General features: G+C 41.5%; 2 protein-coding genes across 11 annotated transcripts in view; both read left to right on the top strand.

Annotated features, from left to right (window-relative positions):
* The window catches only part of atp2b2 (ATPase plasma membrane Ca2+ transporting 2), a 118,782-nt gene extending 105,360 nt beyond the window's left edge, over nt 1-13,422 (top strand). For 5 of the 10 annotated variants that reach the window (XM_079684893.1, XM_079684895.1, XM_079684901.1 and 2 more), the window contains 9 exons: nt 1-121; nt 1,103-1,190; nt 1,378-1,484; nt 2,362-2,553; nt 3,117-3,330; nt 3,455-3,666; nt 3,769-3,876; nt 6,196-6,378; nt 10,530-13,422. The exon at nt 1-121 is cut by the window's left edge and continues 59 nt beyond it. In XM_079684893.1, the coding sequence (XP_079541019.1) occupies nt 1-121; nt 1,103-1,190; nt 1,378-1,484; nt 2,362-2,553; nt 3,117-3,330; nt 3,455-3,666; nt 3,769-3,876; nt 6,196-6,378; nt 10,530-10,841 (1,537 nt within the window). In that variant the 3' untranslated portion in view covers nt 10,842-13,422. Of the gene's footprint in view, nt 122-1,102; nt 1,191-1,377; nt 1,485-2,361; nt 2,554-3,116; nt 3,331-3,454; nt 3,667-3,768; nt 3,877-6,195; nt 6,379-7,615; nt 7,806-8,105; nt 8,159-10,529 lie in introns of all 10 variants that reach the window. The other 5 variants (XM_079684902.1, XM_079684898.1, XM_079684900.1 and 2 more) reach the window with 4 other exon arrangements.
* A 22,783-nt stretch (nt 13,423-36,205) lies between these two features.
* On the top strand, nt 36,206-57,275 carry slc6a11b (solute carrier family 6 member 11b). The gene is made up of 15 exons (XM_079682572.1): nt 36,206-36,476; nt 37,182-37,409; nt 37,959-38,093; nt 38,378-38,518; nt 38,692-38,773; nt 40,299-40,431; nt 42,994-43,128; nt 48,650-48,753; nt 49,038-49,162; nt 50,132-50,244; nt 50,652-50,789; nt 52,365-52,467; nt 53,156-53,256; nt 53,754-53,924; nt 54,995-57,275. Exons 2-15 carry the CDS (start codon nt 37,199-37,201, stop codon nt 55,136-55,138), a joined length of 1,836 nt encoding a protein of 611 aa, XP_079538698.1. The 5' UTR covers nt 36,206-36,476; nt 37,182-37,198; the 3' UTR covers nt 55,139-57,275.
* The last annotated feature ends 14,814 nt before the right edge of the window (nt 57,276-72,089 follow it).

The raw sequence follows: 72,089 nt of genomic DNA, 5'->3' as shown, positions 1-72,089 counted from the left end.
AGACAACATAAACACAGCCAGGGCCATAGCCATCAAGTGTGGAATCATCCACCCCGGAGAGGACTTCATCTGCATCGATGGCAAGGAGTTCAACAGGAGGATCCGTAATGAGAAAGGAGAGGTACAGTAGCTACTTACGACTTGACAAATCTCCCTTTAAATGTCAGTTAGTGTGGCTTAAGAATACAAAGTTCCAGCGTTTGATATGCGAATGTAGTAAGGCAGGGGTGTCAAACTCAAACCGGCCCGTGACCTCATTTGACATGGCCCACAAGAGCTTGCAAAGAATACAATTAGTGTAATTGTTGCATATTTGCTTTCAATGATTTGCCCTAGACTTCTGCTTTCAGGCGTAGTTATTTATGAAGTTATTACCAGAGCTGATAATAATCCAATAATATAATATATATATACATTAATATATATTAGTTATATATGTATATTTATATAGTCTTAAAGTTACAACCGGCCCTTTGAGTTCAACCAGAATGCTAATGTGACCCGCGATTGAAATTGAGACACCCCTGTAGTAAGGTATCACACACACATCTTAACGACAAAGCAGACAAATCTCAAATGTCTGGCCACGTCAAAAAGAACATTCTAAGTTTCAGCCTAGTGGCTTCCATCAGATCAAGAAAGGAAATTAAAGTAATGTCCTTTGGTATACTGGAGTTAAAAGTGATTGGTTTTAAAGGTCACTTGGTAATTAAATTCTTAAGGTCCCTTTGACTCTGACGATTAAAAAATGGCTAAAAACAGGTGAAATACCTGAGAGTTTCACGGTTATCGCTGAGGTTTCACACTCTGTGAAATATTCCCTACGTTTCGAAGTAAATGACCATGTTACCTTTCTAACCTCCTATGTAGAAAGATATGACTCACATTTTTTTTCCAGCCCTGACGAAGGCCACCAGGTCAAAACATAACCATGTTTCTTTTGACGTGGCCGGACAAACTTGGTGGTATCTGTGTCTGACTTTTTACCTTTGGGTATTCAACGCTGGTACAGAAACCACTGTGAGAGAGGCTGAGCTAAGAACAAGAAAGATTCCCCTCGAACTACCTGACCTTTTATTTTTCTGTGTGTGTGCGTTCCCAGGTGGAGCAGGAGCGCATTGACAAAGTGTGGCCTAAACTCCGAGTTCTGGCCAGATCTTCCCCAACCGACAAACACACACTCGTCAAAGGTGAACTGGTTGCACAATTTCATATTCATTACTGTTGATAGAAATAAAACTCATCTCAACAGTTTTTTCTAAATACAATTGTCTCTCCGAAGCTGTAAATAACTGAAATGATTCGTCTAAGTATATTGTTGATCATGTGGGGTTATTTGTATTGAGTTACAATGTATGTGCCCTTTGTGTTTCAAAGGCATTATTGACAGTACCTTAGGAGACCAGAGGCAGGTGGTGGCTGTGACAGGAGACGGGACCAATGATGGACCTGCACTAAAGAAAGCTGATGTCGGCTTCGCTATGGTGAGCAAACCCTATTTTCTCTTTTGCTGCCCTTTGAGATTGATCTCAGTCAACATCTGCTGATATCTTTTGTAGGGTTCCTCTCAGGCCCTCTGCCTCTAGCTGTATAGATTAGGAGCTCCCCCTGGTGGATTTCTGAACTCATTCAATTCCTCTGCCATACATACCATAATAGGTCTTTGCTACTTCTGCAACGACTTAAAAAACGAAAAACAAACGAAGTCTTTTCTTCTTGTAACTCTCAGCTTTATATGTATTTGTCATGCAGCTGTTATACTGTTTCATCTATTTCTGTTGTCTCCCTAATTAAATAATTTGGCTCCTCCACATCCATTTCCTGCTTGATTCAATAATGAAGACAGTGATTTCCATACTTGTGTTCATGCTTGTTCAGCTGAGCTTAAGTTCTTCTTCATTGTCGCCACCTGTCTTGCTTGAAATATAACTATTTAAGTGAATTTTAACTGTTTAAACTCTTAATTTATTTGGTAATCTGATTCATGATAAATCTGAGGAGTCTCATTTGTAAGGTGTAGAACACTCTTCCATGCTGACTCACCAACCTTTCCTCACATGTGGCATTATTTTGATCACCACTATGAACACTGTTGAGGTGCTGAGCCCTGATACTCGTCCTGTAACTCACCAGAGATGACAGAATATCAAGGAGGGTGCCCTTGATATGGAGCCTACCAACACACCAACGCCTTCATTAGTCTGCATCATCATCATTATTCACCATAAGAGCTGACTTGTGTCTTCAGTCCAGTTTTCTCTAGTGGCTACAAAGATCTCTTTCAATGTTCCTGTGGTTTTTGATAATGCAGTATGATGCAATAGCTACTAGTTCTGACTGATCCTTTTCTGCTCTCCTCAGGGTATCGCTGGTACAGATGTGGCCAAGGAGGCGTCAGATATCATTCTGACTGATGACAACTTCAGCAGTATCGTGAAAGCAGTAATGTGGGGCCGCAACGTCTACGACAGCATCTCCAAGTTCCTTCAGTTCCAGCTCACTGTCAACGTCGTGGCCGTCATAGTGGCTTTCACCGGCGCCTGCATCACACAGGTCAGAGGCGTGTGCAGTCACTGGCACAAACAGTTGGCAGGTTACCATTGGCAACAATTCGAAGACATTGGCAACCAATGATTTGGCTGTATTTCGTATACCAGGAATTGAGGGTGAACATATTGACTGATAACACAAATTGTGAGAATGTGTTTGGACGTCTGGCGTCTCAGGGATATTGAGTGGTTCTTCCTTCATGTCATATTTGAATTTATACCAATTACATATAAATGCATAATCACTTTTAATCTAAGGTGTCTACAATTGCAACAGTGTTTTCAGGTTCTTCAACCCAAAGCTTATATTTCTTAAAGTCAGTGTCGGGCTCTGTTGTGTGGGCACGTGATTGGGTTTTACTTGCCTAACTAATCTACTCTTTAATCCAAAAGCTTTTGAGTGGAATTCTTAAGCAAATATCTAGTCAAAAGACCGAGGTAATGAAATACGAGTGTGTAAAGACAGTAAATGAGTTCCAACAGAAGTATTGGTTATGGATTACTTCTCACCCCTGGGAGTATTGAAGTCATTGTTTTGTAATTGCAATTGACCTTGTGTTTCCGCAGGACTCCCCCCTGAAGGCTGTGCAGATGTTGTGGGTGAACCTGATCATGGACACCTTTGCCTCCCTGGCCCTGGCCACAGAGCCTCCCACCGAGTCTCTGCTGAAGAGGAAGCCGTACGGTCGCAACAAGCCTCTCATCTCCAGCACCATGACAAAGAACATCCTGGGACACGGAGTCTTTCAGCTCATCATCATCTTCACGCTGCTATTTGCTGGTACGGACTGCAAGTTTGCTCTGCAATACAACAGGAGTTCTGCACCTTAATGATGTGAGGCAAAAAGGCTCAGATGTTAAGTCCTCCTCATAGTAATTGTCTTGTTATCCCCTCCCTCTTGCAGGTGAGAAGATCTTTGACATTGACAGCGGGCGTAATGCTCCTCTCCACTCTCCTCCATCTGAGCACTACACCATCATCTTCAACACCTTCGTCATGATGCAGCTCTTTAACGAGATAAATGCCCGCAAAATCCACGGAGAGAGGAACGTCTTCGATGGTATCTTCAGGAACCCCATATTCTGCACTATTGTATTTGGCACCTTTGCTGCGCAGGTACGCAGATGCAAATGATTTGACTTCATGATTATTTTTTAAAAGTTGGTTACCGGTCGAAGTAAAATGAAACTCTTTTTTCCCTTCGCTTGCTTTGTGTAGATTGTGATTGTGCAGTTTGGGGGGAAGCCATTCAGCTGTCAGCCTCTGAACCTGGAGAAGTGGATGTGGTGTATTTTCCTCGGGCTGGGAGAGCTTGTTTGGGGACAGGTAACATGCAAACTGTCTCTCTTTCTTCACTTCACCACCGACTGTGGTTGTTCTTTGTTTGTGTCCTAGTTTAGCTTTATTTACACTTTCCATGCAATCTCTACAGCAGGGCTATTCAATTAGTTTGGAATGGGGGCCGGTTGATGAAAAGGATCCAAAGCAAGGGGCCGGCGAAAAGATGGCTTGAAATATGAGCAATCATATTAAGAGCTTCAGATACAGTAAATACTACAACAGCATAGTGGAGCGCATATGTTGTGTTTAATTCAATCAAACAACATAGCCCCAAGGCCTTTATAGATCTAACTGGCAAGTCCAGAACTCAGTAGGCCTACATGTGAAGCTAATTTAACCATCAACATCATTTCATTTCATTTAGGTCAGCGGTTTTCAAAGTGTGAGGCGCGCCTCCCCTGGGGGGCACCAGAGAGCTTCAGGGGAGGCGCAGCGGGAGAAACCAATAACGAGAAACAATGAAATCTAGCTAGTTAACTTCAGCTAACTTTATGCGAGCGACAACATGGATCGATTTCTAGTGAAGTTACCTAAAGTGAAAGAGGAGACAGCGTCTGGCAGAAAACGTCACTTGCACACTTGTGGCTGTCTGTGGAGACCGAGTTCCCCCACCTCGCCAAAAAGGCTGTAAAAGTGCTCACTCCCTTCACCTCCGCCTACCTGTGTGAGTGCGGGTTTTCCGCATTGACTTTGATCAAAAGCAAGTACCGGTCAAACAGGGGCGGATCTACCCCAGCTGCCACCCCAGTTGGCAGCTTTGTTTTGAAATAAAAGTTGTGGCTCATCGGAGGTTGCTGAGAGAAAATCCCTAATGTCCGAGTGCAAGTAAATGCAGCACAAGACGCGAGCCTTGTAACCCCTCCCCCAGCCCTGGCGTGAGCGAGGAAATGTGATTGGTGGCGATTTAATTTGAACGGGACGGCGCATTCGGACCCAAGTAGACGGAAGGAATGAGGTATTTGCGGTCAAGTTTGGCTGAACTCAGCATTGAATCAAAACACACTAAAGCTGTTGATCTTAATACGTTTGTGAGGCATCTTGCTGAACAAGATGGTAATCGCCGCATTCAGCTGTAATAGGCATGCCAACTTGATGCTCTACTCACGGATGACTCGATAAACATAACAAACTGTTAAGATGATGACCTTACGTGTGTAAACTTTTTTTTTCTTTGTGGGGTCTGCCCCCAAAAAACTGTTTTAAGTCCTGAGAAAGTCAAATAAGACGGTGTGTAAAACTACACTGCCCAGCCAAAAACAAAATAACCACTTTGATTTAACTATGCCAGTAGGTAAGGGCATTCCACTGGATAATAATACCCTTGCATTATAGCAACAACAACAATAATAATAATAATAATAATAATAGCAATAATAATTGGGAGGGGGGGCGCGGCTGTTCTTATGTTCTCTGAGGGGAGGCTCACCTTCCCACACTTTGAAAACCCCTGATTTAGGTGAAATGATCTACCGTAATTTTCGGACTATAAGGCGCACCTGAATATAAGCCGCTGCAGCTAAATTGAATGATGTGTACATATATAAGCCGCAGTGCAGTAGTAGCTACAGAACATGTACTGTGCTGTGTAAACTGTACTGTATCACATAGCGTTTCAGACACACAAACTTTTCAACTTTCAAACTTAAACGGTGCGCTCCCAGCACACGTACCGGCAGTGATCTACAGCAGTGGCTTTCAACCAGTGGTACGGGGACAAACTGTCTCGCTCTCGTAATGTCTGTCTGTCTTGCTCTCGTTCTGTCTCTCGTTCCACTTTTACTTTTGCGCGCTACCTGTCTCACTCTTTTCCGGCCTCCAGCTTTTCCTGCTGGAGCCCGCCGCTTAAAGGTGGGGGACGCGGACCGGCCATAGAGCCCATAGAGTTAAAGGTGGTGGACTGTAACCTGTAAAATCCATAGATTTAGGAGGTCCCCTAGTGGCCGTTAGCTGTAAAAATCCATAGATTAGCTGCACCGTTATATAAGCCGCAGCGTCGAAAAATGGGAAAAAAGGCGCGGCTTATAGTCCGAAAATTACGGTAATCATTCACACAGGGATTGTCCCTACAGTAGCTAGTAGGTGGGTTCGAAACCCGAGCCCTCCGAAGTTGTCAGGTAATTTCTTCCCCTCTATCTCTCAATGTAACACCCTCTCTGGAATAAAGGCACTCTGGCCCAAAACTCAAAGGGCCAGTAAATATCACCCCGGGGCCGGATTTGGCCCGCGGGCCGCCAATTGAATAGCCCTGCTCTACTGTATGATTTTCCCCTTTTGAACCCAGTCTTTGGACTTTCTCCTGGCTAGGTGATAGCCAGCGTCCCCAACAGCAAGTTGCGCTTCCTGCGGAGGGCAGGCCAGTTAACTCGGAAAGATGATTTACCAGAGGAGGACACGAACGAAGATAATGACGAGATTGACCATGCGGAGAGGGAGCTGAGGAGAGGGCAGATCCTCTGGTTCAGAGGACTCAACCGCATTCAGACTCAGGTGAGGACACAAGTTCAATCCCCGCGTTGTTTCACTTCACAGAGAGTCTTTGCTGGATTGATTCTGCTTGAAAGAAATAACATTTACATCATTGAAATTCTACTCTAATCAGTCGTATCATTAGTTAACTACTTGTTTTGTAATTATATTTCAGATGTGATTTCTTTCCTGACTTAGCTTTCTGTTAACTTGTTGTCTGTCTTTGTCATACAATTCAACATGTAAGACCCCACCTCAGAGGCTCAGAAGAAGAAGTGCTAGACTATGTGATATGTTCTTCACCTTAGTCAGTAACAGCCTTAAAGTCATTGTATCACAAGCTGGTTTATTTAGGTTCATGAAGACGCAGCCGTCTCTCGCTGGACTGAGGCGACCGGCTGTGTGGAAGATGGACGGTCAAACCTCAGGAGTTAAATACAACCGGACAAGTCACTACTCTGTGACCCCTCTGCACACCGTTATCACTGTGATTGACAAGACAGTTCTGCTTGTGTGTTGGACTTGATTTCATTTCACTGATGTGTCACTACTGGTCCAGGGTGAAGCTATCCACGCGACAGGATACTGTGCACTGCAGACTGGGTTTTGGAACAGTAGAGATACACTTTCTCAGTACTTAGGGTTCAAATCAACTCAAATCTGTATACAGGCTGTATGCTTCAAATCAACTCAAATCTGTATACAGGTTGTATGCTATAAACATGCAAATTATGATAACTCGTATTTTGTGCTTTAAGTTGAATTATGCTGGATAATCCACACAATATTCTATCAGTGGTCTTCATAGGTTTTCTTCCTCAGTACAATGTAGTTCTATTAAAAACAGTGAGGTCCATGGATTATTTTGGGAGCACACTAGGACAATGTTTTTGAAGAGACACTGAATTTATCAATTGATTAGACACAACTTTGACTCACTAGATCTGCCCAAATAGAGGATTACAATCTAACAACGATTTTGAAAATCATTTAATTCCATAGTATTTGGTTGAAGGCATTATATCTTAAGATGAGGTTAGAGAGATGTAATTAAGGTTGTTTTAACTGTTCAAATTCAACATTTTGTTGAGGGGATGCTACACCCTGACCTTTAGCTGTCCCCCCCCCCCCCCCCCCCCCCATCGTGTTGTGTTTGAGACACTGTCAAAGTCACTCAGCCAGTCAACCTGTGTTGCCATTTGGTCTCTGTCACTATGAGCAGCCATTTGTCCTCTTCTGTCCCGCTCTCCTCCCACAGATTGACGTAGTCAACACCTTCAAGAGTGGCACGTCCTTTCAGGGGGCGGGGGCCCTGAGACGCCAGTCGTCCACTACCAGCCAGACCCAGGATGTAACCAATGTTTCTAGTCCTAGTCACGTGTCCTTGTCCAATGCCCTTTCCTCTCCTACAAGCACTACTGCTGCTACTGCTCCTTCCACTACTGGCCGTGAGTCAGATCTCTGTCAGTCTGCTTCTCTTCTCTCTTTGCTTCAGAGGTGCCATCATGTCATGCACAATTTCTGCCTTTTTGTCCTAAAATAAATGACCATGACAGTATCCATTTGGGTTTGGCATCTCTGAAGGTTTTGTCTTCCTTTTTTTTCCTTCTTGCTATCTGCTTATTTCATTTCCGTTCTCTCTTCTGTCTTTTTGCTGTTCATACTCGAGTTCAAATTTCATCTTAAAATCTCCTCCCGTGCTTTGGTGTACTGTCGTCTCATTGGTGAATGTGTGTTTGTTTTCTCAGAGTGCTAGGAGCGCAGGACTAAGGGTGATACCCACGGCGTGACATTTCAGGTTGTGAGTTTGTCTCCCTCTGCTCATTCCCCATCCACCATCCCATCCTACAATCATTCCATGTGTATGTCTTGACGGACATTAATGTGAACTTATTCCAATCAACTCACCAAGGGACTGGGTAAACATTCAAGTATAAGTCGCCATGTTGTCTGGTTTCATCTGTGAGTTTGCTAGTGATGGGGCAAATCACTCTGAATTGAGCTGAAGCAATTTTTTAGGTACTATTTCATGTATTCTCTAGTTGACTCTGTATTGACAGGAAACAATAATGGAAGCTACGCTAGGCAAGACTTTCTAAAAAACAAGATTTTCTTTTAAATGACATTTTAGGGGCACAACTAAAATCTACAGTATCAGTGACTATGCCTGCTTAATATATTGTAAATCTTCTGTATTTCCCTGTTTTTATATACACACACACTCACGCACACACACACACACACACGCACGTGCACATGCACACGCACACACACACACACACACACACACACACACACACACCGTGTGTTGTCTCTAATCTACTTGACAAAAAGCTGATGTAAAGCTTAGCTGAGGGTTGTGTGGACATGGTTTGAGAATCACCAGAACGCAGCGCTGCACCAATAATTCATCCCGTCTTGTAGCTTCATTCTGTCGCTGTAGTTTTCTGTCATGTTGCCATAGTTACCGACATCGATCCTCTGCAGCAACAGCGACGTAAATCTTACCACCCCCCCTCCTTTTCTGACACCCCATCAGTGTTACTTGTCAGACATCCTGTCACATGCACTCATCCCGACAGGCTCCTCTTATTCTTTGGTTTTGCTGTTTTGTCTCCTTATTCCCTGCTCTGCCTCATATTCAGGGCAGCAGTGCTAACATATTTACAGTACACACAGTATTTGTGTACATTTTTATAGACTAAACATGAAATCTGTTAACTGTTATTTTTTCAGTTCGGCCTAAAAATATATATCTGTAAATACGTAAATTATGTTTCTGCATTTTTTTCATCAAAAATAACGTAACTATTGTTTTTTTTCTCAATTTAACAATTAGTGGAAGCATTTCACCGACATTTCAATATTTTTTGGTCCAAGTATTTCCACGGGTTTAAATGTTCCCGTAGTAAAAAATATGTTTGTATTGCTTAAGCTTTTTTTTCATCCTTTTAAAAACAGGATCTTATCCATGTAGAATAATCATGAAGACACAATGGCGTAATACACCTTATTTAGCTTCTGTATACATCCCAGCTGCCATGAGTAATTGCCCTGTATAAAAGCATCAAATAATAACTTGTCATTTCAGCTGTTGCTTTTGCACATGCAAATAGGGTTTCAAATAAAATTCACTTCTAACCTACAATCTGAAAAACCGTACATACAGTACAGATACTGCTGTCGACCCTCACTGAAGGCTCTCGTACAGTAGTGGTTTTTGGCCTATACTTGAGTGTTTACTTAGATGTGCATGGAGTTGAGAGCTGTCACACCTCTGACAGTTACCTTATTATTTTCATCACCCACTTCCATATGTTTTGTGTCAGCAGTCTGTGTGCTGGTGTCCACATTAGTGTTGTCTTGTTGCATGTTGTTTGAGTTTATGACTTCCTGTGGTCATGATATCCTAACCTGCTGTGTTCGCTCTAAATGCCACTGTTTTATTCATTTTTTTGAGTGTGTCGTTTGTTGTGAGTTTAACACTGTAAAGCTCGTATTGAAGCAAACTCCTCATGCAGAGCTTGCCTCTCCATTGCCCTGTTTGGGACCATGCTTTACCCACCCTGTGCTTTCTGTGTGTGTCCCATTCAGAGTCTGTGGATATTTAACCAGACGTTGCTCTGGTACCTAACAGAAGTTTTTAAAGCACCTGATTTGGATCTCTTAGATCTAACTTCCTTCCTTCTTACTGACCTCGTCCACCAGAGTTCTTCAACCTTGCATGTGATATTCTCCTTAAATGTTTTCTGTGAGCATTCCATTTATTAACGTGGCTTGTTTCTAGGTATACAGCACATTGGACTAAAGCGTATACTTACAACGAGTGTTTGTGTTGCTTTGGTATTCGTTTTTCTTGAAATGTATGATTTTGTTATTCTTTTTATGATTGTTTTCCTCACGGCTTTTCTAGTGCACGCCAAAATTGAGTGATTTGTCAACTGTGGTCATCTTGTGAAAGCAGAACACAGACTGAAGTTACTTTCCCTCCTTCTTTACCTATTTATCCTCAACTGAGAGGTCCTCTCCTTCCCCTCTGTCCCTCCTCTCCTCCTCTCCTTCTCTCCTCTCTCCTCATCCCGAGGGTCCCACCCTTCCATTGTGTTTATTGCATCATTTCTCATTGGTTTTCTTCTTTGTCCTCCCTTTTTCTTTTTCTTTTTTTACAACAGATCCGCGTTGTGAATGCATTCCGTAGCTCCCTCTATGAAGGCCTGGAAAAACCAGACTCCAGATCATCCATCCACAACTTCATGACACACCCTGAGTTTAGGATAGAAGACTCCACGCCCAACCTCCCCCTCATCGACGACACGGACGATGACTCCGCTCAGAGGAGGGGGAAGTACTCCAGCCAGCCCTCGTCCCCCAACAAGAATAACAACGCCATCGACAGTGGCATCAACCTCACCATCGACACCAGTAGATCAGCCGCCTCCTCCGGCCCCGCCAGCCCTCTTCACAGCCTGGAGACCAGCCTCTAACCCCCACCCTGACCTCCGCTCTGACCTCTCAAGTCCTTTCCTTGCAGTCTGGGGGAAACTCCTCCAATACCTCCACATCTTTAACTGCAACCCCAAAAATCCCCCCTGTCCAGTCCACCAAAACCCATTTACTCCCCTACACAGGACACATCCTGTGGCAGATTCTCCCCCCCCCCCCCCACCCCTTTAACCTCGAGCTCTTAAAGTTCTCCGCTCCTCTCGAAAAGGGGAAACATCGAAAGTAATATAACGGTGAAAATAAAAGTTATCATACAATCAAAAAAGCCACAAAACCAACACAGCCATCCTGCTTTTGTGGTTGTATGTGTACCATGGCGGAGGGGGGCGGTGTTTATGACTATATGAGTGTTAGCATGTACTGAATAAAAGGTGCCGCTGACTGCACATATGTATGAAGTGTGTCTTTAGTGGCACCGGGAGGAAGTCGATGAGGAGGGAGACACTGCTGAGGAGCAAAAACACAAAACAGGACGGACTCTAAACTCCCCCCTCCTCATCAATAACATTGTCAATACTGATAATAGTTTAAATTAAATTGAGAAACATTGTTATTATTATGATTCTGATTATTATTGTTATTATTATTGTTGCTCCTGCATGAATGTACATTGCCCAAGTTTTATTTAAAAGGGTTTTAATTTTATTGGAGTTCTTTGGTTCTGATGGGCCTCGCGGCGGACTGCTATTCTAACTTAAAGACGGCCTCTCCGAGCTCCTGGCCTGCGAAGCCCCCTCCTCTGTGTGGCATGAACATGTACCCGACTGTAAAAATGTGTTTCATCCATAAACAGAAATGTGTTACGAGGTGGTAGGGCTCAACTTGCACAGTAGTTTTGCACCTGTCGGAAAGGAGGAACGCAAGATAATAATGATGATGATAGCATTTATGGGATATATTCTATAAATATAAATATATTTAGAGAGAGTTTATCTTTGTTTGTCGGCATGTTGCCTTGTTCCTGCTTCAGTGGCTCAAAAATACTTTGACTTATTTATGTCTTAAAGAGAATGTAATTTGTTTACAACCTCGTAGAGATAAAGTTCCTGGTTTCTAGAAGGAGAGGCGGAGCTGAAGCTCAGAAGGACCAGAGCTGTGTTGATGTGTTATTACTGACAAACCATGTGCTGGAATTTGCCTGCTATCTTTTCAATTATTGTAGATATTTTTAGAGGATTAACAAACAAAAAGAAACCAAAATATATTGGGATACGTAGTCAATGTGGAATCTTGGTATTACTCTATATGATTGTTGGGATCAAGTAGGAGTGGCTTGCCTTTCTAAACGGAGGCCTCCTTTTTGTGACAGAGGGGGAATATTTCATTCTTTTTCTCACTTCTCTTTTTTTTATTGTGTTTTCTTTTCTGTGCTTCAGCGCTGGCCTGGGGTCAGGGCTCGAGTCAAAGGCTGATATCAGGACCTTTACAGTGAACTGTCTTCTAGATAAACCTGCTTGTTCAAAGGACTTGATGTTTTAAAATATGTGTGACCATCCAGAAGGCTGCAATCGAGTCATATTAGAAAGCTGCAGAGTTATATTAGGCTTATCTATGCCGCATGGAAATCCGACTTTTTGTTTTTGTTAAAAATTTGGAATATATTGTATTGTTTATTTTTTTTATTTAATTATGATTTATTTCCATTTCCTCTAGCAGTGTGCACACGCAGCTCCACAAAGCTGTTGGCATTTTTAACATCTATAAAAGAAAAAAAAAGAAAACTGACACACACAAAAAAACTAACTTACAACAAACATGGAATGTTGCTTTGATTCTTTTATATATATATAAAAAAAGATGATCCTTTTCTGCACTATCTGGTTATGAATGAAATCTTCTGTGGTGTAATTCTAGATGTGCTTTTGTGTGTTTTAACCAAGCTTGTCTTCCTGCCGTCACAGAATATACAGTACTCTAGCATCTCAACTGTACTCACTAGTTGTAAACTATTTATTGTGCTTTGACCAATCAGACATTACAGAGAGAAGTTACATACAGAAGACACATTTACCCTTTCTTATTGCACTCCGAAGGACAAGGCCACTTAACTAACTGTACTCTTGTTATTTATAATACTAACCCAAGTCATTGGCAAGCATGACGTGAAAGGCTCATTATGCAACTTGAGAAAATAGATTTTTCTACTTAAAATAAATCCTATACAGTACTTCAGTATATACAATCATTTATCGGAAAATCCTTTTTTTTCCTTTTTTCTATCCTCCTCCTCCTCCTCTGTCATTTCCAAGTCGATCCGTCCATCTGGAGAGGGTGCACAAGCTTTACCAGTCAGCTCAGGCGTGTTGAAAAAGAACATGGACCATTTCAATAAACTGTCTTATTTAAGTTGGGGGAAACACATCTGGATATTCTGCTTAGAAGCTGTTGATTTCTTTTGTTTCCTTTCCAATGTTTTAACTTGACAATTTATTTGTTTATTTGTCTGTAAAAAATGTAAAACAATAAACTAAACAAAAAAACAGCAACAACAGCATTTTCAATAAAAAAAAAAAGAAAGACTAAAGCCAACATTCTCCAACCACTTTTACATCCAGGAGGACATTCAGCTTTAAGAGGACGCAAAGACGACAAGTTTCAAAAATAATCTTTGTAAATACAGCAATGAGTCCACTGAGGACAGAAACTCCATGTGGACTGGTGTGAAAACAGGAACTCTTCCCGACTACATCTACCATCATGCACCACAACTCAAGTCATACTGCCGACACAGCTGTTTGGCTGTATGTAATCAATCACTGCTCCTGTCAGAAACACTTCAAAACATCATGATTACATCTGAGTGAAAACTCATGTTGTAACAGCCAATAATTATGTTGAAGATGACATTGGCGATGATGATGATTAAGGTTGATGATGATGATGATGATGATATCAATGATACTTCTTGCAATATACTCTCACCTGCCTCGATGTATTTAGCAGCATGCAGTTTGTGGAACAAAGAAAAAGAGAAATGCCATAACTTTTTGGCATACTTTATGGGTAAGTGATTTAAGTGTTCATCTTGTTTTTATGATATTTTTTTTATCTATACAATAATTGTAAATAAAGAACTCAATGTCTTTGTTCATTTAATACTATGCAAAAAGTCATGCTTTTCTGATTGTTACCCACCCTTAATCCTAGAGTGTGTTGCTGGAATGTTTGTGGTCTCAAAAGTCAGTAAAAAAATGTGATGTCAATTATTTTCTAGCTGGAGGGAAAAGTTAAATGATGATGAAAATTATTATTATGATACCATGAGGACGTTGACAACAATGGTGGTGACAGTGATGATGATGATGAACTGTGACTCTTGCTGCTTGACTGTCCCATTTACCACACTCCTGACAGGAGCGCAAGTGAAAACCATAATAAAAAGGAAAAAAAGAAAAATCATTTAATAAATCTCCCAGAGCAGCATGACCCAGCATGGTGTGTCCTGGCCCCGTGTCACATGTCCTGTTCTGATTCGTTGTGCTTCACCTCTCAGTGTCCACTTTGATTGTGTTTCCATTTTCATTGTTGTGTTTATAAAAGGTTATGCTTTTAGAAGATGTTTGGGCTTTTCCGTGGGAGTTTACACATGCCTGAAAACATCTGCCGTCTGCAGCATGCCAAAGTGTTTTGATGGGAACGGAGGGGATGGATGGTGTTTTAAGATTAGCAGGTTTAATTTATACCATGGTCACCTCTATAGTTTAGTATTAGCATTCTAACATGTTAACATTGGCACTAAACTCAACATACAGTAGAGGTCGATGGGCATTCGTTTTGCAGATTAAAAAACTAATTTGCTGGTATTTGCTCATAAACCAAAGTGTTGCATTTATTTATTTATTTCCCTGAGATGGCTTTAGACATAAACTCGGCCATTTGTGTGTCTTCTTTAATTCCCTCTTAATCTTTTCACAATCAAATTCTGACCTGTTCAGTCATTTAATGATTGAGGGTATTTTAATGAGTCTGATTCATTATCCAAGCACTTTCCTTAAAGCTATATATATGTTTTAAATATGTTACCTTTATAGTATTGCCCATATCACTGTAGTGGTTATATTTAATGTTGTAATTATCACACTCATTGCTACACATTACTCTTCTTTTGTTACGCTTGCAAGATTCTCTGAGATTTTAGGGAGCTGCTGTTAGGCTGCCGCCTGCTAAAGTAGGTTTGCACAGGATTGTTCTCATCCTGTTTAAATGGGGGAGGGGGGGGGGGGTGGTGTCTGAAGAACATCACAGCACTGACTTAATCTTCTACAGTAGGTTTAATTTAAAATGCCAGTGTCAGTATGGTTTTAGACTCTGGGGTTGTTGACAGGCCCAAACCGTCTGCCAATGAGAGAGGGATCAATATGTGGCCATCATGTGCCAAACATACAATTATTGAACATCAGAGTGATGGCTATGATAGAAAGGTCATAGAAGACGTTTAATCTAAATGTCTGTGTCCACTCGGGGGCAGTATTTCACTGGAGACAACTGAAGACACCATTGTTTCCCTGGTCAGCATGTAAAGTGTCTCGTAGTGGGCATCAATGTTCTAAATATATAAGTAGCAGTGGACATCCCAATTTTTTTTTAACATCATCGTTGTTCAACACCTTAAGTGGAAAGACTTAAAAATGTGTTTAAGTAGGCTAACTATCTATTGCCACAATGGAAAGTCAGCCTACAGTCCTACAGCCCACTGATGAAAGTCCATGCTTTTTCAAACATGGTAGGCCTATCTGTGTTGAAATGATTGAGAAGAATCTTGAGGAATTGGTACCGCCAAAGAGAACGAAACAGTGTTCTTCAAGAAACGCAAGGTGTTCCATTCTACTGTGTGATATGTTTATTTAACTTTTTTATTTATAAAGAACACAAACATCAACATTTCTGCCAGTGCCAGTGTTAACCATATGGCTAATCATCAGCTGCAGTCCCTAAACAGTCAGGTGAGTCAAACCCAGGCAGCAAAGTTTCAGTGCAGTGACATCGTTTGTCATCTTAAAGAGGGTCACTACTTGATGACGATCAAGGTTGCAGTTTTCAATCATTTAGATAAAAAGCTCACTGCTGACTTTTTCGTAGTTTTTAAACACAATATCCTTGAAGACACATTTACCGGATTTCTTTAGATGAATCAAGTCAGCTAGAAATAATTTAAAAGTCAGTAGACGATAAACCAATTCCAGGTTGTTCCACAGCCATTTTAATGCAATTAGCAGGATGTGTGCACCTCGGCATTTTCCTACAATTTTTGCAACTGAAATAGTTCGATCCATAGAAATGATTTCAAGTAATAATTAGGAAATAACAGAAAACCATAAAGCATTACATGCAGAAACATGTTGAATTCATGTAATATGGATGACCTGATCCTTTAAACTAGACAAGAGGTTTAGGAGCAGACATTTACCTAAAAATATTAAATGAAATGCTACTCTCACAGGTCTTACCATAGGAACACTTTCCCAATAAATACTGTCTTAAAGGTTTAGTTTGTTGAGAGGAACAGGAATTAAAATGCAGAGAATTAAGTGAATCAGCATTAACCATGCGTTAGCTTTAGCATTAGCCTGGTAGTGTGTTTAATAGCATCAGCATGCGCAGCAGTGCCTGCTGGGGTGGCGCAGCCGGTGAATATAGAGTGGGCTCCCACAGTTGGAAGATTAGCGCCCGAATGCATTCAAGTCCATGTGCAAGGGCCGATTTCCAGGAAGAATAGCCCTTTATTGGGCCCCAAGTTGAATCCTGCTGCTTCCCTTTGGCCCAAAAGAAGGCTGCAGTAACTGACAGTCCTTTACAATCAGCCAACACTGGTGGAGGTTTTGGGGCTCTCGTTCTTTTTTTCACTCTTTTTCTCCAAAAGGATTGATTTTGAAATTACTCTTTCTCAGCCCAGTGTGTGTATGGGTTGGTATATTTTTGTGCATTCGTCCGTATATGTAGTTTTGTGTTTGTTTGTGTGTGTGTCTCCCCCTCACACGCAGAGAGAAGGACACGCACACGTGCAGACGTTTGAATGCCAGTCTTGGCAATTGTCTTAATGGGATAAGGGGAGACTATGGTTCCTGTTGGGGGGATGGGACTGTGGGAATGACATGGGGAAAACACACACACACACACACACACACACACACACACACACACACGTTGCATTCATGGCAATAATGATATCTGTTGATTCAAAGCAAAGGTGATGTGGTGACTTGTTATCTCCCAAAATACACCTCAGGGCTGTAAATACTTTGTACACTAGCAAAAAAAAAAATCCGCAAGGCTGAGACTTATTGTTGCACAAGAAAACGCAACCATAATCAAAATAAGTAAGACTCATGCTCAGCTTGTTTTAAGTATTTCTAGTTTTAAACTTGAGATCATTTTAATGATGTTGGTTATTTCACTCAGTGCAAAACTCTGGGCCATTTAGGGAGAATGAAAAAAGTGTCACTGTAGATTACTGACCAGGGTTTGGTTAGGGTGTAATAAAGAGCTGTGACCAGCAGGGGTCATCTGTGGTATAATATTCATAAAGGCCATCATAAGCAATCTTGCTATAGTTGCTCAGCTTTTCCCAACCCTTTTGCAACACTTTAACCTTATCTACTTGTAACCTCTTGACATACTGTATAGCAGGAAGATCAAATTTGGTTGGAATGGCATGATTGAGTTAAGTATGGTGTATAGAGAAGTTCTAACTGCACCTGATTCACCTAATATTACATATGTTATCATTTATCATAGGTCATTTTTGCAAAACTGCAACCGGCTAATATTTTGTAATTGTAACTGAACGATGAATTCAATATCAGGATTATCTACAATTTGTTACACATCTATCACCTTATTGATACATTAACTAATTAGTTAAGAATCACTAGTTGTGTCACACTTATGACTATAAATAATTAATGAAAAATAAGTAAGACTGTGGATTGAAATGATAACCTCTTGGGCTTCAATGAGACATGATTTAAACAGTGTAAATGAAACATTCAGAATTATTAGCGAGAAGATGCACACTTAACACATGTACACAAAGTGATACACCATAGCACACACATGTTGGCTTGCATGCATTTACGCCCAGAGACACAGACCACCCTCCATCCTCTGGTGACAGCAGATGGACAGTTTGTGATTACTATCCCACCTTTAAACCTCACAGGTATGATCGCCCCCATTCACCCGCTCATCGTGTCGATACTGAGATGTCAGCCAGCGATAAGTGAAATGACAAATTCAGAGGAAGAAGTTGGGGTGTCATACAGTATATCTCAGACATTGGATGATCTGAGGAGGGGGAGATGGATGGAAGACAGAGAGAGAGTCAGAGAGAGACCAGCAGCAGCCATTATTTGCTTGACATATCCAGTTTGTTTTCAACACCCATGATCCATTGCAGTCCAGGATGTACTAATAGCTCTTGCATCCAAGACTGTCTGTCAGGTTAGCACGGAGACAGATAGGACTAAGAATAGCTGAATGTATAATTGCACATCAGGTTTAATATTATCAGTCTCTTATGAGAAGTCTGCAGGGTTTGAATGAAATTAAATGATTATCTTGGTGCTCGTCGAGCCAGTTACCACGAGAGAAAATGAGAGCAATCAGTTCTGACATTTTTGTCTGCACTTGGCATTTCTGTGAGAGAAATTAACTCAGGATTTATTTCAGCCCCAAATTCCTTTCAGAAAAGTGATGAAATGTTAACTTTTTGTGACTGTATGTCAATTTTAGGGGTCCCCTAAGAACTGATTTATTTTACACCCCCAGCCCACCTCACCAATCCATGTACATCTGACTTTATTATGTTTGCTGCACGGTTTCCTTTCCCTCAATGCTCAGAGGCTGTTTTGTGTTATGGCTTTAGTAAAGTTCATTCAGTCAACATGTCTTCCAAAATATGTTGTGGTCACTCACTATTCTTTAAACGAAAGATTTGTTGAATTATTAATGAGAGTGAGGCTCTTCAGCCGTGCTATCGTTTCCACAAGACTGTACTTAGACACAGCTGGGCAGCTCAAAACGATGTTATAATCCATTATTAGTGGAGATCAGAAATGACAGAAGATGAGGGATAGACAGATGTAACCAACATGTCCACCCCTCAACCGACAAAATGAAAATGTTTACCTTACTGAATGAAAGTTTAGGGATACAGTACAGTATGTGATAACAATTCATGTGGTATACTGTAAATGCAGTCAACAGATTTCATGGCAGCCCATCCAAAACGTGTTGATACATTTGACTTAGAATCACAATGAGACATTAAGAGAAAACATTGGGATCAACAACTTAATGAGATATATCCCCTGAGGACGATGAATGCTCATGACAATTCATTGGATCTTTGAGATATTTCAGTCTGGAACAATGTTGTGGACCCAATGACCACCACCATCCCAATGGTCTTGGTTCTGCTTAATCAATCCATTCAATCCATCAATTGTCCTGATGTCAGTCTGTCAGAGAAACACTATACCCAACAAATCTCAAGACAAACCACCACTCACAAACACAACGGCTTCAAAGCTAGTTTTACTTTGCCCACATTTGACCCTGAACAGAAGTCAGACAGAAGTGTGGGAGCACCTCTGGGATCTGCAGTGCTTTTACATTTTTAATGTGCAGCGGTATGATTCTTTTTTGCTGTGCTTACATCGTCTGCCACATCCAGAAGGAATTTTCAATTATTGTGAAATTTCGATTATTGGAGTCAGATACGTAACACTTTGTCAACAACTGAACAGAACAACAGAGCAATCTGGTGAAGTTAACTGCTTGACTCACTCTTGAGCAAATAACAATATCCCAGCAGCATTTATTAAGGGCTTCAGGATTGTTCAGTATTGAGTACTCAGTGATGTGACAAAATATGTTTTTCAATACATTAACAAAATTGTCATTATTAGAGAAAATTCACAGTAGGAGATCTATGTACAGTAGCATCAAACATAAATGTTATACGTTTCTATGTAGTTAATATTAAACCCCTATAGAATATTTCAAACTGGTATCACCTCTAGTACCTTCGCAAAGGAAGTTAGGTGTATGTATGTTTTTCTGTAATTAAGTAACAGCCCACTATTCATAACAACTGGTGTGCAGATTAGGCCAAGGAACAAATGTTTTGGGTGATTAACACCGTGCACAATTGAACAACTTCCAAACTCTGAACACTGGGGACATCTGAGGAGCACACAAACGCAGCATTGCATTTATTTGCGATTCATGTGCATTATGTCCATTTATTTGCATTATTCATCCTCAATTCTCCTTCTCTTCTCCAGCTGCTTTTAATCAGGCGTCAAATTATGATTATGGGCGTTCAATCTTTGAGTCAACAAATTAGATTTTGACACAATCTTCATCAGCCAATCATAGTGCTGCTGTCCCACTTTAAATCTGTTACCATCTCTCCTCTGTCATTTTGGGCAAAATCTTTGTTGCCCTCTTCCACCCACCCCATTCACCTCCAGTAGATATCCAATGCCCAGGTTGAGCTCATCAGAAGTCAAATCCAGGTTTTCATCATTCTCTTCTTCTCCTCATCACTAGTGTGTAGACCCCATGGGGGGTTCCCTATTCTACCTACAGCGCCCTAGAATATATGATATGAACATTGAATGTAATCACTTAGATTATGCACATTTATCATCATCTTTTGCAACTGCAGTTGTGTCTGTGTTGCTGCTTTGCATGCTGGTACGCTAGCACTAGTCTCTAATAGTTTTAATATTCAGCATACTGATATCAGTCTTCTCAGCTCTGTTGGCAGGTGTTGGTGTTGCTGGCAGGTCTCACTCACTACTGGGTGGCCTGGTTGGTAGCTACTCAACGCTCCGCTCTTGCCAAGCAGAGAAGCTATTGGACTCAGAAAGGTGAGGTCAATGTGTGTGTGAATGTGTGTTTGTCTGTGTCAGTGCATGGCCACGTGTTTGTGACTCAAGCTTAATTATCATAGATCATACTATTATCTGATACTGTCACATCATTGTTGTGAATGTAAATACTATCTTTTATTTGACACCAGACTAAAAAGAAACGCTGAATTCAATGGACTGAATGGAGGAAGTGGATTGGCTGCAGCTAGTGTGTTGAACCTGTGTTTGGGATCTGTTGCGCTGGGCTCTTTTGTCTTGCATTTCCCCTAACCTCTTTTCTCTTCACTTTCCCTCGCAGTTTCTTTTTGTTGTTGGTGAAAATTGTGCATCAATGCAGTCTCAGGCTTTCACAGTGAAGTGACCCGTGTTTAAATGTTCGAGGGGCATTTTGTTGAATTGCTCAAACAAATTGCTGTTGATATGAAGATGTGGGGGTGGTGTCTCTATTGGGGTGCAGGTTTATACGCACGGGAAAGCATGAGCATTGCATGGCAATGAATATGGCTGAAGTCATAGCTTTTGTCAGTCAATTATTTTGTTCTTCCTATGGATGGGCTCGGTTCCAAACATGTCAAACCCATGTGTCAAACATATCAAAAGCAGATCAGGAAATGACTTCCATTCAAAAATCCTCCTATTGAATGACGTTTAGAGCTCAATCCAGACGACAGGGTTACTCAATGAGCTGACTGAGGGTGTTTGGCCAAGTTCTCTGTCAACCAATCACTTTAACTGAGTGAATTTCAGTTTCTGCAATACAATACTTAATACAATTGAACAGACCTTTTAACAGTGCTTACTGCTAATTATGAAAGTGCATAGGGCCCCCACAAATTCTTTAAAAATAAATAAATAAAGTTGTTGGTAAACATAAATGTAATGGCCCCCGACCTCAATGGAAAAGTATGCCAAGCCAATCAACACCTCTCTCTGAGATAATAGCCAATGACACAATGGGTAACACAGATGGACAACTTTAACTGAATTAAAACCAAACTAACTAAGCCCCCGCTAGTTTCCACCGGTCCGTCTGCGTCGCGTAATGGCTGCGCCGCGGTTTTGGTCCGGCCTCCTCCGGCTTCATACCCTACCGGGCGCGTTTCAGAAGCATTTCAGAAGCGGAACGTCTTGCCTGCTGGCTCGCAGTTTTAGTTGATTTGGGCATATTTCCTGGACAGACTACTTTGTACAGACAAAGTTAATAATAATTGTAATATCCCATTTATAAACGATATGAATCAAAGATGTGTTGCTGTATTGGTAAAAGTGGTAAAAAAGTTAATTCATCATCATAATTATTCTATATATTGTAACGATCACAGATGGAGTCGGGAACAGGCTTCCAGTTATTAGGCTTTAATAACTCGTCTTTACTTTGATGCTCACAGATACAGATATAGCTTGGGGTTTACACCTTACACCATCTCCTAGCTCTCCAACACACACCTTTATAACCCCGACTACGTCACAACTTCCCTGCCCTCCCCCGTCTGCTCCCCCAATCACGGACCCACAAGTATACCAGCATCACTGTGTCGCTCCGTGATTGGCAGAGAGACGGGGGATGCCTGAGTGACACCCTCAGCATCCTATCCGGGTCGCTACACTACCCCCCCACTACTAAGTTCCTCGCCCACGAGGAACAAACAACACACAGCACAAACACTACAACACACTGAACTTTGGCTAGGAAGGTCTGGGTGGACTACCATCCCTTCCAGTGAGACCAGGGCGCATTCTACGATAAACGAGGGGTCTCACCAAAAAAACTTTACTCACACAAAGTCTCTGAAACGACCCGGGGGTCGTGACTGCCTTCTCGGCAGGAGGCCTGGGATGGCCGGTTCCGGCCCAGGCGGGGACAGGGGAAAGAAAATGGGGTTGCACTCAGTTCCTGCTGAGGCACTGCTGCTCCTCTCGCCGGGGGACCTGAGTGAGGATGTCGAAGGGCCAGCTGTGGGGTTTCCCTTTGGGGAAGCGACTCCTCTGTACGGAGCCAACCTGTCTCTGTGGAGAACCACCTTTCTCCCCTTGGGTGGCAGCTGCACCCTGTAGACCACTTCCCCCACCCTCTCCAGTACTCTGCACGGGCCAACCCACTGGCTGTCCAGTTTTGGGCACCGGCCTTTCTTGCGCTGTGGGCTGTAGACCCAAGCCAGCTCCCCAGCCCAGAAATGCTGCCCTCTTGTGCGGTTGTCATAGTTCCGCCTCTGTCTCACCTCAGCACTTTTCTGCTGATCGCGGGCAAAGGCGTGAGCGGAATCCAGGCGGTCCTGAAGTCTCCTGGCGTACTCGGGCCCTGGAGGCGTGTCCAGGGAGTCTGGTGGCTGACCAAACGCCAAAACAGCCGGGGTGCGAAGCTCTCTCCCCAACATGATGAGGGCCGGAGAACAGGCTGAGGACTCCTGTACTGCCGAGCGACATGCCATGAGCACCAGGGGCAGATGCTCGTCCCAGTCGCGCTGATGCTGAAATGTGAGAATGGCCAGCTGCTGTCCCATGGTGCGATGTAACCTCTCAACTAGTCCGTCGCTCTGAGGTCGCAAGGGGGAGGTGCGAGTTTTGTGCATGCGCAGTTGTGTGCACATGGAGGCAAACACCCGGGACTCAAAATGTCTCCCCTGGTCGCTGTGCAGGGTCTCCGGTACTCCAAACCGGCTGAACATGCCGGCCACCAAGGCATCGGTGACTGTCTCTGCTTCTTGATCAGGGAGGGCATACGCTTCTGGCCATTTTGTGAAATAGTCTATGGCCGTTAGCTCGTAGCGGTTACCCCGGCTTGACAAGGGTAGAGGACCCACCACATCCACCGCTACTCTCTCCATCGGGGCCCCCACGGGAAACTGTTCTAGTGGAGCATGGGAACGACCAGGGGGGCCCTTCCTAGCCATACACGGGTCACAGCGGCAACAGAAGTCCTCTACATCCCTCCGACACTGCTCCCAGTAGCAGCCCTGACGAAGGCGCCGGAGCGTCTTGGTGACGCCAAAGTGCCCAGAACCTGCGGTTCTATGCATGGCCTTGAGTACAGCCTCTTGCAGACCCCTCGGGACCACCACTTGCCACCTCTTTTCTCCTGTTGCTGGCTCCTTCCACGCCCGCTGTAGTATGCCCTGACACAAGCGTAGAGCCTCAAACTGAGACCACAGTCCCTTGGTCGCTTTGGAGAGCCCGGCCACTTCTTCCCACGGTGGCCGCTGCTGCGACTCGACCCACTGCAGAACAGGCTGTAGCACGGCGTCCAGCTCCTGCTGTTGCTTCCACTCTGCCCCATCCACTGTCCGGAGCTCCTGGCAGACAACCTCTTCCACTGGCCTCGCGGCCGCACAGGCGACACCCTCCTCCAGCAGTTCCTTTTCCCGAGTCTCTCTCCTCTCGCAGTAGTGGCAGCCGCCGGCGGCACACGGGCGGCGGGAGAGAGCATCCGCATTAGTGTGGCGCACCCCAGCCCGGTGCTCCACCCTGAAGTCGAACGCTTGGAGCTCTTCTATCCACCTGGCGACCTGCCCTTCGGGCTCTTTGAACGTCATGAGCCACTGTAACGCAGAGTGATCCGTCCTCACCGTGAACGCCTGGCCACACAGGTAGTATTTAAAGTGCCTGATGGACAGCACCACTGCCAAAAGTTCCCTGCGAGTGACACAGTAACGTCGCTCTGCTTTGTTGAACGCCCGGCTGAAGTATGCCACCACCCGCTCCCCCTCTGATGTAGTCTGGGAGAGCACTCCACCTACCCCCACCCCGCTAGCGTCTGTGTCCAGAGTGAATGGCAGACGGGGGTTGGCTGGGGCGAGAACCGGGGACTCACTCAAGGCCCGCCTCAGGCTGTCAAACGCTGTTTGACATTGCTCCGACCACAGGAAATCCTTGTCCTTCTGCAGCAGCTGGAACAGGGGTGCAGTCGTGCAAGCAAAACCCCGTACAAACTTCCTGTAATACGAAGCCAGGCCCAGGAAACTCTTCATCTGTTTCTGGTTGCGAGGGTTTGGCCATCCCGCGACCGCCTGCACTTTCTCAGGCAGGGTGCCGATGCCCTCACCCCCCACTTTGTGGCCCAGGAAAGTGACCTCTCTCTACAGGAAATGGCACTTATCTGGATATAGCTTCAACCCAGCGGCTCTGATCCTTTCCAGCACCACTCGCAGAGCTCCCAGGGCCGTCTCAAACGAGCTGCTATGCGCCAGGATGTCGTCCAGGTAAACCACGCACTGCTGGTGGGGAATCTCCGACAGCACCGTGTCCATCAACCGCTCAAACGTGGCCGGGGCATTGCAAAGCCCAAAACTGAGGACCTTGAACTGCCATAGTCCCCGGCCGGTACAGAAAGCCGTTTTTGGCCTAGCCTCTGGGGCCAGAGGAACTTGGTAATACCCACTGCGGAGGTCCAAGGAAGAGAACCACGATGACCCAGCGACCAGGTCCAGGGACTCATCGATGCGAGGCAGGGGGTATGAATCCTTCTTAGTGACCCCGTTCACCGGTCTGTAGTCTGGGCACAGCCGCCAGCCACCGGTCTTCTTCGGAAACCATGACTACCGGAACGGCCCACGGGCTGTCGTAGGGCTCGATGATGTCTGCCTGCAGCATGCTCTGCACTGCCTCGTCGCAAGCCTGCTGACGAGCTAGGGGAAGTCGGCGCGGGCGACACTTCCGGTCTCACTAGGGTTACTGTAGAGTCTGTGTCCACCAATGCATCGCAGGGCACCCCTTCCACAGCGACAGGGACGTAGCAGGACTCTCCACCACCCGCGCGGCCCACCGCGACGACAGGCTCCAAGCCGGTGCTGTCATCTTCTTCAGAAAGGCGTTGCGTCTGGTTCCCCCGGCTGAGTTGCCAGGCTTCTTCCTCTGATGTCGGTGTTGATGACAATAGAACGGTGGTTTGGTTGAGGAGTTTATGGGCTGGGCTCCGCATCTTCCCGTTTATGCGGACCCCCCGTCGTTTCCCTGGGTCCGGCGTGCCTTGGGGCAGTCTCTGGCCAAATGTCCCGGCTGACCACAACCCCAGCAGACCCTGGTACTTGGTCTGCGTGCTGGCTGCAAAGAAACAGCCCTTATCATTTCCGTCATCTAGGTAACCCATGCCGGCTTCTCCTCCTCTCTGCAGCTCCTCGTAGCCTGTGTTACCGGCCCTCCGTTGCTCCTCGCAGCTCCCCTCCACACATCCTCTCTCTCCATAGCCATCTCCAAGGCTGCCTGCAAGGACTGTGGATGCTGCAGCTGAACCTCGACCCTCAAGTCCACAGGGAGGAGAGCCCGGATGAACTGATCCCGTGCCAGCTGCACTCCGAGTGGCATGTGCTCATACGCCTGCTGCGTCAGGCTCTCCACTACATTAGCCAGCTCCCGCAGCGTCTCCCCAGACTGACTACAGCGGTTGCTCAGTTCATTTCGGAGCAGCTCTGGCGGAAAACACTGTCCAAACCGCCTCTTCAGAGCCCCCGCTAACGCCTCGTAGCTGAGTCTGTCCTCCGGGCTAAGCAGCAGCAGACATGAAAGAGCCTCATCTGTGAGGCACAAAGCTAGCTGTAGTGCTTTGGTCTCTATTGACCACCCCCGTGCATGTGCAAGTAGTTCAAATTGGGCATGGAAAGCCTCCCAGTCAGCCTTACCCGAGTACTTGGGTGTCTTCGCGGACGCGGCGGCTGCTACCGGTTGATGGGCGCCGCCATTGTTGTTTACATCCCGCTCCGTTTTGGTGCGAAACACAGCTGAAGATGGCGACATTCCCGCGTCTCTAGCTTTCCTCACTGCCGCCTCCCTCAGGCTCTTTCTTGCCTCCCGTACCTTCATGAACTCCCCGCTCATGTCCTTCTACCACCCGCATGCTCCGTCTTCCTCTCCATCCCTACTTTCCTGCTTCACCCCCATCTTGCTGAACTCTTCCATCTCCGCTAGCTTACCGGCTAGCTCCATGACGCAGTTACGAACTCCCGTCCCGGATAGACGTCCTCCGTTCGAAAAGTCACTTCTGACACCAATGTAACGATCACAGATGGAGTCGGGAACAGGCTTCCAGTTATTAGGCTTTAATAACTTGTCTTTACTTTGATGCTCACAGATACAGATATAGCTTGGGGTTTACACCTTACACCATCTCCTAGCTCTCCCACACACACCTTTATAACCCCGACTACGTCACAACTTCCCTACCCTCTCCCGTCTGCTCCCCCAATCACGGACCCACACGTATACCAGCATCACTGTGTCGCTCCGTGATTGGCAGAGAGACGGGGGATGCCTGAGTGACACCCTCAGCATCCTATCCGGGTCGCTACAATATATTTACACAGTGCCTGTAAACCGGAGGAGAACGCTGTCATTTCTCCTCCTACTTGAAAGACTACGGAGGGATAGGGTCTGCAAAATTAGTTTGTGTGTGTGTATATAGGCCTATATATATACAGGACTGTCTCAGAAAATTAGAATATTGTGATAAAGTTCTTTATTTTCTGTAATGCAATTAAAAAAACAAAAATGTCATACATTCTGGATTCATTACAAATCAACTGAAATATTGCAAGCCTTTTATTATTTTAATATTGCTGATTATGGCATACAGCTTAAGAAAACTCAAAAATCCTATCTCAAAAAATTAGAATAGTTCCTCAGACCAAGTAAAAAAAAAAAGATTTATAACAGCAAAACACAATCAAACATTTGAAAATGTCCATTAATGCACTCAGTACTTGGTTGGGAATCCTTTTGCACGGATTACTGCATCAATGCGGCGTGGCATGGAGGCAATCAGCCTGTGGCATTGCTGAGGTGTTATGGATGCCCAGGATGCTTCAATAGCGGCCTTTAGCTCATTAGCATTGTTGGGTCTGGTGTCTTTCAGCTTCTTCTTCACAATACCCCACATATTCTCTATGGGGTTCAGGTCAGGGGAATTTGCAGGCCAATCGAGGACAGTAATGCCATGGTCAGTACACCAGTTACTGGTGGTTTTGGCACTGTGGGCAGGTGCCAGATCATGCTGGAAAATGAATTCCTCATCTCCATAGAGCTTTTCAGCAGACGGAAGCATGTAGTGCTCTAAAATCTCTTGGTACACAGCTGCATTTACTCTGGGCTTGATGAAACACAGTGGACCAACACCAGCAGCTGACATGGCTCCCCAAACCATCGCTGACTGTGGGAACTTCACACTGGATTTCAAGCAACTTGGATTTTGCTCCTCTCCAGCCTTTCTCCAGACTCTGGCGCCTTGACTTCCAAATGAAATACAAAACTTGCTTTCGTCTGAAAAGAGGACTTTGGACCACTGTGCAACTGTCCAGTGCTTCTTTTCCTTAGCCCAAGTCAGACGCCTCTTCCGTCGTCTTGAGTTCAGAAGTGGCTTGACCATGGGAATACGGCTATTGTAGCCCATTTCCCGGACACGTCTGTGAACAGTGACTTTTGATACCTGGACTCCAGCTTCAGTCCACTGTCTTTGAAGCTCCCCCAAATTCTGGAAGCGACTCTTCTTCACAATGCTGTTAAGGCTGCGGTCATCTCTCTTGGTTGTGCAGCGTTTCCTGCCACATTTCCCCCTTCCAACAGACTTTTTGTGGATGTGCTTTGAAACTGCACTCTGTGAACAGCTTGCTCTTTGAGAAATTTCTTTTTGTGTCTTACCCTCCTGATGGAGGGTGTCAATGACGGTCCTCTGGACAGCAGTCAGATCAGCAGTCTTCCCCATACTTGTGATTTAGTTTACTGAACCAAGCTGAGTGTTTTTCAAGGCTCAGGAAACCCTTGCAGGTGTTTCGAGTTAATTAGACGATTCAAGTGATTCGTTGAACACCCTACTAGTATACTTTTTCATGATATTCTAATATTTAGAGATAGGATATTTGAGTTTTCTTAAGCTGTATGCCATAATCAGCAATATTAAAATAATAAAAGGCTTGCAATATTTCAGTTGATTTGTAATGAATCCAGAATGTATGACATTTTTGTTTTTTTAATTGCATTTCAGAAAATAAAGAACTTTATCACAATATTCTAATTTTCTGAGACAGTCCTGTATATGTGCCCTCTATGCTCTGAACGTTCCACTTCCTGCCTGCCCGACATTACAATGCTGGGTTCACACCGGACTCGATGCGACGTTTGGGGGCGGCGCGATTACATGTAAAGTCAATAGGCTTGTTTGAGATAAGCGAGACCTGCGCAGACCTGCGCAATTTCGATCAACGTCTTGCTAGTGCGTTGCATGATGGTTGGTCATTTTGTCCGACTTGCTCGGTTATGGCTAGAAAGGATCCGTCTTGTGTAAAACTCTCGCGAGAGTTTGGCTGAATGTCACGTGGCTGAATGTTTACGTTTGGCAGGCAGCCTTTCAGTTACGATCGTTAGCATCAGTGGGCCACAGCAAAGATGGTGAGAAGCTAAACTATCTATTAATTATGTCAATGACAAGGAGTGTGATTATTGAAATAGGGTGTTAGCGGTCTTGTTGGTGTTCAAAGAAGAATGACAACACTGTAGATCACCAACACTATGGTTTATTTTTTATTCACAGGCAAGTCAACGTTGTCGCAGTAAAAGTCCCCAGATAGCTCCTGGTGCAATAAAATGTTCCCTTGCAGTGTTTTACTATTAAGTCTGATGTTTCTCTATTAATATTGCTGCTGCATTAATGTGTATGTTGCATCATGTTACTGCTGTAGATGTGTTTCCGAGCCGTTCCGATTACAACGAGAGTTACAACGAGAACGTGACGTCATATTTACACTAGACGGATCCTTTCTAGCCATAACCGACTTGCTCTGGAGGCTCGCCTACATGAGACGTTGAAATCTCGCAGGACAAAGACGCCCGCAGCCTTGAGAGCGAGGCGCGGCGAGGCGGCGCAGTTCATCTCGGGCTGCGGAAGCTAAATGCTTGATGGGAAACGACTCGCTGGTATCTCGAGCTGAGCGCTCATTGGTGGTTTTTACCACGTGCTGCTGATGAAGCTCTCCAATTGGCTCGGCAAAAGTTTGTTGTTGTTTTGTGTCAGTTTTACGTCGCCCCCTCCATTAAAAAATTTCATAATTGTTCCACAATGTTTATCATCATGAAATTAATATCTATATATGTTATACTATACTTGCACTGCTTACCGTTTTCATACTTTATATATCTCAGCATATTCATACACATTGTTCATACTGCTCACAGGCTGCTGTGTGTATCTAGTGTATTCACCCCTCACTGTTTATTCATCATTCAATTAATTCTATATTTCATTCTGTAGATTGTGTATTTCTATTACTTAACATTACTTTTCACTGCTTGTTGCACTCCTGGTTGGAAGCTAAACTGCATTTTGTTGTCTCAGTACCTGTAATATGTGCAATAACAATGAAGTTGAATCTAATCTTGAACAGGAACAAATGTATTTACTTAGTACATATCTGACATTAACGATTAAACACGTTTGCATTCTTTATAAATGCAAACCGAGTCAAGCTGGCTCCGGAGGTGGCGGTATGCACCTTAAAGTTGTTTGCAATCCGCCAAAAAACCGAGAGAAGAAGAGGAAGGCGAAGAAGTAGTAGAAGAAGAAGAAGAAGAAGAAGAAGAAGAAGAAGCCGACTCGGAGCTGTCCGACTTCAGGCAAGCTTTTTGAGACTGCGACCGGCTGCGATTGGCTATTCTCGTTTACTTTCGAGGCGAGCCGCAACGTGTCTCAAACAAGCCTCATGCAGAGACACGATCAATAATAAATAAACCAGCGACTGTATTCGCCATGACACAGACAGTCTGTGGTTTGTACTTGTTTAACTTCTGTACAGTTTCTGAACAGATATGAGGAGCTGTGATCTCTGTGTGCTAACTGCTAACAGCTAACGGCTGATGTTTTCTGGTTGAACGTCAGTGACGGCAGGCTGAGATCCTCACCGCTGATTGGCTTCCGCGAGAACGCGTCATGTGAATTTGACGCTCGAGTTGAAAAAATCGAACTCTCGTGTTTGACGCGGCCCCCTTCAATCGCCTCAATCGCGTGATTCGCGCCGCGTCCACCGCTTCTGCGCGCCGTCGGAGCGAATTCGCGTCTGATCGCGGCCGTAACGCGACGCAGACGGTGGAAACTAGGGGTAACGTAAAGTCCACACGGTTCCGTCGCGTTCTTCAACGGAGACCCTTCCCATTCACTTTGAATGGGGTGACGTCAAGCTTTGCCGAACTGCATTGTGGTTCCATCGCGTCGCTTTGCCTCCGTTGCTCGCGCTGACAGTTGAGAAAAGTTCAACTTTTCAAGTGTCGACGGAAGCGCCAGCCAATCAAATCATATGTCAGTACAAGCGCTAGCAAATCAAACCGCGTGCTTGTGTGTCCGGGGCAGGAGATTGATATGATTGCTTGTTAGTCAAGCGCCAGACACGCCCACCGGCAAGCTTCAACGCGACGGAACCGTGTGGTCGTAAAGTCCCCCCCATGACATGGCAGCACATGATTTAAGAAACCTCAGCCTTCAAGACACTAGGCTTGTTTGAGACGCGTTGCGGCTCGCCTCGAAAGTAGACGAGAATAGCCGATCGCAGCCGGGGGAGGTCTCAAAAAGCTTGCCTGAAGTCGGACAGCTCCGAGTCGGCTTCGGCTTCTTCTTCTTCTTCTTCTTCTTCTTCTTCTTCTTCTTCTTCTTCTTCTTCTTCTTCTTCTTCTTCTTCTTCGCCTTCTTCTTCATCTTCTCTCGGTTTTTTGTCGGATTGCAAACAACTTTAAGGTGCATACCGCCACCTCAAGCCGGAGTCGGCTTGACTCGGTTTGCATTTATAAAGAATGCACACATGTGTTTAATCGTTAATGTCAGATATGTACTAAGTAAATACATTTGTTCCTGCTCAAGATTAGATTCAACTTTATTGTTATTGCACATATTACAGGTACTGAGACAATGAAATGCAGTTTAGCTTCCAACCAGGAGTGCAACAAGCAGTAAAGTGAAAAGTAATGTACACAATCTACAGAATGAAATATAGAATGAATTGAATGATGAATAAACAGTGAGGGGTATGAATACACACAGCAGCCTGTGAGCAGTGTGAACAGTGTGTATGAATATGCTAAGATATATAAAGTATGAAAACGGTAAGCAGTGCAAGTATAGTATAACATATAAAGATATTAATTTCATGATGATAAACATTGTGGAACAATGATGAAAAATGTTAATGGATGGGGCGACGTAAAACTGACACAAAACAACAACAAACTTTTGCTGAGCCAATTGGAGAGTTTCATCACCAGCACGTGGTAAAAACCACCAATGAGCGCTCAGTTCGAGTTACCAGCGAGTCGTTTCCCATCAAGCATTTAGCTTCCGCAGCCCGTGGAGAGGAACTGCGCCGCCGCGCCGCGCCTCGCTCTCAAGGCTAAGGGCGTCTTTGTCCCACGAGATTTCAACGTCTCATGTAGGCGAGCCTCCAGAGCAAGTCGGACAAAATGACTAACCATCATGCAACGCACTAGCAAGACGTTGATCGAAATTGCGCAGGTCTGCGCAGGTCTGCGCAGGTCTCGCTTGTCTCAAACAAGCCTACTCCTTTTGCTCAACCAGGAAGTACCTCCCCCAAGAACCACAATAACAAAAAGACTGAGAAACAAATTATGAATATGACAACATCAACTGCCTGTGTAACTCTGCAGAGCTAAACCATGTGATCGTCATCCAAAAATGTAAGGTTAAAATATATTACCTGATTCTAAATCAAATAAACTGATTTTAATTGTTTTGGTGTTGATTTTGAAAATGAGCCTGTACTGTAAGTAAACACACACTCTACTGCCATGTAAGTAAAATAATGCACATATTACAGTTATAACACCAGACATGCAGATCATCTGTGGATAAAACCAGCATTTAGCGCATACTGTAGGTTGCTCTGAAATGTTGCTCTTTCAGTTTAACCACTGTATCAGTTGTATTTAGGGTTTATACTTCAATTGTTTCAGTATTTAAGATGTTATAACATGTCCAGCAGCAACCCTTACAAGTTAAATTATGTATTTTGTATTTTAAATATGTCAAGGTTCCCTTCAGCTTTAATTTCAGCAGAATTCATTATGCCACACATACTGCACTACTGTCACATGAGGATCTTAACATTACAACTATTACAAGATATTCTGTGTAAAGCATAGACTGTGTATACATGAAGGTGTAAAGGTAAGTGCCTGTTCTGGTGAGTAATAGGTGTTTCATTAAAAATGTGCTATAGTCTACTAAATATGTCCAAAGAAGCAGATTTGAACATTTGATCTGTTAAGTCCGTTACAAATATGTTTTTCAGTTCTTGCTAATGTTGAATATAAGCACTGACAAACTGCTCAGAAGCCAACAATCAAAATAAATGCATAGTGTTGCTACAGTTGTTGTTACACTTTGTTGCAAAATGAAGGAGAAACAGAACTTTTACATAAAAAAGAGCAACTGCATTGTTCCATGTACATCCACTTAAAAAGCATCTTGCAGGTTTTTTTACATTGTATTTCACCATTTGTAATCATGGTGCAGTATTGTGTTTGTGCAGGTTGCACAAATACCAGCCTGTCAGGAGATCGAGTCCACAGTTTCCCTCACGGGAAAAGGACCGGAGCTAGCGTTCGTTCCTGGGTGCGTTGTGCATCCACCTCCCTGCAGCACATACTCTCCACAGCTTTATCAGGAAACCGTATTACATCTCTCCCCCCCGCCTTCGCTGCTCTCTCTCTCTCTCCCCTCCGGTACACGGCACCGTAAGACGTAGTGTGGAGTTGCATTAGGTAACGCTGTGGTGGCTGTACTGCTCCAGCCGTCTCCTTTGTGTTTGTTTGTTTCCCCCTGTCTGTGTTGTTTGTGTGTGCGTGGTGGCTGTCACTCCTGGCTCCCGGCTCAACCTCCACTCACCTGCTGCAATCAGCTGTGCACCCTCCCCGACTACACACCTGCTTTCCATCAAGCCATTTACAACGGCATATCAACGGAGGCTCCACAACCTTTCTCCGCCAGATCGTCAATTATCATCCGTATCTCGCGTCTCTCCTCCGGTACACAGCACCGTAGTTTGGAGTTGCATTCGGTAACGCGAGATACGGCTGATACTTGCGCATTAGTTTCTGTTATGGATCAGTATCAACAGTCCTGCCAGTAACGTTACTATATTATCAATGCTACTTTAGTTATAGCCTGATATATGATAGCTAACTTCAGAATGTTGTGATGTGATGTTAGCTAACATTCTGTAGCTAACGCCGGTCACTCACCAAGATAGCTGCCCAGTTCTCCACTGGTTCTCCTCACACCACAGCTCAATTTCTCTCCGATGGCTCTTATTTCTTCTAATCCTTGGCTGCTCCTGGTCTCTTGGACGCCTAGCAGGCTCATAATTATAAGGTTGTGGTCCGTCATATGCATTTGAATATTCATGTTCAACTTCGTCTGTGTCTTCTGTGTCGAAACTAGCATTGGGATCCATGTTTATTAATACGTTACACCGGCCGCTCTCCCCCTTGTGTCCCCCGTGTTACGTCACACGCGGGAGGTCAAGTGCCGAGGCTTTTTTATGCGGAAGTGAACATTTCTTACAAAAACGACGCGAGGTGTCACTGTAATGTATATTTCTGTATATTTTTTTGAAAATGTAGTGTATTCATCATTTTCCTACACATTTATTCACAGGTGTCTTTAACCTGGAAGTTGCTCTTTAAGCAAAATAAATGTGTACTGTATAGAGTGATTCGTCAAATGATGTGATAGTAGGACGGAAGATATGCAGACAGGTGGCCTTATCCACTCTCCTCCTCACTCTCAATTTCTCGTTATGCTTCTCTCTTTACTGTCTTTCTGCTTATTTGTAAAGTACTTTATTTCTCTCTCAATCACAGCACCTTGTAAAAGACTGATGACATGATGATCCTAGTAACAAGTTGTGTTTGTTTTTCCTAACTGGACAGCAAAGTGACTCTGTTCATCCCGGGTCTAACAACCAATGGCACACGTTTGTGGTCCCATAGGAGCAAAGGGCCAACCCTTTTGAAGCATCTTGCTTGTACTGGAGTCGGCAGGCCAGACGGATAATGGTTAAAGAGAATGACCTGGAGACATCTTGTCAACACACCATCCAGTGTCAGAGTGAAAGGTTTCTCTATTTCTAACAAGACAGTGTCTCTCCCATAGTAGTTCAGAGCTCACATTCAATCTCCCTTAAGTGTTAGAATGTAATGAGGTTGTTTTGTGTACCTACACCATACTCATCACACTGCAGCTACATCAAGCGAGCAATTTTTCAATAAATAAATGTGTCACTTTTTACCAATAATAAAAAAGCGCACAGAAGCATGAAAACAGGAACATTATGGAGCAGCATTCCCTCTCTGATAATGTTGTACAGGGCAACATAAATAGAGGACTTGACTGCCCGAAAAAGCACAGTGAGTGTTTGCCAGCCGCTTTGGGTGGCCGTACTTTTTATTCAGGGCACTTCCTTTAAGCTTCTAATGACGTGTGACCCTTGCGTGAAGAGATCCTTAGAGACTAGGTCAGGCTTTTGGAGTCAGGGAGTTCCTAGTGCACTGAGCATATCACGCCCGGAGACCAGGCAATCTACTTGTGTAAGCACAAACCCTATAAACTCATTTTTAAGACATAACTAAAACGTGTTTTTTTGTCAATTAATTACATTTGGTGGTTTGATCAGACAATTTATGATGATTCTAATTTGTAACCCTATATTTGCCAATGCTGATGTATCAAGCTCTAATACGGACTTGATTTTAAAAATACAAATGAATGCTTACCAGTACATGTCGTTATTTTTTACATATTGTTATTGAGTAACCATGAAAAAAAGTCATGATTTTTTAAGATCAAGTTTTAAATGTAAACCCTGCCTCGAGTCTTGCACAATGCTACCTCAAGATTAGTAAAGCTAACTTGAAGTTAAGGTAAACATGTAGAGGAAATGTCCAGTTTGTTTGTTCCTCATCATTTCAGAAATTCTTACAATGGGTCATGCTAACTTTGCTAACTTGTCATTGCCATTATGGAACTCGAAATTAGCTATTTAAGCTAGGTGCTCTACTTGCCAATTTCCAAGCTAACCAAACTAGCTGCCTATTCATCTTCAAACACCAGTGTCTCTGGCTGGTTGCATTTTAAATCTAAAGATTTAAGGTAGGCTATAGACATGATATGAATGTATATTTGCGGGGCTACATAATTTACCCTTTTTGCTTTTATAATCTAAGCGACTGTGAAGCCTGGCCTGTGCCACATGTAAACCAGATTGGGCAGCTGTACCATCTAATCATTCAAGAAACGACTTCATAGTGTTATATTTTTTAAAGAAACTCCAAAGTTCCTGTTTAAACTCCAACAAACACGTTTAACTGGTGTTGTGCCCGTATCCCCATGTCACCCTGCTCCCTGGGCCGTGGTTACGCTGATGCGAGAGCTAGAGTGGTTACCACCTGGCTTTTATCCAAGTGGAGGCGCTTGAGAGTGGACCGCTTGGAGAGTGGGAGCGCAGTCGCAGGTTATCCATCGCCCGGTGCAAATATCTACCTTCACTCTGTCTGGGATCATCCTTTATATAGACGGGAGACTCAACAACACCACTTTTACTCAACACGGATCCAGATTGCTCTCGTTTTCCTCTTTGTGTTTTTTTTTCACCGCCCTGATCAGGCTTAACCACCCTGTGTTTTTGTAAAGCCAATTGTTAGTGCGCATCATCGCGGGAGTCAAAAGGAGCTTTGCCACTGTTCAATAGGAGACTGGTGAGTGAAGCCATTTAATGCTCATGCCTCTGACTTATATTTGAATGGTCAAATATGTTTTAGTTTGTTGTGTTGCTTTTTGATCGACTACAGTATAACTTCTTACTCATGAACATACAGGCAGTGCAGTAGATATTGTTAACTGGGTTGATTGATTTTAAGTTGACTATGTCCACTAATCATGAAGTTATGTTTATGATGTATAACAATTAAATTACAGTGATATCAAGCAGTAGAGTTTCTTAAAAGTTATTAGTTTAGTTGCAGCATGCTTAATGTTAAGTTTTCTTTGTATCTGCCCACCTACAAGCCTCCTCATTCTGGTCTGACAGCATTAATGTAAAATGCCTGTTTTCTGCTCATCTTTATTTTATTCATGATGTTGTTACCCTTTAGTTAAATGAATAGGTAATGGGTTAGCACACTTCAAACTAAGCTGCTCATTTAAAAAAAATATATGGCTTATTGAAGAACCATGGTGTTACATAATAAGTTAAATACATCTGACTTCTTTCAGTTTTTTTGAAACTTCACATATATAAGTGTGGACTGTTCAATGGGCGTGGTTTTGCATGAATGGGAATGTCCCATTCAGATATTCCATGAAAGACACAAAGTCAGGAAAAAGTCACTTGGATCCAGGTTTTGGTTATGAGGTCACCTTTTATAATTCCTCTGTCCTTGTGTTTTCTCTCTCTCTCTCAGCGGGCTGCTGGAGCGTCATGACAGCTGAGAAGAGCGGGCCCGTTATAAACGGTAAACCAGAAGATGGCAGAGACCCGGAAGGGTCCAGCTCAAGTATAGAGAAGGGGCCGTACAATGAGAGGGGCCAATGGAACAACAAGATCGAGTTTTTCCTGTCTGTGGCTGGAGAGATCATCGGGCTGGGCAACGTCTGGAGGTTTCCTTACCTCTGCTACAAGAATGGAGGAGGTAATGAAGTTTGCTTTGTCGGTTCTAAAAGGATCAACATAAACTAAGTAATACAGGTGTTGGAGAGGTTGTTGTATTATACCATTAGTACATCTCACTTGAAAGAGGACATCAGACAGAGAGGAATGGAATGGCACATGTACTATATAGAGAAACAAAAACCAGCAATATCACCTCTGATTAAATACATAGGTAGGACAGAATTTGGTCAGTAAAATGTAAAAGACACATTACTGAGTGAAAGAGGGCAAAGGTGTTCTAAAATATGAGGGTCTTTATTATTTCATCCGTTATGCAATAATAACAGAGGTAGGTTTGCTCATTAGGCACCATTAGAAAGCACAGTATGCATCCATTCTTCATCCGAAAAAGGTCATTTTACATTAGAGTGGTATCATAGTCAGTGCTTTCATCTGAATTTTGTGAATCATTGCTTTCATAATTGATAAATGTTTATTTTTTGGGGTTGAAGATCGTTTTGAACTATTAAAATGTCATACACCTTATTCATGGTATCCATTCTCTGCATTTGCCTTTGCGTTCATAAAGGTGCGTTCTTCGTCCCATATGTCATCTTCTTTGTGTGCTGCGGTATACCCGTGTTTTTCCTGGAAACTGCCATGGGTCAGTTCACCACTGAGGGAGGCATCACCTGCTGGAGGAAAATCTGCCCGCTGTTTGAGGGTGAGAAAATATATCTGTTATCGGTGTGTGCTCAGGATTTAAATAATTGATGAAATTACAATACAAAGACAAAGTATTTGGGGCTTAAGAACTCAACTTTTGCTCATTCACTATAAACACTGCTTTAAAAAATGTATTTCCTCATGATGATCATCTGTACCTGTACAAACTCCTACAGGTTGTTCTACTGTCAGTCACTGCAGCTGTGAATCCTTGCATGTTAGAGTTATTGAAAATCGCTACAGTTGTGAATATCCGTAATCTTTATGTCTTTGCGTTTTCAGGTATTGGCTATGCAACGCAGGTGATTCAAGCTTATCTAAACGTGTACTATGTAGTGATCCTTGCCTGGGCCATCTTCTACCTCTTCAACTGCTTCACCACCGAGCTGCCGTGGGCGGCCTGCGGTCACTACTGGAACACAGGTAGGAGGAGGGAACATCAGATATAAGACAACATTATCCATAACATTGTGCATCTTTTTTATTTCAAGAGTAAAACAGATAATACGTCCTGGGATTTCATTTGCAATGCCATATCTGCATCATTAGCTGCTATTCGCTCTCAAATATAATAACAGGCCATTTTGTATCAACAGATAACTGTGCCGACAGCTATGGAGAAAATGCCACCAACATTACAAACCCCAACTCAACCTCTCCAGTCATTGAGTTCTGGGAGTGAGTATAACTTTTGATTACATGTTCATCAGTTTTCATCTGGGTGCAAAGTGCCAATGCAAAGCATGCTGATGGCTTTCATCGCTGAAGGTTTGCAGTATCAATCACAGTTTGTATAAAAACAACACAAGGAGATGCTTTGTCAGTTCAGGTACGTGTCAAGTCCTCTTTTAATGTCATTATCTACTCAAATGTTGAGTCAAACCCCCCAACTTTCTCCTAATAATTAGTCAGCCCTTTTTTATATATTTGTGTGTCAACAGGCTATGGTAGGCCAGCTGTCTCCAAGCTAGAGCCATGTGTGTGGCAGCGGATCAGGCCTTGTCAGTGTGTAATGCTGACCACACTTCCTGTCTCGCTGCCAGTGGCTGTGTTTACATTTCCTTTTAAAAGAAAATCTATAATTTATATATTGCTGTCAATTAGCTAAATTAAAATTGTAATCCGTGTTTTCGTGTCAAAATCCAAATGATTTACATGATTTGTGTATTGGTAATGAAAACATTAGATTCAAGCCAGAAACATGAACCTTACTCCAGAGAAAAGACACAGCCAAAAGACAACCACCATGTTGTTGGCACGAATAGCTGGCTCTTTGCCAAGAAGGACTGTTATGTGTTGTACTGTAAGTACAGCATAAACAAACTCTCATATCAGAGCAGGATGTTACACTCGTCTTATATTAATATGTAGCAGCTTGAAAATAATTTTAAAAAACAAATCAATTAGATCCCTGAAAAATATTTTGATAGATTGATAAACACATGTTTGTATGATTTATTTCTGTACTGATGTGCAATAGTAGCGATTTGTCAGACTGAACTGACCAAGACTTTAATGCAGACTTCCAAATCGAGGAAACATCTTTATTTTTTTGACCTGGCCTGTGGCCGGCCACCAAGAACATGTCACGATGATCAATGGCCGGTCTGGAGCTCCGGGGGTGAACTCGGTGGCAAAGATTTGGCAGCACCATGTAGTTCTGTAGCTGTTCTCATCCTCTATCAATGCTGTTGCCTAGCTTTGCTTCAAAAGACAGGAAACTCTCTGATGAATCACCCCTGCCGACAAGCTTTGATGTCATAATCGCTGATAATGTGCCCTGTAATGTGCACCTTCATGGCACACATTACAAGTCACACCTGTAGGTGTATCACAGGGAAGAACTTTTTTGAATCGACCGATACTATGAGTCATACACTAAAAGCTATTGGAATCTTTTGTCTTGAAATCAGCAATTACTAAATACAAATATTTGTTTCCAATTTAGTTTTTTAATCCGCACTGCGGATCATATTTTTCTAAATCGTATCACATTGTGGTTGCTTCCTCAATCGCCAACGTTTATTCTTTATCATCCTTCCTCTGTGTTGTCTAACACAGTTTGCACTTCACACATTAAGAATGATATTAGAAAGCCTGCAGAGGCTCTACGTGTTATGTTTACAAAGGCTTCTTCTTATGTCACACGTGCGTATGAACTAAATCAAATGGTAAGTCATCTGTGTTTTCTGTGCCAAATCAGGCGCAGAGTTCTGAAAATATCAGATGGTATTGAGCACATGGGGGGAATGCGCTGGGAGCTGGCCATGTGTTTGGCCCTGGCCTGGTTCATCTGCTACTTCTGCATCTGGAAGGGACCCAAGTCAACTGGCAAGGTGAGACAATGCGTAATGCACGTTTACCATGTGTGTGTTAGTGTATGTGCGGTTTGAACCCCGCAAATAGACAAAGTAGTAGCAAAGTATTACATGGTGTTATTTTGTTAACACTGCATCCAACTCATGATGGAGGGATTACTATGTGTCTGCATGCTGCTATGCAGTTACTGACCATTTTCATTCAGCAGTTTTAATGTTCGTCTTGCACACTAGAACAGCCACAATCTAAAGCTCTCTCCCTCAAAACAACACTCTCACAGAGCCAAATGCTTTCCCTCTGCAAATAGAGAACAACGGGGGTGTCAGCATCACCATCTTCTACCTTTCCTCCCATCCCTCTATCCATGTTAATGTCCTCCTTGAGCCCCTGCTAGCAGCCTGGAGGTGAACGTGGGGACTCTGCACCTTGCTTCGGCTGTTCTTCTCCCCTTTAGAAACTCCTCTCAGAGTCAATGAGCCAGAATGAGTAAAGAGATAGTTTGGAGTAAAAAAAGAGAGGGAATAAATAGAGTAAAGTAAAAAAGAGGAGAGGTGTGTGAGGAAAATGACTTCACATTGCACATGACGGGGGAAAAAATATTGAGGTGGCAATGCTTATATCTCCCTGAAGTGTCTTTGTCTGGCTGTAAAGTAAGAGGGGAGAAGGCTTCTTCGGCTGGGCTTGAGCAGCCGATCCAAGATTGATTCCTGTATTCACTGGAGGAGAGGAGAGCGTTCATGAGGAGCATGCAGAGTACACCCTCAGCCTCTGCCTCTTCTGCCTCTCTCTCTCACTCTCTCCTGCTATGAGAAATAAAACTACAGCTCGCCCGTTGTAAGGGGGAGGTGCTTTCTTCTCAACAGACCCTACAGCCCATTCAGTTCCGACTCTGCTAAGCTGTTTGCTTTTGTTGGTTGTGTTTGCCAGCCATTCTCACATTTAAGCCGTCCTGTTAGATTTACGGAGAGGCAGGGGCAAGTTTGACCAGTACATTTGTGGTGGCTTAAATGTTTACCCATGGTGAGCTGGATGGAGCATGTGGAGCATCAAAAGTTCATTGAGCGATTGAATATTGTCCTTTTCATCTCCAGAGAGATCGAGAGAGAGGGTGTGAAGGTTTAGGATGTGTGATCATTTTATTTGACAAATTAAAGGAGGGATTTGCCCAGCAGGAGACAACTTTTCCCACACTCTTCTCTGTAGGCTAATATAGGATTACCAGAGCTCGGAGAGCACAGTCTCACTAAGTCTTCAGTCTTTACTGATCAAAACTACTGTAGGATTTGTTTGTATATTTTATTTGGGGTTTTAAGATGAAGAATGTTTAGTATAATCAAAGCAGAATGTTATGATATATTGAGGGTAAAATTAAATGTAACTTCTCTGCAGTTCGAGTAAGGAATAACCTGCATGAAATGCTTCAAAACCTGCAACAATATGTTTGTTTCCCACTTAAAAAACGAGTTTCTATTCACAAAACTTCTGTTTGCAGTTGTACTGTGATGTGACCAGGGATGTACGTGTAATTTGAGGTGAGCATGTAAGTGAGCGTTGAGGCCCGTATTTGTGAATGGCCCACTTTATCTTTGCCTGTAGTATATGCACACCCATTTCACTGTTGTGAGTGAAGTGTGTGTGTGTGTGTGTGAGTGTGTGTGTGTGTGTGTGTGTGTGTGTGTGTGTGTGTGTGTGTGTGTGTGTGTGTGTGTGTGTGTGTGTGTGTGTGTGTGTGTGTGTGTGTGTGTGTGTGTGTGTGTGTGTGTGTGTGTGTGTGTGTGTGTGTCTGTCTGTGTCTGACAGAGTGTGTTTGTGTGTGTACACTCGTGCACTTCTGTGCGTGTTTCAAAGAAGAGCACATTTTCCCACACTGCCAGCATCACTCTTCTGGGCTTCTCCTGTTTAAGAGACGGGGCCAGAGGAGCCTTCTTTTCTTTTCAGTCTCCTGGCCTGGCTCTGTTCTGTCCTGTTCTGCCCTCAATTGGACTTTGACTGGATGCCAGCGAGCCAGAGGATGTATGTTGCCCGCCTCTGCCTTCCAAGAGACCAGGGTCTTTGTTCAAGGGGTTTCTAAAAGTCTTGAGATGTCGGGCACAATTCTGCAAAACCTGAATAGTTAAATAAAAAAGAAGTTTTGGTTTGATGGTTAGCAAGTTCCAGCTACTGTACTGGACTGAATTAACTGTATTAGAGTTGACTCTAGTGCTGTGCATGACACCTTAATAGATGTACTGTATACTTACAAAACATGAGATGCAAAAACGAATACTAATGTACTCCTTGTTCTAAGTTCTTCTCACATATCTCTCCACTCATGTTTCTTATCCAGTCTAGATGTGTAAATTCCTTCAATGCCCTCTCACCCTACTGTCTGAGAGGTTATCTTGTGATCATTGAGCTGTCCTGTAGTTGTGGCACTTGTTTTCTTTATTGAATGGATGGATGAGGAGGTGGACATTTTTCAGCTCTGACCATCATACGCAGGGTTGTTTTGCTCTGCACAACTTCTGGCAGTGACTCAGTGTCGGCCGTGATCTGTCCATTGATAAATATTTCAAATCTGTGTATGTTTATATCTGCAGGTTGTGTATGTGACAGCTACCTTTCCTTACGCCATGCTGTTGGTCCTGCTGGTTAGAGGAGTGACGCTGCCAGGAGCGTGGACGGGGATCAAGTTCTACCTCTACCCGGACATGTCCCGTCTCTCTGACCCTCAGGTAGGCCTGGACCCTCTGTATCTCTCTCAATGCACTGGTAAACGGCTCAAACGTATCTGCTTCCTTCCTTCTATTAAAAAAAAGAGACCCGTTGGCTAGCTGTATAAATAAAAAAAGATATATATTGGTGTATAACACTTTTTAGCTGCAGGTGGCGCACGTGTCAAAGTTGAATAGTAGGATAATACTGCTCTTGTCTGTAGATGTAAGACATCATATTTACAGATAAGACTCTGCAGAGTGGCTGCTTTTACTTTCCCTTTTGCTGCTCTTTCTGAACTACACAAAAAAAAACATCCGGTTGTTGATGTTTTTTAATGCTGCACATCAAGTAAGCACCTAACCTTATATAAGACACGCTAAATACTGTACATAATACACACATCTTTGAAACATGACCTATACATCTACCGGTACTCCCTTCTATGTTGTTATTGTTTCCTCTGTTTATCATTTAAAGCAGCAATAATGTTAATTTGATTGGTTGACTGAGTCCAATTGCTCTTTGTTTAAGCTATGACTGTTTTATCTTTGAAAGAAGAAACTGTTACATATATAAACGTTTTTAACTTTTGCCGTAATTTCTACTACCCAGTGGCAGTTATACAACTCTGGCTTAGTAATATGGAGCTGAGATTATTATAGCAGAGCTGACACTTCATGCCTGTGATGAGATGATCAAAGGTCAAGAAAATGGTGAGCTTTCAGAGGATGGAGAAGAGCAAAAGTTCAGAATTTGAGGCTAATGGAGGTGATGCATTGATGTATTACACACACACACACACACACACACACACACACACACACACACACACACACACACACACACACACACACACACACACACACACACACACACACACACACACACACACACACACACACACACACACACACACACACACACACACTGATCTGACTCCTTGACCTTGCCTAGAAAAAGCAGACAGCTTGGGTCGCTAGGCAACAGAGCTCAAGGAAATGTCAGTGGAGGGGGTGTCATGACAACATGAATGAAGAAAGATGAAGAGTTTGAGTGAAAAATAGAGAACAGATCAGAACACAGGAATACTAGATCCATGGTCCGTGTTCGATTGAGATTGTTTATTGTAGTAGATATATGGATAAATAGATGCATTTGCATTTTTTTTACTGGGGAAATCCCACAACACTAAAAAAAAACACTAAAAACTAAAACACTAAAACACTAAACTTTTGATAAAAACAATATGGAACAATTTTAAGTTCTTCGCATTGGAAAACTTTCTGACATGACTTTGGTATTGACCATTCATTTAATATTTTCCCCGAACGGAGATTGTCCAACCACAGCTTAATGACTGTAACTTGGCAAACCTGCAAGATTCTTAATGATGTATGCATTGGGACCCCAACATTGGGCATTTTACACTTTTTACACTTTTACTATTTTTTAAAACTTAAAGACAAAAGTGTCACAAAAAGATTATTTTTATTTAGATGCATTTCTTGGCATGCCTGTGCAGCTAAGTAGCTTTCTTCCTGAAGCAGCTATCTATCATTAGGTGTCTTCTTCCTGCTCCTTTTCGGGCAATGGTGTGTTTACAGAGACATGTTTTGTTAACAATTATTATACATTAAGTTGTGCATACCACGAACGGAACAAATAAAAATAAAAAAATAAATAAAAAATGAAAGGTTCAAGAATGGAGCACATCACTAAGTTTACCAATGAGATAGCTTTAGCCTCACACTTACTAGGTAAATATAATGTATAAAGCCTTCAGTGCAAACTAAAGAATCAGCTAGAAACATAAAGTCGGCTGCAGCAGTTTACCAACTAGCTAGCTATGTTAGCTCAGCTGATAAACAGCTGATAAACTCCTGCTGAAAAGTAATGGTTGCAAGAAGCTACAGAATGAGAACAAAATCAGTTTTGATCTGCCACTTATCATTGTAAGATGCAATGGATGTGATGACAAGGAACATTACAGCCCTGGAAACAATTGAGTCAGTGTGTAGTTGTTCTGTCAAGCAAGACCATTCTTTCTTTTTCGTTTGTACAAAGCAGCTCCTTGTGGTAGGAAACTGTGTTGAGAACATTTTGGCTTGACTTGGACTAAATGATACATTATTAAAAGACTACAAAATAAACTCTTGAGAAACTGCCAGTTCACATTTATATCATTGCATTTCCATTCAGAAAAGCCTCAGTGATGATGGCAGAATGTAATTATTTGTCCCAGTTGTTGTCCAGTGAGATAACTGTTGCATCTGTAAAAGTAGTAGAACTAGAAAAAGAGAAGCAGGGATACAGATAGATGGTGAACAAGTGAGACAAAACAGAAACAAAAGACTCAAGCAGGCACAGAGAGACTGAAGGATGGTGATAAAGAAGCGCTGCTGTTTGGCAGAGGAAGACATTACTTCTGACACCAATGTTAAATTAGCTTCCTCAGGGACAATCAAGGCTCTGTTCTGTTCTCCAGGATGTGAGGAGTGTGTGTGGCTGCGTGTCACCCGCTCTTTCTACACCCCTGAACTCCATCATGCCTCCTCTACTCTTTTCTTTATATTACCTTTCTCCCCCTCTTGCTCACCCGCCAGCATGCACTGTGCATCACTTCCCTCCTATCCTTCTTTGTTTTCTTTCCATGCCCTGTACATGAAAATATATTGCTTTTAGTGTCTTTTCCCCAGCCTGTCACTAGTCAAACAAACCTTGTGATTCCCTGCTTATTTCCAGAATCAAAATGGTCTTCCCTTCGTATTCAAAAATAGCAAGGCCAAGGATAGTGTTGTGTTGGTAACCCCCTTCCTCAAAAAACACTAACAACCAGACATCAGCAAGACAGTTATATAATACGCCTTCTTGGTAGACTTGATAAAGACTCACATGTTCAGCTTAATACCTGCCCAGCACCAAGTGAAAGCGTTTTACCAACATTATTTGGAAAAAACATTAGACAAAAATGCTACATGACAGAGGCAACATGCACATTTGTAAAATTACAATGAAGACAGCCAGGTTCCTTTATTTTCTGTCGTATGTTATCCTGTCTCTAATCGTATAATGTGTAGCTAGCTGTGTGTTTGGCATTTTGGCAGATGCGTATGCAGAGTTTTCAAGTTCATCTGCTAAAGGAGGACAGTGTTTCTGTCTTCACTTTGAAACTAAGTTTGACACATATACTGTAGTTACGAGCATTATGTACTTTTTAAGTAAAGAAGGACAAGAAAACATTTGACTGTTCAGCTGAACCTGAAGAACATCCCTTGTTTACTTAATGTCGAAGGCCTGCAACATACGTACATTGCGATATAACGTGCTAAATATGTTGTTGCTCTTCATTTATAAATATCTAACCTTTGAATACAAAGAGTGGGACTTGAAGAGCACCGAGAGCAGTACATTTAGAATACAAGACCGCTATCTTATGGCCAATATCATCCAGCTTTCACACAGTAGAAACGTTTCCTGGAGCCACAGTCTCAACATTACCAAACACAAGCTGGCCAAATTAGGCACAACATCAACAAGTGATTCTCTCTGCGCCTGGGCCTTTAACGTTTCCCTGCGCTGTGCGGCCATCAGCCGAGGGTGAACTAAAGGGAACATTAATGAACATTAGGAGAGAAAGGCCTGTTCTTCCAAAGGAACAGTCCTGTGTTTGTGAGGTCACAGAAGTTACCGTGGTTACTCCCAGGAGGGAACGAAGACCGTGCGTTTGTTAATTGTTTTTCGGTAGGGAAATGAGATTAGTTGCTGAATGGTGATGTGAGAGAGTTTTCAAAGAGCCATGCTGCATTAGGTTTGAATTCGCTAGCACACCAGGCTATCCAGCAGGTTTAAGGGTCCTGTACTACAAACTAGTTTTATAATGCACATTTTACTGCTTCACTGCCTCAGTGAAGAACCTTACATGTGTAAATCCACATGCTGAATCAAAATACTGTGAATCATGTCCACATTATAATGATTGGCTAAATTGAGGGTAATTAAGCTTTTCAATTATACTTCAACGCACTTATAAAAAGTGATATTGAATTGCTTGTATTAATACAGGGAACTATCCAGAAGCTTTCAATACAGTACATGCTGGAACAAGCCAGGACCCTTAAGAGGATTAAACAGATTGAGAGATTAAGAATAGCGATCTTTAATGATCGCTGCTGCATAGAAGTGTACTCACAGACATTTCATCTTTGCTGCTAATTATTGACCAACAAGTCTTCATACAGTAAACGTCAAAATAGGTTGTTTGTCAGTGTCATAGTCACATTCAGTCCCCATTCAGTACCTGGAGAGGACACTGATTCTTTAAATAACCCCACACATCTTCCTGTCAGGAAAACATGAACATCCAAATGTGTTGGCCAGCCCAAAAATAGTTAATAAAGTATGTGTAACTTCCAACAGTTTGTAGTTGAGATTTTACAATTCAACAGTTTGTCTTTTTCTGTAGGTTTTTAATAGATTCAAGTATTTGACAAATTATCACCGTACTTACATTGAATTACTCAGTTTATGCTACACAAATTAGCATATGTTAAGTGAGTAGTTTAAGTTCCACAAAAATATTCTGAATACAGTACGTAGGTTTGTTTATCATTTATCTGCTCTCTGATCTCTCGACGAATTGAAAGTACTTATTGCCTGAGATCTCATGATGTTGTTTTATTAAATGTGCCAAGTGCTAGGACTGTCTTAGGGAAGAAAGCTTTTAGTTGTGCAGCTCCACTAAATTGGAACAGTCTGCAAACATGTTTAAAACTGAGCACTTTGGTTCCCCTGCATAATTTTAAAACTGGGCTGGGTGACATGCTGTTTGATACTCATGGTATCTGTCACTGTAAATAGAGTTTGTAAACTGTACCCTGTACATTATGTTGCATGTCATCCTTTTTGTTGTTCTGTTGTTTTTATGTTACATGTGTAAGTAATGTCCTGCAGGTCACCCTTGAAGGGGCTTCCACATGGTTAAATAAAGGCTACAAACAAATAACATAACCTGTTAAACTTCTAGACACAAAGCAACACAGTTGCAAATGTTGAATTTCAACCTACAAGCTACAAATACCAATCCAAAATGTACAAACAATGACAACCAATGCCAATGCCAATATGTTAAAGTGATGTACACATTGATACATTTGTAAGACTCTTCACCATTTACATGTTGCGTGTTAGCACCAGTTGACTGTTTTTAAAAGTTATTTGTCAATTTGTAAAAGTTTATGCCAAAACTTGAACATACTCTCTCAATACTCTGTTAAGTATTTTGAAGGTACAAAAGTGAATGTTTAATTTAAATTATACTATGCTCATCTCTCACCAAAACAGAATAGGGAAATATGGATTTGTGGGGCTATAGCAAAAAATCAGATGCCTTTAACAGTTTCTAGAACTTTGATTTGCATATTACTTAAATATATCTTTAAAGAATAACGTTGGCTGTTGGAAAAACAGGCTTCCTGATGGCTGTTTTCACTCGTCACCAATCTGATTATTTACTCTATATCTATGCTACTTTCCCTTCAGGTATGGGTAGATGCTGGAACCCAAATCTTCTTCTCCTATGCCATCTGCTTGGGTTGTCTCACTGCTCTGGGAAGTTACAATTCCTACAACAATAACTGCTACAAGTAAGATACAATATGAATACTACACTCGTATATGGATGAATGATAATGACAGAAAGTATAAAATGTTGTCTTTCGTATCTCTGAATAGATTTTTACTTGCCGACATAAAGCCCAGCTGGTAGAAGGTGATTGATACGGTGGATGGTCACATCATTTAATGTTTTCTTTCATCACACAACATGTGTGTATCTGAGGAGAAATGCCTGTGTGGTCTGTAGTGTACGGTCTGGTAACGGCTCCTACAGTGAGTGTGATCTTCTCTTCCTGTCTGTCTTGCTCCTCAGGGACTGCCTCATGCTGTGTTGTTTAAACAGCGGCACCAGTTTCGTAGCAGGTTTTGCTATCTTCTCTGTGCTGGGCTTTATGGCCTACGAACAAGGTGTTCCCATCGAAGCTGTGGCAGAGTCTGGTGAGAGAATAACAATCATGTTTCTTAAAATGCAGAACTGCAATGAAGCCGTATACTACATCTGAATCTCACTGTTGAGTAGAGAAGGCCTGTCTGAGTCTTTGTGCTGAAATGGATAAACGTATTCATTCATATAACTCCACACTCTTCACTAGGCTCTTAGACCACCACATTATGATTTATTCAAGTCACTATGAATGATTTAGTGAATGTGATAGAGCGAGAGATTTGAAATGTTTGTCTCAGGGCAGGGTGAGGACATAGTTTGACGTTTTAATAATGATTTTTCTTCAAGATTCTTTCTCCAAATGTAGGTTTTGAATTAAGCACTGGATGTCACCTGTTATTTTGAACCAATCAATCTTAGTTTACAACTCTATCCAATATCATTCATGTCCTCTGAGACAGGATGCTCTCTGCTTTTATTGCTTCCCTGTACTTCCAGTATGTGTATGTGTTTTTTTTACGAGTAAAACTGATAAATATCAAAAGCTTATTAACCAACACTTTGCCCAGTGAAATTGTACAGGCTGCTGCATTGTTTCCTGTTGATACATTCAGTTATAGTGATAATGATACAAAAAATACTACTATCCCCAATTAAGCACAAGAGGAAGAACTTAAACGTCTGGAGAAAGAAGGAAGAAACATTTGAAAAGTCCATAGAAAAGCAGATGTATATATTAAACACATAAATAATAGTAACAATAACATGTCAGAGCTCCAAGCCTCTGCTTTTGTGAAAAATGATTTCAAAATGTAGGCACTGTCAAATAGATGGCTATATCTCCTACACTCCTCAGAGTTCACAAACTGAAAGAAATGTGGGAGAAGCTTAAAAGAAAAGGAAATGTTTGTTCCATGCTATGGTCATTTATTTTAGGCCTCATCTTGTCTTGAATAGTTTGAAAAAGTCTCTCTTGCTTTGAGGAGACTCCTGTATGTGAGTTCTTTTTTGGGGGGATGCAGGTCCTGGTCTTGCATTCATTGCATACCCCAAGGCTGTTACTATGATGCCTCTGTCTCCGCTTTGGGCCGGCCTCTTCTTCCTGATGCTCATCTTCCTCGGTCTGGACAGTCAGGTGAGAATTATGAAGAAAGTTCGCTCACATAATAAATGTAAAGGTTTATAAAGATGTGCAAGTAAAGATACATAAAGGGATAGGGGGAGGATCAAATGAATCCGTTTTTACTATGATGATGTATTGACATTGACCTACACTTACGTTCAGTTGGTTTGAATTAAGTGAACCCTAAATAATGCTTTGAGTCATACAGTCTTTGGAACATCAATGCTTACAATACTGATTAAAGACTTTTTGTGTGTATATATATGATATAAGCTAATAGCTATGATTTTGAATGTGTAGCCAATGCAGGATAACTTTTGTATTAAATGTGTGATAGTTTTGTCTCGTCATCTATCTTATAACTAATCCATGCTGTTTCCATTGAGACAATAATGTTATGCCCTTTTTTTTTTTTGCAGTTCGTGTGTGTGGAGAGTTTAGTGACAGCTGTGGTGGACATGTACCCAGATACCTTCAGGAGAGGCTATCGCAGAGAGTATCTGATCCTGGGCATGTCCATAGTCTCCTTCCTCGTAGGACTTATCATGTGTATGGAAGTAAGGCTCTGTAAACACATATGAAAATCTACCTATAGTAATATAAATATCAAATGGACTGTCAAAGTTCTTTTTTATCAGGTTTCAGATTTCTTTATATGTAGTCGTCGTCGTCATCATCATCATCATCATCATCATCATCATCATCATCATCATCATCATCATCATCATCATCATCATCATCATCATCATCATCATCATCATCATCATCATCAGCAATTCTCACTAGTATCATTGTCCATATTTTACGGTGTATTTTCTGTTTTGCTTTTTTTACATTTTTAATTTGTTGTCAGCTTTAATTCATGGGAATTTCATTCGGATCACTGTAGATGTTTTATCTTGTTCTGTTTTTATTTGTAATATTATTTAATATTGTTGTCATGTTGTCTTTAAAGCACTTTGGGCTGCTTTGTGCATGAAGGGAGCTATATAAATACCGTTTTTTATCATTATTATTATTATCATCATCATCATCATCATCATCATCATCATCATCATCATCATCATCATCATCATCATCATCATCAATGTACAAGTGAGAGAAAAACCCAGTAAGCTACATCATAGATTCATTTTCAACACTCAATATGACGGAAAACCTTTAAGATATTTTAGTCATGTGATCCACGGTCTTCTTGGGTCAGATTTTTTTTTTTAAAACACCAGAAATCTCAAGTTCTCCGTGTAGAGCTGTTCCCATCTCTACTGTGCTTTTAGGACCTTTCATCTTTGTCATAATAATGGAAAATAATCTGGTTTCTCACACAAGGTTTTCCATCCACTAAGAGCTTTTCCACATGTCAATATGCACTGCTCTCTGTCCATCCCCACTGTAACCCCTGCTGTACCGAGTATTATTGCAATATTAAAGCAAAGCACTTTCTCCTTTCTCTTTGCCTTTATAGTCTGCTGCATTGTCCAATGACAAGCACCGCCAGCACAGTAGACACTTAAATATTTTCTGTGGCCAACAAACCATCATAAATAAAATCCAAATGTCCCAAGAGGCCCAAGACTAGTATTTAATCCCAGTTCAAAAGGTCCTCTGGGACTGTAGATCAATACATGGCTGAATGGGGGTAAAGACAATCATGGAAACATTATTATGATACTATTCTGAGCTGTTTTCAAGAAGTGAAAATTCACTTGAGATATTATTTATGATTCTTTCGAGGAAGCTGAAAGAAAATACGTGTTGTCTTGGGGAAAGGTTGGGTAGGTAGAGTGGATGATCAAATCTGAGCACCATCATTGATACTGTATTAAGATAACCAGCTGCTTGTTCCAGTTTCAGGTTGAGATGACAGATATTCCAAACAATTACTCCTTTTAATATCCAAGAATGGTTTCACAATGATAGCCATTAACATCACACATAACACCGTGGCCAATGATAACAAAAACAACGATAATGCTGTTAAGAGGTCTCTAACTCAAATATGCTGAATCGGATAAGAGCAAATAAATGTGTGTATATACTGTGTAACTGATGTATTTTTTATGTGAGCTCACGGAGTCTGATGCTCATACAGTGGCTGTGACGGATAACTGACAGCTGTCTTGTCTTATCAGGGCGGAATGTACGTCTTCCAGCTGTTTGACTCGTACGCTGCCAGCGGGATGTGTTTGCTGTTTGTGGCCATATTTGAGTCCATATGTATCGGCTGGGTGTATGGTAAGATCACTTGAAACATAACTAACAAATCTTTTTTTTAGTAAATCCCTTAACCTTTATTCCTACACTCAACAACAGCCTTGTTTTTGTCAGCCGAAGCAACTGTCACACATTCGACCACAGAAAAAAACGTTTTACCCACTAACACTGCATCATGCTTTTACCCTCTTTGCTGCTATGATATTTCTTCTATGCCCTCTGCTGGAGAATGAACTCAAACACATGCATCAGTCACAGAGTGTTATACAACACTTACACATTTTAAAACTGAGATATTTAAAATTATATTATGATATAAAAGCAATGTCAAAGGTTGCCATTCTGCGTTTTTATCAAGAAAATATACAATAGTACTGTAGTGCCCTTTTCTATTTAATAGCCTCTCCTGCGACGGAATTTTTATTTCTATCAAATTATGATATATAACATACAATATAATTATTGTCTAATTTCCTCAGACAAATTGAAACAAACCCATTCAAATCAATTACGTAAATAGTATTTTACATGTAGCAATGCATGTCTGTTTCTCTTTCCTCAAATAAACGTACGGACCACGTTGAATCCACATCTGGCCAGCAGCTCTGATTAGATGACCACGTTTCTTCCACACTGTCTAAAGACATCAATCACGTCATTATCTGTGATGACATGCAGAATCTCTGAGTGACACTTGTTTGCATTTCAGGTAGTGACAGATTCTACCTCAATATTGAGGACATGATTGGCTTCAAACCCGTCTTCTTCATCAAATGGTGTTGGATGATCCTGACCCCAGGCATCTGCGCTGTGAGTCTGACCGCACACACAAAATCAAGCATTAACAGTGGCATCGACAACATGGAGACAAACTCAGTAGTGAAAAGAACAGATACTTTTTTGTGTGTGTTCAAATTAAGTTTAATCCTCTAGTTGTGTACGCAGTTAGTCTTAGATTTACGTTTGAAATATTTCTTAATGCAACACTTTTAAGTATACCAGTCTTTACCAAGTTCAGTTGCAGTTTCCTTTGGGAGCGCGTGCCTGTTAGGATATTTGCTCACAAAATTGCTGCTTGTAGTGTCTCAATAAACTCTCATTGCTATAGGGAGTTTGGTTGTAAAGTTAATTACCCAGCAGCAAACGTAAACCACAGTCATTGAGCAAATGCATGTTCGCCTCAGGCACAATTTCTATGACTTACTGTATGACCTTTTTCTTCTTTTTATTTAAAACTAAACCTCATACTTTTTCAATGACATTGTATTCAACAAGTACAAATTGAATGTCTTCTTTGTCTTGTGCAGGGCATTTTCCTGTTCTTCCTGATTAAGTACACACCGCTGAAGTACAACAACGTGTACACCTATCCTGACTGGGGCTATGGTATCGGCTGGTTCATGGCCGTGTCCTCGATGATCTGCATCCCTCTGGGAATGATCTGGAAGATCGCGACGACTCCTGGCACCTTTGCTGAGGTATTTATGAAAACTCACCGAAAATTGAAACATTTTCTTTCTGTAAGTAAAGCAGCAATACTCATGCCTTGTTGCATGAAGATATTTATAATGTCATAGTTAAATAAACTGTAAAACCTTTGCATTAGTTTGATTTCCAAATCTATGTTTACATTCTTCACTCTCTCATATTAACTTTTTTCATGAAGAACATTGACAATAGTCATGTTTTCCCACGATAAGTTGCAATAATTGCAGTTTAGTCAAATAGAAAAATGTGTTTAGTGTTTTTAACTAATCTACGAGATGATTTCCCAAAACACAGTGTGGATTACACAGGTTTGCACACGTGACTCCCATCATCAATGAGTGTGCCTTTTATGGAAAATATAAGTAAAATAATGCAAAGCCAAGTCTGTTAAAGTGCTTGTGCAAAACAGTATATAATATATAATATAATTGTTATACAACTTTATTTACAGTCAGATCTTAAAATCAGAACAGCATTAGTGAGTGTTTTACAAAAGAGATGCAACCTTTAACGCCTTTAGCATAATAAAGGAAATAACTCAAAGTAAGGTATTTCTCCCCTTTGACTTTCTCTGAGGAATTATGGCACCGTTTGGTCAAATCTCCAATCGTCGCCTGAGGGAGGATTCAAAAGCAGATAGCAGGTTTATGACGAGAGATTGTAATTAATCCACATGGTGTACAGAGTGTAGGCCCGGGTAGTGCACAGTAGAAATCTACAGACAAAACTGATAAATTGATTTGGAAACAATACCTATATTCTATCTTGACCGCTTCATATATTTTTAAATAGTGAAATGCTATGGGTTATTGAGTTAGTTAGCAAGTTATATGGCAAGATTCATCCATTTAATGCCTGGAAGATTCATACTTTGTTATTTAATTTAAATAAAGGTCGGTCCATTCATATGTTTTATTTTTTATTTTGGATGGTTATTGTTACTTTTCTTAGTTTTAAGTATGACTAGATGCACAAGCTGTATCTGCCTTTGGCCACTATACGATATAGCATTGTTGTGGAAGATTAAAATATTATTTATCTTTCTCTATGCTCTCTGCAGAGAATGAAGAAGTTGACGACTCCCAGCCCCGACCTGAAGATGAGAGGGAAGCTCAACGCCCTCAGCCCTTACGCTGCCAACGATGCAAAACTCAAGGTTGATGCGAAAGTATCCACCATCTCAGAGAAAGAGACACATTTCTAAACGACCGCATGACCCACCGACCAAGCTGCCTGCCGTCTTCACAATAAGACCAACACATGGAAAGTACAGCAAACAACAACAATATCTACCGCTTCACAAAACAGGAAATGTAACAAATGATTTGGAGTGTTATTTTGTTTTGTAAAAAAAACTAAGGAAAGCTATTACATGATTTGTAGTCGGTTTCTGCTTTGCACAAACTTTGTTAACACATTTGTTTTTGTTGTTCCAGTTAACACTGTGTGACTCAATCTGCTGTTTCTTTCTTTTATAACCATTAATATTTTAAAGCCAGTCAATACTGGTCATAGTTTGGGCCAACGTGCTGTGTTGTGAACGACTTACAATGTACATGTACTGGCAAGGTGCTGTGCCTCTCTATTAGGTACGAGGTACCCACATGTGATTCTCTAGATGTAGCAGCTTGGGGACCTTTCAGCATAGTGTGTGTGTGTGTTAAGAGGATACTGCACTTTAGGAGGACACGTGCCCTGAAGACCCCTGACGGTCATTTTGAGTTTTTAAACAGTTTTTTATCTGAACAGCCATGACCCTGAAAGTTTTTTAGGGCTTTAGTAATTCTAATTTACATGCATTCAATACTGTTGCTATGCAACATAGCCACACATTCTGCTTACTGGCTGTAATTGAATAATACTATTAAGGTATTGATCATCACATTAGGGTTTATTATGTCCTTGAGGGCTTTGCTGATTTCTATGGCACCGCTCTTTAGGAATAAACCTTTCTGCTCTGTAGGGTTTATATTGAAGGGCAAATAACAAGTCAAACCTGTAAAACCATTTGCATTTTTCTTGTTTTGAGGTACAAATCTTCTCATGGCTAGAAATGGTGAGTGACTTGCAGGCTGAGTCTAAAAACACACCCTTCTCTTCTCTAGCTGCCCTCTTATAAGTCGTGGGTATCTGTCATTTCACAGCAATTACGCTGAGCCTAACACAGAGTGACAGACGCTCTTCCACCCCTGCATTTTTATTTCCTGTTCCGCCTGAAAAAGAGAAGATGAACGGCCATCAGATGAGCATTTCAAAACCCATCTGTCTCCTTATCTCCCCCTCTTTTTATTCTTTCTCCTTCTCTCTTTTTTCCCGCTGTTCTTCTTTCTCATCTTCATCCTCTGCTTGTCCGCCCATTTCAATGTTTTGCCGCTTCTGTCTTTAGCTTCTCTTCTTTCGCGTCTCAGCAAAGACCCGGCCCTTGTATGAAACTGTGAAGCTGCTGAATGCTTTGTATTTATTCTTTGACTTCAGCGATAGTCTTTCAATTGATTAGTCTCTTTGTGACCTTTTTTTAAACCCCACTGAAAAAAATAGGTATCTTTTAGTTTCGCTGTCAGAGCCACTGCGGGGGTGAACACACAGTCTGTTCCTGTCATCCATTTAATTGCGGTAAGAGTCAATGAGCTGGTCTCATTGTTCAGATCAATCTCAGTCCATTGCAGTCTCATCCAATGACTTGTCCTACCTCCATCTTTTTGCTTTGTCTGACTCTCTCACCACCTCCCCTTCTCTCTTCCCTGTGTCCTTTGTTTCCTAATGAAAATGCAATCAGAAGAAAGCATCTGAGGGGATGAAACTCAAATGTGTCTCCTTACAGTTTTTCAGGAGGAGGCAAAGAAAGCAGGGAAAGAAATAAGGAATTGATGAGCTGAGTAAGTGTGTGATCGAGTGAGTAAAGAGAGAATAGAGGAAGTGTTAGGAGACTGAAGCCCCTCCTGTCTAAGCTGTGACATCCTCTTAAACATGTGATTGGTCCCGCTCGTTTGGTTGCATTATGACATCTTCACCTCCTCACTGATGTTTGTGCAAGTTACTAGTTGTGTGCTTTGGATTTATAGCCTGCTGTTTAACACTGATCATGTTGATGCACATTTTTAAATCTCATTCTAAAAATCTGTGGTCTATTTCTTGACATGAATGATGTTTTAAAAGAATTGCTATATTAAAAAGAATATGATCTTTGTTTTGACTTTTGATATGTCGCTCAAATGATCTTGTTATAGAAATATAATGAAAAGTGTTATTGTTCTGAACTATTCTACACACATGTTGGTATTCACAGGACATGTGAACTGTCTGCTTACCTATTTTTGAGAATAAACATACAGGAAAAGGGATTGTGAAGGCTGTGGTCTTTTTATTTAGCCTAATCTTTCATTTCAGCATCGCAGCTACCCTTAAAAGGGAAAAAGATCACGCTTAGATACCGACATTTCTTTCTTAAAGTCCTTTGAAAGAGTTTCAATGCCTACGTATTATGAGACTTTATAGAAATAACAATTTAAAGGTGACCTATCATGCAAAATGCACTTTTGTACGTCTTTTATACATGAATATGTGTCCCCGGTGTTCCAGGGAACTCACCAAGTGTCAGAAAACACAACCCTCTCTATTTTCCTCCATACCCAAATCTCTTAAAAAGGGGCTGCAACTGATCTGATACAGACTGATCCAGATTTGAACACTTCTATGACGTCACAGAAGTGGTGCTACGGCTATTGGGCCAACTCCACCAATCAGGAGGAGACAGCCACGGACATTGACGTTTGAAAGCGCTGGAGACGCTGTAGTACATATGCCAGGCCTGTAGATGGTGCTGTTCTCACAGAATCAGCCCATGCAAAGACAGTGTTAAATTGAGCGAAATGAGGAATGGCTAAAATGCATGATCTGTTTGGTATTTTGAAAAATAAAAAGTATAAATATGCCTTATATAGGTATGGTCCTACACTATATTATTCAAATATAGCATGATAGGTCCAAGATTGCAGAAGTCCAACACAGCAACGGGATCATTGACACAAACATTACATAATAGGATGGGGAAAGAAATGTTGTATGCACATTAAATAACATCATCTGGAATACATTAAATGAATTTAAAACTCTTGGATTTGTCCATTTCCTATATACATTTGATTTGTAAATGTTGTACATGTAGGTTGAATGTAGAGGATCACTGCAAAGGCTACATGAGAAACATAACACCCCTACACATCTACAATGAGCCCATATAGGTGTTTTCTCTCAGCCTGGTTGGATCTCTTCTCAGGACTGTGTGGGTGTTCACCACTGGACTTCAAAATCTTTCTCACCTTGACTTTGCACCTGTGAAAGCAGGAGCATTTTATTTGTTATTATTACAGAGGGTTTTGTGAGATTACATAATTCCCTGCATAGCCCCACTCTACTTCTTCACCTGAGTGGAGGAGTGATCAGCCACAGTAAGGTAAAGCACAGGTTTGAACAATAAAATAAAGGAAGCCAGAATTCAGTTTAGCTGCTTTGAGTTCTGTGTTGCCTGCCTGGCTCACTGGCTCACAGGCTCACTGTCACACTGTCATTGTTTACCAGGGAATTGTAAATAAAACCATAGCCACTGTTAATGTTGTGTAAAGAGTGGTCAAAAACGCACAGATATGGTGAAAATGTGTTGTTAGGAATATGTCTGCTTCCTTAAAAATGATCCATATGGATTCTGGTGTCTCAGATTTCTAGGTACCCTTGTTACATGTCTTACCCTCCTTTCTCTTTCTTTCTTACTCCTGTATTTCAGCATCTCTATTGTCACCATATGTTTGTCTTCTATCAGGATTACTGTTTGAACTACAGCCTACAGGAGTATAAGGCATACCATATCTATAATCAAATAAAAACAAATAAGGAAACTTCTTGTTCTATCCTTTTGGATGTCTTTGAGGGTCCCTTAGTGTTTTTTAGGCCTCTGGGTGAGTTTCAGAGTGTGTGTTGAGCATGCTTTGTATGTGTGTGTGTGTGTGTGTGTGTGTGTGTGTGTGTGTGTGTGTGTGTGTGTGTGTGTGTGTGTGTGTGTGTGTGTGTGTGTGTGTGTGTGTGTGTGTGTGTGTGTGTGTGTGTGTGTGTGTGTGTGTGTGTGTGTGTGTGTGTGTGTGTGTGTGTGTGTGTGAGTGTGTGAGATGTGTGCGTGTGTGTCTGTGTGCAGTCTTGTGCATGTATCCAATTGTCACACTTCAGAAATAAGGTTTACTGTCGTTGACTTGGAGGTGACTTTTGGATTTGATCCGGTCGATGATGTGAAGTAAATCTGCTTTTGTCATTGTGTCACTTCGGCGCTGTACGAAAAACTTCTGAGAACTATTTCTGAGCTGACAAAAGTTTCTGGACTCTTCTGCCAAGCAAAATCCATTCAAAGAGTAATGTGGAGGTTAAATGGTTGACAGCGGGGAAAACTGGTATTTCTCAAATGCTGTAAAATGTCTTTTTGCATTTCCCCCTTTTTTCTTTTGGAGATAAGCTTTTTATCTGAAACCTTTATCTTAAACAGTGCTGTTGGCTGACAGGCTGTATACATTATGAATACAATTTCCCTACTGGCAGGGTTGTTTTATTCCACTTTATCTGATGATTGTTAGGAAATAAGACAGGTGACGGATCCATAGTCAATGTTAAATGGACATTTTTGAAATCGACAGATAAACCAGTACAGCAGTATGGCAGAAAGATAAGCACATTATGGACTCCATTTACTTTTATGTTAAATGGCATACAGTAAATCAATGGTTTAGCTTTTAAAGTTGTGGATAGTGTGTTTACAGTAAAGGCTACCAACACAAACAGCAGACATACTGTAGATAGAGCAACATTCGTCTTCATTTGGAGGGTATGGTCATGTGAGGCTTTTAGTTTGTCTCCACAATTATGAAGATAAAATAAATAATGAATACAAAGGGGGGGAAACAACTGTTATTACAGTGCAGGAGAGGAAGGATGCCTCAAGGACTTAATCAGAGTCCTCCCATATTTTTACAAATACATTTTTTCCCTCAATGACGATAAACAAACAACAAGCACATTCTGTAGCACACAAAAGCCTATATCTATAAACACAACATACAAAAACAGTAGAGACCAAAGCAATTCAGCCAATGACAAAGGGAAAGGAATCAAGACAGAGCAAGACAGATATCAGGGAGGCAATCAGGATGTGAGACGAGCAAACTAACACGTGTCAAAACGGTAACACTTACTGTATAAGATACACACTGTACAGACAAAGAAGTCTGACATTGATAGACATTTACAGAAGCGATGGAGGGATAGACTGATGCAGATGCCATACGACAGATGAGGAAATATGAGACAGTAGCTAAAAGAGCAGTCAATAAGAGAGAAACGAGAGAAGCAGCCTTCTTCTCTGAGATTATGAGCAGATTAGTTGACTCACACTCAGAGTTCTGGGGCAGTGCTTCAGGACAAAGCCAAGATAGAAACACAACGCACCATGGCAGAAAGTCAGGCTTGCCTAAACATTAAAGCAACCTAGATTTCTATACTGATCTTTAGATAGGATGCGAGACAGGAAAATACATGTGAAAATATATATGACACAGTTAGTACTACGCCATACCCTGTTATCTGTTCATTTATTTTGAGTAGATTTCTTACGGTCACTGTTCGAATGGGTGTTTATTTTAAAAGAAAAATAACCATTCAGGAATTGTCAGTCATATTTGACCCTTTGTAAGTCTGGGTTCTCTTGTGCATACACTGTTGTGACTATATATTATATAGTAGGAAGACATAGCCACATTTTAAATTATATCAACTGTCTATATCGCCTTTGCAATATCCCATTCAAAAGGTAATTGTGATTAAATAGTTCAAGGCGTGCTAATACAGAGGTAAATTATAATAAGGGGTCAATGAATGAATGAGACCACTACAACACTATTGTGAGCCATCTCTTTGTGCAAAACAGTTTGGCAATGTGATTAAGAATAGCCTTGGATGTGCACTATAAAGTAGGAGTACATACAAAATCAAATACACTGCATACTGTAGGACTTTTACTAAACGTTGGCTAACGTTGGCCTAATATCAGCCAGAAGTCGTGTTATGGTTCTGTGCTTTAAAAAGTCTACTTCCACGCTAAATATAAACAGGTTTTCTTCCCTTTTGATCCCCTGCTGGTGTGACATGAGGCTGGAGTTATTCTTTTAATTTCAGCAGGGGGCAGCAAATTCAAAACTACCATGACGGAACAAGCTTTAACACCAGGTGGAAATGAAAAGTGCATCTCTTGTGCAGCTGTGTGTGCTACTGCCTCTGCATTGTGGCTGGATAGGTTTGTGTGTGTGTGTGTGTGTGTGTGTGTGTGTGTGTGTGTGTGTGTGTGTGTGTGTGTGTGTGCATGTGTGTGTGTGTGTGTGTGTGTGTGTGTGTGTGTGTGTGCGTGCGTGGGTGTGTGTGTGTGTGTGTGTGTGTGTGTGTGTCAAAACAATACATTTGTGTCCTCAAGCCTAATGTGTGTATCTCTGTGTCATTATCGCTAAATTAATGGTTTGCATCCTCACAGTGCCTGACATGGCATCATGTAATATCAGGTGAATGTCATCATTCATGCACGCTTGATACAGTCAGCTTACTTCCCCCTCCGGAGGAAATGAAATACACAGAGCTCAATGTCATTGTTGGCATGTCTTTTCACATGCATTTCTTGACATGAGGCATGTTGTGCATGTAACTCCTTTATTGAGAGCTTGAATCATGTTTATCATGACCTCCTAGAATTTCACAGGCACACAACGTTGTCAAAAAGATAAAGAGATATAAAAAAGTGAATGATGAATAGTGGGGAATATATGGTTGAACAAAAACGAAAGGAAAAAAAAGGATGGGGAAAAGAAAATGGATAGGGAAGGGGCATGAGTGAGAGTAATCTGTAATGTAATGAAAGGAGGCAACACAGAGAAAATGGTTTCTATACCAGGTGAAAGAGACAGAGAACAGTGAGGCTGGACAGGAAATATGGAGGTCAGGAAACATCTTCCTCTTGCTTTACATGAACTAGCTAGAGATAGCTCGAAACAACATTTGAGATTACCTGGTCCTATTTTTCCAAAAATTAAAATATGTAGTAGGCTAGTAATACATAATCAGTGTATGAGTATGATTTGAAATCAATGGTTCACATGACAAGGAAGCTATATTGAAAGGAAATGAGACATTTAAACTCAATAAATAAGCTATGTTATCATGTAAACATGTGTGAGTCCTACTTGTCCAGTGTAGTAACACAATGTTGCATTTATTTGATGTCACTGGGTCACAAAATAATGAAGCTATGGAAAATAATTGAGACTTTTCCTTAAAAAAAAAGCAAAATGTTAATGAAAATATTCATATTTTTAAAGGGAAGCACAAAAATCCAATAAAAAGAAGTGTGTCCTTCTTGCCCAGTGTAGACACACAATGCTTTATTGTCCACATAAAAATAAATAAATTTTTCCAAAAGAAATGACGGACAGAGATTCCTTGCTTTATGACAAAATGTCTGCAAAATGAACTGCACATGCAGACTGTGTAACCATTAAAAAGAACCTCATGCATAATAACCTGTATGAATTCAGATAATTAGCCCTTTCTGTTTACTTGTCCTGTGCTGCCTCCATTAGTCCTCTACATTCATTAATTTGTACTGACATTATTCAAAGTCAATGAAAAGCTATTACACTGCATGATGAACCCTGACCTACACATCAAAATGTTCTCCGTATAATTATGTGTGTATGTGAGGGAGAGAGAGAGAGAGAGAGAGAGAGAGAGAGAGAGAGAGAGAGAGAGAGACTGTCGCAGGGCTAAGGAAGTCAAATGGGACCTGACTCGGCACCTTCTTTGAGTTCTCAGTTCATGGGTCAATAGAGAAGACGCCTGGGGACACTTCAGGCATCTTTCTTTCCTCCATTGCCCTCCCTCTCCTCTTCAGTGGGCAGCAAATGAAGTGTAGCCTGAAAAACTCAGCGTTACCACCATCTATCATCATCATTACCAGCATCTGTAATGAAAACAGGAAGTGATTAATAACTAACCAATAGAGCGGTTCAGAGAGTGTTTTTGCTTTACCTGATTTTGTGATTTTGTTTCCTCCCTTAAATTCAAGCCTTGAGCTTTGGTGCTCATGTACCAAATGTGCACCATATTTATTGTCATTTTAAAAATGAATGTTCTTTGATATACACATACAGTACATGTCAATTATTAGTTATTTAAGTCATTGTTTAACTGCTTTTCTTTTATTTCTATGTTTTCCTTTTACAGAATTAAGAATGTTTTCATATTTGGTTATTAGGTACCTTGAGTGGAACATATGGAAAATAAATCCCTATAAGCGTTGAAAGGGATACGATTTTTAGTTTTGAACCATTAAAGCCTTATCTCTTTCTCATCTATCAGTATACAGTTCTGCAAGACCAATTCTTGTGCAAGCCTCGGGTACCTCATGTTTTCATTATCCTTATCTATTCACCAAGGTGTTAGCTGCTTTGTCGGCGTCCTCACAATTTCATAGTTGATGCGAATTACTGTTAGAAAAGCAAGGACTTGATTTTCTACTTGTGTGCAGCTAGCATGGATTAATAACTGTGAAATGGCCGAGAGACTGCTGTGAAAGGTCAATCTTCACTCTGTGTGAATGTAGGAGGGAGAGAATTGAGGTGGGTCAGAGGAAGCGTGACTGGGGATCTGAGCATCTTTTAGAAAAAGCTATGTGTTTTTCATGCCTGGTTGAAATCTACAAACCTTAATATATTTTTTTCTGACGGCTTTCATTGTTCATTAACACACAGTCACATTAGTATTTTTTTGTCTTTAGTACCATAGGTAATTGAGGATCATGTATTTCTATTTTATGCTTCTGTTTGAATCAGGCATGACAAGTGAAGAGAAAACTTAATTCAAATCTGACTGGGTTAAAAAGAAAATGTATGAACAATAAATAATGTGTGTCATGAAGAAAATATATTACAAATGATGAGCACATGCATGACACGTGTGTGACCTACCTGTGTGTTGCAGTTATGATTTTTTTTTGTATTGCAGGGTGATTATACACACTTACATGCACACACACAAACAAACTGTGTTTGCTTAGTACACTCAATGAGTGGTCCATGCCCATTGGGTAGGCCCTGTGTTGCACGGTTCTGCAGTAATAGGTTTTGGCAGCTGTGTAATTTCTGTTGATTTAACCCTGACCTTGGAAAACTCTTCTTCTGCAGTGCAGGTGTCATTTGGAAGGCACACAAACACACACACACACACACACACACACACACACGCACACACACACACACACACGCACGCATGCACGCACGCACGCACGCACGCACGCGCGCGCGCGCACACACACACACACACACTCACACACACACACACACACACACACACACTCACAATGCATATTCCTTATACTGTATACAGTAGTACAGACAAGAGCCAAACAATCAAACGGGTAAAATAAGCATATTCAAAGTACACAGTAACACGCCATACATATTCATACTCACCAATCTGCACATGCATACCCACCAGCTCAGATTCATATATCAGCCCCTACCACCGCCATCTACCCACGTTCACACTCATGCACACATTTGGTGTTAATAGGTCACTGGCCAATGACAACGTTTCCAATTTCACTGTCAAGTAATGCTGACCGGTTGAATGGGTCACTGGTTAGGTGGGACACCAGCTCTGTGGTATTTCAGTAAGGGCTCGATGCAGTGGGAGGTTGTTATTATACCAGCAAAAGTGTTCCCACTGTTAAAAAAAACACTTTTCTAAGGGGAACTTTAAATAATTTATTTGACACCTAAAGAAATATTGACAATAAATAAATGGCTGGAATAACCTAAATGTTTTCAGATGATCGTCTCTAGCGTATACAATTTCAGACATCATTTCCTTCTCAAAGCTTTTGACTGCAAAGGGTCCAACGGAGGAGGTGGTCTCGAGCCTCGAGCTCTGCAACCAGACACTTCTTATAATGTTTGGTAAGAAAAATGTAGGCAAAGTATGTATTATGTGATACATTTATGTTTTAGCTTGACAACAAATGTTTAAGGAGGCTAAAAAAATAACAAATGGAATTTATATCGTGGAAATGAGCTTTGCTGAGACATTTTACCTCCATACAAACAGTGTCACAATCATTAGACAATCACTGTGCATGATGTAGGTATTTCATGGTATAGATTAGTTCATCAGGGCTGATTGCACGGCTCCCTTGGCTCTTTGCACCCTCCTAATATTGAACATTGCTACGCTTCTTTCCACTCATCACACGTTTTATGTCAATGACGACCAAAAAGTCAATACCCTCTTTCTTGTGGCACCTCCATTATCCCATCTTTCACTGCTTGAAAGCATCTGTGTGTGTGAGTTTCAGTGAGACCTGATCAATGGCAATAGTTGAAGAAGGAAGAGGAGTAAACACATCTTACACATATTTGTTCAGATAATAGTAGTTATATAAGAGCTATTGCACTTTCAGTTCTTATAAGGCATCGGATTCAATATATTTGATACATATATTTTTTATATTCTATAGAAAGTAGCAACACAACGAAACCAAAAAACGTTACGATTCAAGTGTGCAGATTAAACTACTTTTGATCTGATTTGTATTGTATACTGATGCAAATTTGATATGTAGATACTGTATTTACAACCCTAACATTCATCATTAAGTTCATAAATATGTCGATTTCCCCTCTGGCTGCCTTTACTGTTCTACAGTTTTCTTTCTGTCACCACTCATGTTCGATATTTGCATTAAAAGCTGTTACTGTCCATTGGATTTCAAGTCTTTAGCGCCAAGCGTTAATGGTGCTTTCCGGCAACATCGGACACATCTAGCTTTTAAATTCAATTTTTAACGTCCTTTCACACCAGAATGCTTTGGAGGGCATTCAACCCAGGGTGTGTTCATCATGACTTTCAGCTTTTCCTTATTTGGGGTTTGTTTCAGTATGCATATGCCATTATAGTTGGACCTATTTACTATTATAAGACCCAATACATATTTTCAAATATCTAAAGAATAATTTCCACATCTGACTCTGAAGACTAACAGACCACATGATCTGGATTCCAGTCACCAATTTCAAATTTGTGCACCAATTTCACTCAAAGCCTATTTCTGCCTTTTAACCATGCACAAGATCATTCACACACACACACACACACACACACACACACACACACACACACACACACACACACACACACACACACACACACACACACACACACACACACACACACACACACACACACACACACACACACACACACACACACACACACACACACACACACACACACACACACACACACACACACACACACACACACACACACACACACACACACACACAGATCAGCTGAAGGATTGATTGTGTTGTGGAGGTGGTGATGGGTAAAGAGGAAAGACAAGGTAGAATTAGACAGAGTGAGGAGAGAGAGAGGTAGAGAGAGGCAGAGATGATGCTATCTGTCCAAAAACACCTCTGGCTATACTAAAATGAATCTCCTCATCATGCCTGTGACCTCTAGCCCCTGTTGTAAAGCATGGGGTAATTGAGGTTAACAGTGTAATTTGACCTTTGAAGCAACGTTTTCTGCTAAACTGTGGAAATATTAGAAAAAGCAACCTTTTAAATATTCTTATCTATTGCCCCAGAAGGATTGTAATGTGAAGCAGGGTATTAAATCCACGCCACAGAGTGCAAACACCACATGGAGGGTAGATTAAATGTTTTTAACTAAAGTGTACCATATGCTGAGAATGTGCCCTCTCTCTCTCGCTCTCTTTTCCATCACATAAAAGAAGAGTTTTGTGTTTAAATGAGTTCCTCATTGCAAGTAAGTATGCATATCATCCAATGCGTCAAATTATTTCACCATCCCTCTTTCTCTCTCTCTCTCAAGAGGACATTATAAAATACTCTGTACATTCACCTTTCATATTCTCTGGAGAACGAATACAGAGCCCTGGAGCACAAAGCTAAAAGCACCACGATGCTCCGTAGACACACCATACACTCACAAGGACTGACAACCAATGGACCAAAAAAACACAGAAACACCCAGCCATGAATGTGTTGCACAAATACACATAAGCACACAGCCAGAAACACATCAGGCACCTTTCGGACCTTGCTCCTGCCACTCTTCCACCACTCCACAGCCACCGCTTAGAAAGGTCAGTATGTAAAGCCAGCGGCGGAAAATAAATGAAGTCGTTCCTTGGGGTGACATCTGTCTTGAGGTGTGGGTGTGTGCTGTGGTATGGGGTGTGTGTGTGTGTGTGTGTGTGTGTGTTCAGGTGTTTTTATTTCGTTTTTGTTTTTGTCTGAAGTCAATATAAACCATGTGTCAACTAAAAATAATAATGTCAAACTTTCCAACAAAAATGTCTATTTCAATGTAACAGAAAGTATTACTGATTTACTTGAGAAAAAATAAATTGAATACAAAAGAATGCCTTTTCTAACCACTAAACAATAGGTGGCGGTAATCCACCAGTCGGGTGCCATTAAAAAAAGTGCTGAATTTATTAACCAATCAAACTTTAAACCGTTAAATAATGTTGAAAACATGATGGGAATATGACATTCTTTTTGTTTTAGAAATTAAATTGAGCAAGTACATCTCTACACAATTCTTGTGTTTTTGAAAAAAACCTTTTTTTTTATTTCTTAGGTTTGTTATGCATATATGCTGATAGCACAGGTGGATGTGAACACACTCATTGGAATGTACACAAGAATATGAGCCTGACAGCAAGATTACAGGTTTACTTGATATCATATAATAGTATCACCTTTTGATTGATTGTTCAAGCTGGTCCAATGCTGCTTAACTGAAGACTCTGATTTATGAGGCGTGCACTGCAAACTTTTACAACCAGTCTCTCTTTTATTGTCATTCTTCTCTCACATTTTTCTGTCCCCTTTCTTCCCCTCTATTTACCTTTCAGTCACTCTCTCTTGCTCCCTCTTATTCTATCTCTATGTGTTTTCTTAATCTCTGTTTTTTTCTTTTTTTCACATCTTACTGTCCCTCTCTGACTGAAGTATCAAATCAAGTTATATCAAGGAGAATAGGTCTCTCATGCATTTAGCAATCTGATAAGAAACCACTCTAATTTCAGAATAAGTAACTATCCAAGTCTGATTTAACGTTATTTGAGGGGAAGAATTCTAACAAAATGTACTTTTTACTTTGCTTAATATATATTTCAAATATATCAATGATCGGAAATACTTTCAGTGGCCACCATGTTTGGATTTGCATAGCAACACTGCTGGTAAATTAACTTACATACTTATTTTGTCAAGCAAAATAAAGAACATGCACATTTTAAACCCTATGTAAAGGGTATGTATCCTGTCTTTTGAAGGATGAAACTCTAAAAAGAATCCAGCTAGTTGGAGATAGAAGCTTTCTGTCCACCCATTGTTTGTGCATAATCCAACCATTATCTGAACAAAATGAAGACAAGATGGTGCAAATGGTTTGCATGAGAGGGAAAGAGATGGGATTGATAGCCTGAAGATAGAGTGCCTCCCACAGTTGTGCTCAGCAGCCATAAAACCCTCATCCATACAGTACAACTACAGTAGAAAGTATGCATCAATGTATTTATATGTAAAACACTCTAAAGACCACTCGCACTGTAGAGAGCTGAGCTTTTCAAGGACATTTTCAGGGAATGTGAAACACTTCTGATATTATGTTTTTTTAACCAGCAGAAGGGATAGAGCAGGGGGAAATCACTCATTCCCAAGAGAAAGATCATTTTGGTAACTGACTGCTTCAAAAAGATAGGGTGTGTGTCAAAAAGAAGTCAAGCCAAAGTTAAAAATCATTCCAGACCAGCTTATTCTCGTCTTAACTTTTTTCAGTGGATTCAAATTTGAATTCAGAATAATTTTTGACCTCCATGAAAACGCAGTTTAACCTCAGTTACGCAATTTGAAGAGCAAACGTGCTCCCAGTCTCGGTGCAGTGAACTAGAGTGTGAGGAAATGTCTGTCTGCCAGGTCAGAGGAAGCAAACCTGAAGGGCTTCAAAGCTAGAGGAACTTCTCCTCCTCCAGAGTTTCCTTTCACACTTAATCCATTTCTCTTTCTTGCTTTGCATCTCCCCGTCTTCGTCTCTCTCGATATCCTTCCCCCCATTCACTCCTTCCTCCTTTTTCATCTTTCTGTGCCCAGCTCCCTGAGCTTCACTTTGTTTCTCTCCTTTTTCTCTCATCAGATGGTGAATCACATGATAACGTTTTTTCTATATTAGTAGAGTCCCGTCTGTCATATCACAACTCACCTACCCTTATCAAATCAGATTAATGAAGGTTAAAAGTCATGGGTAACAATGCCTTTAACAACATGCTTTCATAAAAAAATGGCATTAAATGCATAGTTCACTTCTTCATTTTCTCAATGCCTTTCACATACGTCCCTTGGGATGGAGAATAATTTATGGTGGTATAGCACATTGCCCACATTCCCTATGCCTAATGGGGTGTCAACATGGATAGGCTATTACCGTATAATGATGTGCTTTGTGATAACGAGTGGATTATTTGGTTTACTATGCCATGAGCGGCTGCACGGAAATAACACGAGGGGAAAAGAGAGGAGGCTAATTCGGTCCTAATTTGAGGCCTGAGGCCATCTTATCTGTTTTGTTCTTGCATGTATGAAGTGCCTCTCCTATCCTGTGAGTGCAATATGGTGAAAAGCTATTTTAGACCCTGTGGATGCAGTGGTAGCTTCACATCCTTTCAAATGTCCTCAGCACACAGTAAATAGTGGACCGGATATTTGTTCGGCTTAACTTTGCTCCACACTATCAGCAAGACACTTCCTTTATTTTTGGGGGATGTTATGTAATGTTAGTTTTGTCTTTCGGGTTCTTAGTATAGATTTTAAGTAGGGTAAATATAAAAACAAAAAATAACAACATATCTTGGTGTCAACAGTATATAGAATTAAGTATATATTACCATGTCTCTCTGACACATAGACGTATAGATGAACGATGCAAAAGTGTATCCAAAATACCCTAAAAACTGAAGTTGCCATCTAAGCTTTAGAGATTTAGAGTCTGCACATTAGCGATCGGAGGCTGGAGCTGTAATATAGAGGTCCTTCCCATACACATCCTCCTTGAAACATGTTTCCACAATTTAATCCGTAATAGTATAATTCTTATGTGAATCGATGTTCCCCTAACCCAGCCCTAATGGTGATTAGGGGTGATGTGTGCAAGTGTGATAGTGCCATAAAACCAAGGTTTGTTGTACATAAATGATTGCAGGCCACACTTCTCCTATTACATAGCCTGGCCGAAAATGGCAGAATGATGGCTATCTCTAATCTCAGGAAATATTTCATTTACGTTAATATGCTACAACGACATCACACACTGCGTCAGAGTTGGAGACAGCCATTGTATTAACCGCTCTCCTCGAGGCTATAACATATTTTGTAGCATCTGCAGAGAAGCAATGGTCCACAAGAATGAAAACATACAGATGCTGCTGACCACATTTATCTGATACTGTATATCCAGACATAGCTTGTAATATCCTGAACGGACAAATGGGTACTCGACTGTGACGGCTTGCCCTTTCACCGAATTGAGGTGAGGCTGTGTAATGAGGGGCGGGTTTATCAAGGCATTGTTTCATCAATCAAAGGTCTGAGCGAACAGACTGTAATATGTCAACAAATGTTTATGGATTTCCATTAAATATTAATTTACAGGATTTCATGAACCTTCACCCATTTGGGGTCATACTGGGTAAAATGACTAGAAAACACATTGATGCCAAACATGGTGCACATTCATGTCCCCTTCAGGATTAATTAAAAATGAATATCATTGTCTCATAAGTCTAAACTATAATCTGTGTTTGGTTCAAATCCAAAGACTCACAAATGTTATGTTAACAAACTAAGCTAGCTTTGAGCATGGATGAACACTCTCTTGTTATAGCACAGTTGCTTCTCTTTTACACGTATCTATAAATTACAATTCCATTTGTGTCTTTGTGATTTGTTGTTCTTTTTACACAGAATCAATGTTATTTATTCATTATAAATAACATTGCCCTGCTATAACCTCATTCCCCCACCTCACCTTGTGCTTTCATCAGTCCTGCACTTCATACATGTATGTCAGGCCGGATGTCTTGTTCCTCTGCTATTCTCCCTGTTTTGCCTTGGCCCTCTTTGTATTTTTCTGCAAGATGTCTCTTTTGTATTTCTGTGTAAGAATCTGTCTGTGTTTTCTGAGTCACTATAATGAGACTATTACAAACCACATATGCAAAGAGATTCCTAATCTTCAAGCTTCTGAACCCTGATAAAATGCAACCCAATACAAGTTATTCAAATAAAACATCTATTTTAGATTATAAAAAACCAATCCTCTGTTTGCGACTAGCAGTCATGCGGTAAGGCGACCTCTGTTTCTTAGCTCAAATATATCTAAGAATGTAGATGTCAATCCTTCAATATTCATTTTGAATCACAGCATACATCACATGACAAACTGACTAATGAAAAAATAGATTTTCGATCATTCTATAATTACATCAAAATTAATTCAGGGTGAAAGAGAGCAGAACGATCCTAAATGTCCAGCAGCAGCAACTCACTGTCAATCACTTAGTCGAAATTAGCATTGGAAAATTGATATTATGTCAAAATGGGCAACATTTAAATAGATTGTGGCCTTTTATAGCAAGCATAGATTCCACACTACAGGCTATAGGGTTATAGAAATGACATTACACTATAGCTCCAATCAGCACTGTAGTAACAAGGCTGCATTCTGGCTTTTGAACGATAAAAGAAGAAAAGGAAACATATGTTTCTTAATCAACAGAGCAATACAGATCCTACACCTGATATGGAGGAACTGAGTTATTTGTCAGTAGAGAATGAAGGAAAAGAGTCAGTTGTTAGCGGCACAGGAGGACACCCTAGGTGGGGCCTTAATGTTAAGTGAAAGAGAGAAAAATGTCAAAGGGGATCTATGGGGAACTTAAATATCTCCTTGCAAAATCAGCCTGAAGATGGGAGAGACACAGAAAGCAT

This window comes from Notothenia rossii (genome assembly GCF_949606895.1).
Source record: "Notothenia rossii genome assembly, chromosome: 5".
Taxonomy (NCBI): domain Eukaryota; kingdom Metazoa; phylum Chordata; class Actinopteri; order Perciformes; family Nototheniidae; genus Notothenia; species Notothenia rossii.
The sequence above is the reverse complement of the archived record's forward strand: the minus strand, read 5'-3'. Positions and strand labels throughout refer to the sequence as shown.

What these genes read in the sequence shown, in the direction of transcription:
- slc6a11b (XM_079682572.1), top strand. Translation starts at nt 37,199, where the DNA reads ATGACAGCTGAGAAGAGCGGGCCCGTTATAAACGGTAAACCAGAAGAT. An exon ending in TACAACAATAACTGCTACAA is followed by an intron (nt 48,754 to 49,037) that starts GTAAGATACAAT and finishes CTTGCTCCTCAG; the next exon opens with GGACTGCCTCATGCTGTGTT. An exon ending in GACTTATCATGTGTATGGAA is followed by an intron (nt 50,790 to 52,364) that starts GTAAGGCTCTGT and finishes TTGTCTTATCAG; the next exon opens with GGCGGAATGTACGTCTTCCA.